Below are 72089 nucleotides of genomic sequence, written 5' to 3' on the forward strand. Positions count from 1 at the left end.
ACTTTCTTGACAACGAAAAAGATAAAGGTATCAGTGACCCATAGCAAGAGACTCCGAGAAGTCGCCAGGACAACCTCACCTTCATAGAGGAGGATGCAGATGGACTCATACTTCCACACAATGATGCCCTGGTAATCTCTCTTAATGTTCTAGATTTTAAGATTAAACGTGTTTTGATAGACTTAGGGAGTTCGGCCAACATTATCCAATGGAGAGTGCTAGAACAAGCCTGCCTAACCAGAAGCATAATTTCGGCCACAAAGCTCCTAGCCAGTTTCAATTAGGTAAATGTAACAAGCCGAGAGGAAATCTTGCTGCCCATGAATGCAGAAGGGGAATAAAGACGACCCTTTTCCAAGTAGAAAATGGTGATATGGGTTACAATATCATTCTTGGGAGACCATGGCTGCATGAAATGAAGGCAATACCATTAACATACAATCAACTTCTGGAATTCCCAACGCCGGAGGGAATCAAACAGAAAATAGGTGAATAACCGGCAGCAAAGGAGATGAACGCGATCTCAATTTCCTGTAGCAAAGGGAAGGAGCATGCAACATAGCAATTACAGGAACCAACATATGCTCCTGAGTAAAACAAAGTCAATAGGGGGAGGAGTTATCGGAATCCTATTAGGTACCAAGATATTTTCACGTACTAGAAGAGCTGGACGCAACCAAATCCACAATGGAAGCACTCGAGCAAGTCACATTGTTTGAGAAATTCTTGGAGAGGAAATTCCACTTAGGGACAGGACTAAACACCGAGATTAGGTCAGGATTTATTAAATTTCTTAAATTTAATGTTGATTGTCTTGCATGGTCGTATGTAGATATCACAGGTATCCCGCCAGAAGTGGTTGTGCACAAACTAAGCGTGGATCCTAACATCCCTCTGGTGAGGCAGAAAAAAATGCCATATTGCCGAGGTCAGAGAAAAATTCGTTAAAGAAAGGTAACTCATTTGCTTGATATCAGATAAATCCGAGAGGTAATGTATCCTGACTAGATTGCTACGTAGTGGTAGTTCCAAAGAAGAATAATAAATTTTACATGTGCATATACTATAATGATCTAAATAAAGAGTACCCAAAAGACTCGTTCCCATTGCCAAATATTGATCAAATGATTGATGCGATGACTGGCACGAGCCTCGATGCTTGCTCCGGGTACAACAAAATAAATGAGCCAGGAGGATCAAGAAAAAACGTCGTTCATAACAAACTTCGGCACATATTGCTATAATGTGATGCCTTTCAGGCTTAAGAACGCCGGAGCCACTTATCAAAGGCTTGTAAACAAAATGTTTGAGAAACAGATAGGGAAAACCATGGAAGTTTGCATAGATGATATGCTGATTAAGTATTTGAACGCATGGATCATCTTAAACACCCGCAAGAAACCTTTGACTTCCTAAGGAAGCACAACATGAAGCTTAACCCAAAAAAGTGTGCATTCGGAGTCTGCTTTCGATAAGTTCTTGGGATTCCTTGTTTCACAAATGGGAATAGAACTCAATCCCGATAAAATTAAAGCCATCGAGGACATTCCTGACCAGTTGTCAAACGTGAAAGAGGTTTAAAGGATGACAGGAAGACTGGCCGATTTAAGCAAATTCATTTCTCGGTCATCAAAAAAATGTCATCACTTCTTTTCACTTCTCTAAAAGAAGAATAACTTCAAATGGACTCCGTAATGCCAGCAGACTCTGAAGGATTTGAAAAGGTATTTATCGAGCCCTCTATTATTGTCAAAACTGGAGGAAGGCGAACAACTGCTGATTTTCTCAAAGGTAGCAATAAGTGTCGTTTTAGTCTGTGAGGATGAATGTACGCGATATCCTATCTATTATGTTAGTAAAAGTTTTAACGAGAGAGAAAAATTGCTACCCACATCTCGAAAAATTGGCCTTCGCTCTCGTAGTCATCGCTCGAAAGTTTAGGCCTTATTTCCAATGTCATCCGATAGCCGTGGTGACAACCTTTCTCCTACAGAATATCCTTCACAAACCTGAACGTTCAGGTCGGTTGGCGAAGTGGGTAGTCGAAATGAGTGAATTTGACATAGAATATAAATCCAGAACTACGATTAAGTCACAAGTTTTGGCCGACTTTACGGCCAATTTTAGTCTAGGACTACTATTTTTGGCTACCAAACAGGCAGTGATGTTGTCAGAATCAACATCGAGAGTTTGGACCTTGTTCACGGATGGAACTTTCAATGTGAAAAGGTCCGGGCTCTGTGTAGTATTAATCATACCTTCGGGATAAATCGTAAGGCACGCCATAACAACTATTCCTCTGACTAACAATGAAGTCGAGTATGAAGCTTTGATTGCAGGACTCGAGCTGCTCGGGGACTAGACTCCAAGGTCATAGAAATCAAATGTGATTCCTAATTGGTAGTAAATAAGGTCTGCAAAATCATCGAAGCCATGAAGGAGCGCATGCAACAATATGTAATGAAACTCTAGGCTCTGCTCATATAGTTTAGGGAATGGTCAATTACCCACATATCAATGGAAGAAAACAGGAAGAAAATGCACTAGCCAACCTGGGATCGTCCACAAAAATGAAGGGATCAGACTCCGATACGGTCCTGCAGCTTATGCATTCGGTATTGGACACAGATGGCTATTATGAAGTCAACTCGACCAATTTGTTCTGGGACTTGGGGAATGAGATCATTGACTATATCGATCATGGAAAGTTATTCGAAGATCCCAAGGCATCCGTGGCGCTGCGCACTAAAGCAGCCCAATACTGCTTCAGGGGAAGTCAATTGCATAGAAACTCTTATCAAGGCCCATTGGCCCGATGTTTGGGAGCCTCCAGAGCTAATTATGTAAAGAGAGAAGTTCACGAAGGGATCTGCGGAAACCACACGATTTCTGAATCCTTGGTATTAAAGCTAGTCAGGGCAGGATACTACTGGCCTCTGATGGAAAAAGACGCTAAGGTATGTTTAGAAATGCGATAAGTGTCAACGCTATGCACCATTGGTGCACCAACCGATAGAGTTATTGCACTCAGTTCTATTGCCTTGGCCATTAATGAAGTAGGGAATGGACATAGTCAGTGTGCTGCTGCCGGCCCCCGGTAAGGTAAGATTTCTCTTGATTTTAACTGACTATTTTTTTAAGTGGGTTGAATCAGGTCCTTATCAGAAAATTGGCGAGTGCGAAGTGGTAGATTTCCTGTGGGAAAACATAATTTGCAGGTTCGTGATACCGAAAGAGATATCTTGTGACAACGGGCCATAATTTATAAGCGCAAAGGTTAAAGAAGTCTTTGAGACCTAAAAATTAAAAGAATCACATCATCACCTTACCACCCGAGCGCAAACGTTCAAGTAGAATCTACAAATAAGGTGATTATCCAAACTCTCAAAAAGAAATTGCAAGCAGTCAAAGGCAAATGCCCTAAAGAGCTGCACAGAGTACTATGGGAGCATCAAACAACAGCCGAATCAAGCACAGGGGAGACTCATTTCTCTCTCATAGACAGAGCAGAAACCTTGATCCCGATGGAAGTAAGAGAACCGACCCTGAGATACTTCCGAGCGGATGAAGAAACAAACGATGAAGCATTATTTTTAGATTAGAGTTGATCGACGAATGCAGGGACTTGGTGCATATAAGGATGGGCGCCTAAAAACAAAGAATGAAAAAATATTACAATCTAAGAGCCAACCTCCATTATTTCAAAATAGGAGACTTGGGTTTAAGGAAAGTAACTCAAAACACCCCGGAGCTCAATGCAGGAAAGATAGGTTCGACGTGGGAAGGCCTATACTGGGTAAGATGTCACCGGAAAAAGGATCATATGAATTGAAAAATCAAGATAGAGTAAAGTTTCTGAGTAACTGGAATGTGCCACACCTCAAAAGATACTATTGCCGATGAGCAACGCCTATACTGAAAGTATGCACTGCACTCTTTTTCCCTTCGTCCAGTTTTTGTCCTAATTGGGTTTTTCTAGTAAGGTTTTTAACGGGGATTCAACGGAAAATATACTACGAAGGAAGCTTCATCAGTAGAAATAAGACTTTAAATGACAAGGCATGCAAGCAATGAGCCACTATGGGATAGTCAGATAGTCTTTTGCTTGATAGCAAAGTTCTTACCGAGAAACAAAGCTTGTTGTGGGGCCAAAGGTTACTTGACCATTCACGAGTGTAAGTCACTAGGGGGCGGTTAGGTAACTTTTGGCTCTGTATCAAAGTTGCTAACTGGAAGCGAAGCTTGCTATTGAACCAAAGATTATCCAACCATTTACTAGTGGAATCTTCAAAGGAGTAAGACTTCTAGTGTTCGAATTCACATTTCGAACATTGGGGGGAAGGGGGAATGATATGAGAATACAACAACATGACTTCCACATCAACGGGGACTACAAAATCAGTGAACAAGGTTTTATCATCAGGACTGGGGACTGCACATCCAATCCCCGAGAAACAAGTTGTACAAATTAGCGACAAGTAATGGAAATTTCTTTTTAGCACACGAATGCTTATGTACTTTTAAAAATGGAAGGAATAAGGTAAAGTCCTTTAATTTTATCTTGTTTCTTGTCCGAACGATGAATTAATTTTATCATTTGAAAGTTAAACAAGTACTTCAAATGCTAGTGCCGGAATGAACAAGAGACATCCTCTTCAAGAGCATCGTAAAAATAAGAGAGCCCTCTCTTATGAAATCCTCACAGTAAAGAATTGATTCCGGAAGAACTTATGTCAATCCAGATGCTATTGGAAAAAATGCACCCGAAGCCTCGCATAATTCGACATAATGAGAAAAACTTGCACAATACTTAAACGAAAAAAATACTTCTATATAATAACATCCCAAGCAACACAATTACAAAAATATGAAGTAAAAAATAAAAAAGTTAAACTACTGCATCCCCAGAATCTGGGGGAAGAGAAACATCTACGCCCCCAGGAGAAGTAGGTGGTTCTGCCTTCGGCTCAAGGTCTTGACCTTCATCATCATCCCCTTCAAGTTCTTCTTTAGTTCCCGAGAACTCAAAACCTGAACCAGAGGAATCAGTCACATCAGGTTAGACCGGAAGGCTTTTTCAGGCAGTTGACTCCAGCTCACGAGCCTTGGCAATCTCGGCATCAAAGTCAATGACACCCGCTTTGGCCTCTTCTAAGTTTTTTATCCTAATGCTATACATAAAATATGTTTTTTCAACAATGAGGGAAGCCGCTCGGCACTAAATCTCTTCCTTAAGATGGCCAACCTCGGTCGAAAGTTTATTCCTCTCAGACCTAATGGCCTGAAGGGTGACATCGAGGTCACAAATAGTGGAGTTGTAAACTTTATTATGCTCTGTGACCTTCCTATACCTCTCCTTCATCCGGGCATGCCTCTCCTCAGCAGCAACGACTTCTTCAACTTTGGTGTTCAATACTGCCTCCATATTATTCAGTCTTTTAGTAGAGGCAACCTCGCGATCGGCAGCAGCAAGAACAATATTTTGGCCCTCAACCCACTTTGCTTTGGATTCTTCAAATTGTACCCTTAATAAGGCGGCCTCTTGGTTGAGGGTCACTACCTCTTGCTTGCTTTTCTGCAACCAAGCCTCCAACTCAATGTCCTCAGCAACTTATGCTTCCATTTCTGGGAGGCGAGCAACAATTTGATCCCGCTTGGCCAACAATTGATCCCGCTCGTAGGTAAGTTTCTCTTTGTCAAGGATCAACCTCTAAAGACTCTCGAAAGTAAGGAAGTTAGCCTGCAAAATAAAAGTACAAATTAAAAATCCTACCATCAATAAAGATAAAAGGAAAAGTAGAGTGAACAAAGATCGTACCATCGATGCGTTGTGCATAGCATTGTTTACCATACACTCTCCTGAGAGAAACTATATTTTATTCATATCCTTCTCTAAAGCCAAAGGCTTCCGATAATTGGTAAGTTCCATCGGTCGGGACAATAGATGGCATTCATAAGAAACTGAGAGGGAAACACTTCCCCTCCTTTGATGATCTGCGGAGGGGGCCGAATAATTACGCCCCAAATTCCCATGAACTGGGGATTGAGGGGGGAGGTACATCCTCCTCTCTAACGTCCACGTCCGATGAAGATGATGTAGCATTTGCTGGTGGCGAAGGCAAGGTTGGCAAAGAAGGAGATGAAGCTGATGACATTGTAGGTTGGGAAGTAGTTGCGGGAAAAACAATGCTAGTTATTGGTTGCTCAACAACCAAAGATAGAAGAGGCCTGATACTCAGCCTCACAGTATCGAAAGCAACGACTAGGGCTCCGACACGAGAGTTGGCATCCTCCACCATATCAAACTTCCCTAGAGCGCTTGGGCATCATCATTGGTTGGTATTATTAGCTCAACAGATTGAACATTCTGTGGAGCTAATGAAGGTCGTTGTCTTCTGTGTAGAGAAGCCCCTTCATCACTGGCTTCCCCATCATTATCGATCACCATAGTGGCTGCAGCAAGCTCGAACATAACACTCTTTACCTTTTTATTTTTACCCTCGACCGTAGAGGAATGTCACCTTTTTTGTTGCTTGTTCTCTGACCAGGGACTCCGAGAGGAAGCACCTGTACTAGAAGCATGTCCGACGACACTCATTCAGGTAAAGGCCTCCTGCAGCAACCTTGTTGCATCTGCGGGGTCAAGCAATACGTTCTCCTCGGGGACGATTATAGAGCCTTGTGGAAGACTTGAATTCAACAAAGGAAAAAGTTAGCCAGTTCTCTTATATGTGATATAAAAATAAGATAAGTTTGAGAATCAACTAACCATGATTTTTGGACTTCCACATGCCTTTAAGGGCCAGTTTGTTTCACTAGTGGGTCTCAGGCGTAGTAACATCCAAAATCTTCTGAACCCACTTGCCCAAGCCTTCAACCCTTGGTGGTGTCTACCGAGTTACTGAAATAATCAAAAAGGAAGGATCAATGATAGCATGGGAAAAGCTTTAACCCAAAGAAAAGAAAGACGTTGAACTTACGAGTACGGTTCCATGATTCAGGAAAGGATGGAGTTGTGGCCAGGATGATGCCCTTGGTGGCAACTACAATGAACAACTCCATCCATCCACGGTCGTTGTCATCATCCATGTTGGTGAGCAAATCATGGTGAACATGTTTGCTGAAGTTTATCATTCTCCCATAGAAGATCTTGGGAAATAAAGGTTCATCAGTCGAGCTAGGGAAAGCTCTTCCCCCGTCTCCTGGCATAGACACCGAAGATAGGCAATCGTCTGCCACACATAAGAGCTTATTTGTGCCAAGCAGACCTGGTAACAGAAGCAAAACTCCAAGATAATAGAGTCAAGCCCCCTGCTCAATGAGAACGGGCCCAAAGTGAAGTAGTTATTGTAGAAGGTCACCCACTCTGCTAGGTCAGGAGAGATGATGTCCAAATCTTGGAAACCACAGTCTTCCTTCACAGCAAGTGTGCTAGAAGGATGGATGGAAGAAGGATACACACCAATATCCCATGTGCGGGAATTAGCAGAATGGAACTTCTCTTCGAAATCCTTAGTCATAGTAAGTTTTTTGGGGATACTGATGGTCACCGTAGGATGAGGAGCATCACAATACTTTCTTTTTTCTTTGAAGAAATAGAGTTTTTGGAAGAAGAAGTCATAGTTAACAAAGGGAAATAAGGGTTTCTCTGAAGAAGAAGGTTGCAAGCAAGAGTGAATTGAGTGAAGAAAGTTTGGAAAATTATAAAGTGTAAAAGAAGAATATTGATGCATATAAGTAAAGGAATAGGAGGATAAAATCGTGCCATGATTACCTCAAGAACCGGCAAAAGTGTTACTTAATGATGGGATGACACATGTTCAGGGTATTAAATACGGAGAGACGTGTGCCTAATCAACTGTCAAAAACTTTTTAGATGGGGTCAGAAAATTTCCCACCAAGAAAGGTATCTTCACCAACTTTCCGGTGACACAAGGATGTGCAACCAGAAATGTAGCACCTCGGAAAATTTCAAAATACTTAAGCGCTATTAAGAAAGTTGATGTGTACTAATTAAATTATTTTGTGTGCAGACGAGGACTATTAGTATGATGAATATTAATTGGTTATGATAATAAGTGTACAATGTGTATTTGAAGTGATATATGGCATAAAGAGAGCCCTTGGGACAAATCAAATTTGAAATTACATGATAGACTAAAGTTCCAAATGAGTACACACAAGACCTAACTTTGGACGAGAATATCTACATATATAAATAGTTATGTGACGGACAACCTATCAAAAGAAAAATATTTTAGTCTAGTTTTTATCACTTCAAACCGTTTGTCATTTGGACATTCCTACAAGAATTTATGACTAAATTACCACAGCCTGCCAGAGGAGTGAACTAGGGAATCGAAGCATCCGAGGCAAAGGCTGGTGGTGAAGTGTTGCCATAGCATCCAGGTTCGCGTTTGAGCTTCGAAGAGGAGTAACTGGGGATGCGAAGCATCTAAGGCCGCGTCCAAAACCCAAAAATCTGGTCCTATAAATACAAAATCGGGTGAAGAGAGTATTTTGAGTATTGGGGGTTAGGGTTCTTGAGGTGAATGGGCGATTTTAAGCCCAAATCAAGTCCAATCAACCAAGGTAAGTTGTTAATGATATTTTGGATTGATTCTTACTCAATATACATGAGTTATAACATCATTCTTGCATACAAATCTAGATTTCATCATCAAATCCTCAAGAACACATAAATTACCAAAGTTATGATTTTTCAAGATTGAGCTGCTTGAGGTAATTTCAATGCTTCCAACTCGTTTATTATGAGTAGGTAGAAGTATTGAAGCATTTTTACAAATTTTAATGGTTGAAAGATTTTATTATAAAACTCTAGTTCATGACATGAATAGTACTTTTGAGAAAATAAGAGAGAAGATGAGTAGTAATCTTGGCGATGAAATTGATGAATACAATGAACCTATGGAGTTATTTGTTAGCAAAAGTTGAAAGTGATCAACTAAGTAATCACCCAAATGGTACATTTTGCAAGTGTTGATTATGGAAGACGATGAATAGTAACTTAGCTGTAATGACCCGGCCGGTCGTTTCATGAGTTACACCTCCATTTCCCCCATTTATACTTATTTATATGTTGTTTAGATGTATTTTATCGCATCATGTTGGTTAGTTTGGGTTCGTAGTGGTTCTATAGAGAAATGAGACACTTAGTCTCTTAAGTTGGCCTTTTAGTTGGAAAAGTCAATTGGAGGTTGACTTGTGAGTAAACGATCTCGGAATTTGGTTTTCATGATTTGGATAGCTTCGGGAGTGATTTGGGACTTAGGAGTGTGATCGGGATGGGTTTTGGAGGTCTGGGGTAGATTTAGGCTTGAATTGGCAAAATTGAAATTTTGACATTTTTCGGTTGATAGTGAAAATTTTGATATTGGGGTCGGAATGGAATTCCAAAAATTGGAGTAGGTCCGTTGTGTCATTTGGGACGTGTGTGCAAAATTTTAGGTCATTCAGACGAGGTTTGATAGACTTTTAGATCAAAAGCGAAATTTGGAAGTTTTAGAATTTCTTAGGCTTGAATCCGATGATGATTTGATGTTTTGATGTTGTTTTGAGCGTTTCGAAGGTTGAAACAGGTTTGAATGATGTTATAGGTGTGTTGTCATGTTTTGTTGAGGTCCCGAGGGTCTCGGGTGAGTTTTGGGCGGTTAAACGGATCAAATCCTTGTTTTGAAAGTTGGAGATTTCTTCGGTTCTGTGTTGCAGAGTTTTGGCCTTCGCATTCGCGAAGGGATGTAAAGTGAGGCAGGAGAATTTCCCTTCGCATTCACAATGTTGGTCCCGTGTTCGCGAAGGGTGAGACAGAGTGTGCATCGCGAACACGAAGTTGGTCCGGCGTTCGCGTAGAGTAATTGGAGCAGCTGGGTCCCCAGGATTTTGTGCTTCGTGTTCGCGTAGGTATAGTCGCGTTCGCGAAGGCTTGGACAGTTGAAGAATCGTGTTCGCATGGAGTGTGTCGCATTTGTGAAGGAGGAATAAGTGGCCAATGATTTTTGTGCTTTGCGAACGCGAGGCTTTGACCACATTCGCGAAGAGGGAAATTTCACCTGGGCAGAATGTTTAAATAGTCATCTTCGCGATTTTTGGTCTATTTTCCACCATTGTTGGCGATTTTGGAGCTTTTTGAGAGGGATTGAAGAAGGAATCGAAGGGAAACACTTGGAGGTAAGATTTTTGAACTCAATACTCGATTCTATGGTGATTTCTACCTAATTAGACATGAAATTTATGAGATTTAAAGCCTAAAATTGGGGAATTAGGGTCTGAAATTGGAAATTTTTATTTGAGGATTTGAGGGGTCATTTGTGGTCGAATTTTGATGTATTTGATATGTATGAACTCGTGGGAGTGTAAGGATTCTAATTTTGTAATTTTTATCGGAATCCGAGACGTGGGCCCGGGGGTCGGGTTTGGCTAATTTTGGAATTTTTTAAGTTAATTTGATTATTTTCACTTGGGCTTTGTTCCTTTAGCGCGTATTACTGGTATGATACTGATTTTGGTTATATTTGGAGCAATTGAAGGCCGATTCTAGCGGCAAAGGCATCGTGGCCTAGAGTTTGGACCGGATTGAGGTAAGTAATGATTGTAAATGTTGTCCTGTGGGTATGAAACCCCAGATTTCACATCGTTGTGCTACTTTGAGGTGACGCACATGCTAGATAACGAGCGTGGGGTCGTGAACCATTGGGGATTGTGACTTGGTCCATCCTATATGACTGTTAAGTCGTGTATTTGATTAAAACATGTTTGATATCATTGTGTTTTGGAAATTATTACTATGTTTTGGGCTGAATTCCATATTTGGGCCTCGTGCCAACTATTTTGGGACCCTTAAGGGCTTTTCACTACTATTCCTCACTGTTTTGACTTATTATCCATAATCAGTCATGTTGTATTCTACTGTTTTTCATAACTCAACCGTATTTACTCCGTTTTGACATTTTAAATGATATTTTGGGCTGAGCATCATGTTTTACTGATAGCCCGAGGGGCTTGAGAGATTTCTAACTGAGTGAGGGTGAAGGCTTGTGTTGTGAGGATATTATGGGATTGGGCTGCACGCCGCAACATGTTGTACTAATTGTGATATATGAGAGGCCGATGGCCTGATTTGTTATGACATGAGATGGCTTGTGATAGTCTTGTGCTGTAGGAGCCCCTCTGGAGTCTGAACACCCCCAGTGAGTGCGGGTACCCAGTATGTGAGATGTGATATTTGCCCGAGGGGTTGTTGTTGTTTCATGTTATTGCCCGGGGGGCTGATTATGAGGTAGCCCGAGAGGCTGTTTCTGTTGATAGTTTTCCCGAGGGGCGGTTGTGGTACATGTTTTGCCCGAGGTGTTGTTTACGTTTCTACCATTTTCTCACTGTTTTCATCACTCGTTTGAAACTATTGAAAGATGTTTTAAAAAGGTTTTACTGAACTGAGTTGTTTTATGAGTTTTATTGCTTTACTGCATTATTTCGGACATATACTATTTTGCTGTAGAGTTATGGCGTGGTTTACGTGTTTTCTTACTGCTCAGCTGCCTTTACTTTTTTTACTTACTAAGTTTGCGTACTCACATTACTCCTTGCACCTTGTGTGCAGATCCAAGAGTCTCGAGTCGCGATAGTGAGTGCTGATCAATCATCCAGCAGGTCTCCGGAGTTGACTAGGTAGTTGCTTGGCGTTCGTAGCTCAGTGCTTCTCCTTCTTATCTTATTCAGCTTTGTATTAGCATTTGTATTTCGACTATGTTGTCCTTTCTTATTCCTAGATGAGTTGTAGTTGCTCATAACTAGTGACATCCCGATGTCGGGCTTGTGTTTATTTCCACACTGTTTATCTTAACTTACATTATGGGATTTTAGTTAATTAATGGCCTAGAATGACTTATTATGAATTTCTGGTTGGTTTGGGGTTTGTGTCGGCTAGCCTAGTTTCACGTTAGGTGCCATCATGACTGGGTTAGTTTTAGGGTAGTGACAAGTTGGTATTAGAGCCTACGTTACATAGGTCTCACGAGTCATGAGCAGGTTTAGTAGAGTCTCGCGGATCGGTACAGAGACGTCTGTAATTATCCTCAGGAGGCTGCAGAACCTTTAGGAAAACTACATATTCTTGAATTCCTGTCGTGCGAATCTACTGATTCTAGTACTAAATTTTTGTTATTCTATTCTCTCACAGATGGTGAGGACACGTCCTACCGGTCAGGACGGACGACTACCAGTACTACCAACTGGAGCCACCAGAGGCCGAGGATGCGGTCGAGGCCATGGTAGGGGCAGGGGTGTAGCCCGCACAACAGCTAGGGCAGCACTTGTAGATCCACCAGCTGCCCCAGTTCATGATCAGGTCCCAGTTGTGGACGCTCCAGCAGCACCAACTCAGGCATCGGCTGTGCCTATTATGATTGCAGGCCTTCAGGAGGCCCTAGCCCAGATCCTATCAGTGTGCACTGGCCTAGCTCAGGCGGTTTCAGTTACTACAACTGCAACTACTTCTCAGGCCAGGGGAGGCACTCAGACTCTCGCCGCTCGCACACCTAAGCAGGTCGTGCAGGGACTTCAAACACCGGGGGAACCTCCAACCCAGCTGGTTGCAGCTGCTCAAGACTATGTAGCTCTTGTTATGCTGTAGGACGAGCAACACAGATTGGAGAGGTTTGGTAGACTTCAGCCTCCGACTTGCAATGGTGTAGAGGGCGAGGATGCCTAGGATTTCTTGGACAAGTGTCAGAGGATTCTTCGGACCGCAAGTATTTTGGAGACCAGTGGGGTTTCGTTCACTACCTTCCAGTTCTCAAGGGCTGCACTTAGTTGGTGGAAGGCTTACGAGAGGAGTAGGCCGGTTGGCGCAACGCCCCTTTCTTGGCAGCAATTCTCCATTCTCTTTCTGGAGAAGTTTGTACCTGAGCCTCGTCGAGAGGAGCTGCGCAGGTAGTTCGAGCAGCTTCGTCAAGGTGACAAATCTGTTACACAATATGAGATGCGGTTCTCTGAGTTGGCTCGTCATGCGGTCTGGTTGTTCCTACAGATCGAGAGAGGATCAGGAGGTTTATAGATTGCCTCGGCTTTCAGCTTCGGTTGCTTATGACCAGAGAGAGAGTATCTAGTGCTACCTTTGATGAGGTTGTTGACATAGCTCGATAGAGTGAGATGGTTCGTGGTCAGAAGAGGATTGAGATGGAGGCTAAGAGGACTCGTGGTCAGGGTGGATTCAGTGTTACTCCTCATGGGGGTCAGTTTTAGCACGCCATGGGCCATCCATTCAGGCATGCTCAGTCAGCTCGCCCAAGTTATCGTGGGGCATCATCGGGCCATGGTTCTCACAGTTCTCATCAGGTCCATTCATCACTCAGTGCCCTTCCAGCCGAGAGTTCATCCCGTGCTCCATCAGTTCAAGGCTCTTCTATGCCAGGTTCTTCTATGCCAGGTTCTTCTGCTAGTCATCCTAGTGCTAGGGGTTCCCTTCATTTCCCGTCCCCAGCACCAGAGGGTTGTTATGAGTGCGAAGAGTTGGGTCAGATATGGAGGCAGTGTCCTCATCGTCTTGGGGGTTCATCTCAGCAGAGAAGTCAACCATTGAATTCAGCACCAGTTACTTTACCACCTACCACCCAGCCAGCTTGAGGTGGAGGACAACCAACTAGGGGTCGCCTGAGAGGGGGAGGTCGATCAGGTGGTGGTCAGGCGTATTTCTATGCACTCCCAGCTAGACCTGATGCTATTGCTTCGGATGCTGTGATTATAGGTATTGTCTCAGTCTGCCACAGAGATGCCATTTTGTTATTTGATCCCGGTTCCACTTTTTCATATGTGTCATCATATTTTGCTTGTTATTTGGATACGCCTCATGAGTCTCTTGTTTCATCTGTTCGTGTATCTATTTTGGTGGGCGATACTATTGTTGTGGACTGCGTATATCGGTTGTGTATGGTGACTATTGGGGGTTTGGAGACCCGAGTGGAACTTTTGTTGCTTTGTATGGTGGACTTTAATGTGATATTAGGCATGAATTGGCTATCTCCGTGTCGTGCTATATTGGACTATCATTCTAAGACAGTGACGCTGGCTATGCTCGGTGTGCCACGGATTGAGTGGTGAGGGTTAGGATGTGCCACGTATCCCATAACCTATTTCAAACTTGTTCCAACCTTCAGAACGCTCAAAACAACATCAAAACACCAAAATCACATTGGATTCAAGCCTAAGAATTCCAAAAACTTCCAAATTCCGCTTTCGATCAAAAAGTCTATCAAACCTCGTCCGAATGACCTAAAATTTTGCACACACGTCATAAATGACACAACATACCTACTCCAACTTCAAGAATTCCATTCTGGCCCCTATATAAAAATCTCACCTATCAACCGGAAAACGCCAAAATTCCAATTTTGCCAATTCAAGCCTAAATCTACTCCGGGCCTCCAAAACACATTCCGATCATGCTCCTAAGTCCCAAATCACCTCCTAAAGCTATCCAAACCATAAGAATTCATATCCGAGACCTTTTTCATATAAGTCAACCTCTGGTTGACTTTTCCAATTTAAGCTTACTCAAGAGAGACTAAGTGTCTCAAACCTTACCAAAACCCCTCTGAACCCGAGCCAACCAACCCGATAACACATAATACAACTGAACAAGGCAATAAGAAGTAGGAATGGGGTAAACAAAGCAGTAACTCAGGAAATGACCGGCCGAGTCGTTACATCCTCCCCCTCTTAAACAAATATTCGTCCTCGAATGAGTCAAGAAACATACCTAAAGCCTCAAACGGGTGAGGATATCTTCTCTGCATCTCCTGCTCGGTCTCCTAGGTAGCCTCCTCCATGGGCCGACCTCTCCACTGCACTTTCACTGAAGCTATATCCTTTGATCTCCACTTTCGAACCTGACGCTCCAAAATAGCTACTGGCTCCACATCATAAGTCAAATCATCATCTAACTGAACCGTGTTGAAATCCAAAACATGAGACAGATCGCCAATATACTTCTGTAGCATAGAAACATGAAATACTGGATGCACACTCGATAAGCTAGGTGGCAAAGCAAGCTCATAAGCCACCTCCCCATCCTCCGAAGCACCTCAAAAGTCCCAATGAACCGAGGACTCAATTTCCCTTCTTCCGAAATCTCATAACACCCTTCATGGGTGAAACCTTCAACAGAACCTTCTCACCAACCATGTAGGACCCATCCCAAACCTTCCTGTCAGCATAACTCTTTTGTCTCGACTGTGCTGTACGAAGACTCTCCTGAATCACCTTCACCTTGTCTAAATCATCCTGCACCAAGTCTTACCCAATAACCTAGTCTCACCCGGCTCAAACCAACCCACTGGAGTTCTACACTGCCTCCCATACAAAGCCTTATATGGAGCCATCTGAATACTCGACTAGTAACTGTTATTATAAGCAAACTCTACGAGCGGTAGAAACTGAACCCATGACCCTCCAAAATCAATGATACAAGCGCTCAACATGTCCTCCAATATCTGAATAGTGCGCTCGGACTGCCAGTCTGTCTGAGGGTGAAAAGCTATGCTCAACTCAATTTGAGTGACCAACTCTCACTGTACAAACCTCCAAAATTGTGAAGTAAACTGAGTGCGCCTATCTGAAATGATGGAAAATGGGACACCATGCAACCGAACAATCTCCCGGATATAGATCTTTGCCAACCGCTTTGAAGAATAGGTAGTACACACAGGAATGAAGTACGCAGACTTGGTCAGCCGATCCACAATCACCGAAATAGCATCGAACTTCTTCAAAGTCTGTGGATGCCCAACTACAAAGTCCATGGTGATCTGCTGCCACTTGCACTTAGGAATATCCATCTACTAAAGCAAGCCACCTGATCTCTGATGCTCATATTTCACCTGCTGACAATTGAGACACCGAGCTGTAAATCCCACAATGTCCCTGTTTATTCTCCTCCACCACTAATGCTGTCTCAGATCTTGATACATCTTCGCGACACCCGGATGAATGGAATACCGCGAGCTATGGACCTCCTCCAAAATCAACTCCCGAAGTCCATCTACATTATGCACACATATCTGGCCCTGCATCCTCAACACCCCATCATCACCAATAGTCATATCTCTGGCATCGTCGTACTGAACTCTGTCCTTAAAGACAAGCAAATGAGGATCATTATACTGGCGCTCTCTGATGCGATCAAATAAGAAAGACCGAGAAACAACACAAGCCAATACCCGACTGGGTTCCGAAATATCTAACCTCATGAACCGATTTGTCAAGGCCTGAACATCAACTGCAAGAGGTCTCTCCCCAACTGGAATATATGCAAAACTCCCCATACTCACTTCCTTCCTACTCAAAGCATCGGCCACCACATTGGCCTTCCCCGGATGGTACAAAATAGTGATATCATAGTCATTTAGCAGCTCCAACCATCTTCGTTGCCTTAAATTGAGATCCTTCCGCCTGAACAAGTGCTGGAGGCTACGATGATAAGTAAACACCTCACAAGACACACCATATAAATAATGCCTCCAAATCTTCAACGCGTGAACAATGGCAGCCAACTCCAAATCATGAACATGGTAGTTCTTCTCATGAGGCTACAACAGACGAGAAACATAAGCAATAACTCTGCACTCTTGCATCAACACACACCCAATACCAACTCTCGAAGAATTACAATACATAGTATATGAACCTGAAGTTGATGGCAAAACTAAAATTGAAGCTGTGGTCAAGACAGTCTTGAGCTTCTGAAAGTTCTCCTCACACTCATATGATCACTTGAATGGAGCACCCTTTTGAGTCAACTTGGTCAAGGGTGATGTGATGGATGAAAATCCCTGAACAAACAGGCAGTAATAACCTTCCAAACCAAGAAAGCTACGAATCTCTATGGCTGAGGACGGTCTGGCCAACCATGAACCGCCTCTATCTTTTTCGGATCAACCTGAATACCCTCGCTGGACACCACGTGCCCCAAGAAAGCCACTGAACTGAGCCAAAACTCACACTTGGAGAACTTTGCATAAAGTTTCTCCTCCCTCAATCTCTGCAACACAACTCTCAAATGCTCCGCATGCTCCTTCTGACTACGTGAGTATAACAGAATATCATCAATGAAAACTTTGACAAATGAGTCGAGATAAGGTCAAAACACGCAGTTCATCAAATGCATGAATGTTGTTGGGGCATTGGTCAGCCAAAAGACATCACCAGGAACTCATAATGACCATATCGGGTCCTGAAAGACGTCTTAAGAATATTCAAGTCCCTGATATTTAGCTGGTGATAACCTGAACGGAGATCAATCTTGGAGAACACTCTCGCTCCCTGAAGCTGGCCAAACAAATCATCGATGCGAGGCAAATGATACTTGTTCTTGATTGTTACTTTGTTCAACTGCCTGTAATCAATGCACATCCTCTAGTCATCCTTCTTCTTAACAAATAGAACAGGTGCAGCCCAAGGCGACACACTAGGTCGAATAAACCCCTTATCAAGGAGTTCCTAAAGCTGCTCCTTTAACTTCTCCAACTCCGCTGGTGCCATACGATATGGTAGAAGAGAAATGGGCTTTGTTCCTAGCACCAAATCAATACCAAAATCAATATCCCTATCCGGTGGCATGCCTGATAGGTATACAGGAAACACATCGGGAAAATCCCTCACAACAGGAACAGAATCAATACTAGAAGTCTTTGCACTGACATCCCTCACAAAGGCTAAGTATGAAAGACAACTTTTCCCAACCATGCGCTAGGCTTTCAAGAACGAAATCACCCTACTGGGGACAAAATCAGTCAAACCTCGCCACTCAATCTGTGGCACACCCGGTATAGCCAATGTCATAATCGTAACATGATAGTCCAAAATAACACGACACGGAGATAGGCAATCCATGCCCAATATCACATCAAAGTCCACCATACAAAGCATTAACAGGTCCACTCGGGTCTCCATACCCCCAATACTCACCACACACGACCAGTACACATGGTCCACAACAATAGTATCGCCCACCGAAATAGATACACGAACGGATGAAACAAGAGACTCACGGGGCATATCCAAATAATGAGCAAAATATGATGACACATATGAAAACGTGGAATCGGGATATAATAACAAAGAGGCATCTCTGTGGCAGACTGAGACAATACATGTAATCACAACATTTGAAGCAATAGCATCGGGTCTAGCTGAGAGTGCATAGAAATGGGCATGACCACCACCTGATCGACCTCCCCCTCTAGGGTGACCCCTAACTGACTAACCTCCACCCCTAGCTGGGTGGGTGGGTGGTGGTGAAGTAACTGGCGCTGAAGCCGATGGCTGACTCCTCTATTGAGATAAACCCCCAAGACGACGAGGACACTGCCTCCATATTTGACCTAACTCTCCACACTTATAGCAACTCCCTGGTGCTGGAGATGGGGACTGAAGGGAACCCCTAGCACCGGAATGACTAGAAGATGCACCTAGTATAGAAGAGCCCTGAACTGATGGAGCACGAGACAAACTCTAGGCTGGAAGGGCACTGAGTGATGAATGGCCCTAATGAATACTGTGAGAACCATGACATGATGATGCCCCACGATAACCTGGGCGAGCTGACTGAGCATATCTGAATGGATGGCCTCTACCATGCTGAAACTGACCTCTCGAAGGAGCACCACCATAACTACCAGATCTCCGAGGCCTCTTGGCCTCCCTCTAATCTCGCTCCTGGCAACGAACTGACTCAATCTCACGAGCAATGTCAACAACCTCCTCAAAAGTAGCACTAGCCACGCTCTCCCTAGTCATGAGAATCTGAAGCTGATACGTGAGGCCATCAACGAACCTCCTAATCCTATCTCTCTCTGTAGGAACCAACCAAACAGCATGACGAGCTAACTCTGAGAACCTGATCTCATACTACATCATTATCATATCTCCCAGACGCAACTGCTCGAACTGCCTGTGCAGCTCCTCTCTGCGAGACTATGGCACATACTTCTCCAAAAAGAGAACGGAGAACTGCTGCCAGGTAAATGGTGCTACACCAACAGGCCTAAGCCTCTCATAAGCCTCCCACCAAGTGAAGGCAGCTCCAGAAAACTGAAAAGTGGTAAATGCAACCCTGCTGGTCTCCAGAATACCTACTGTACGAAGAATCCTCTAACACTTGTCCAAGAAACCCTGGGCATCCTCGCCTTCTGTACCATTGAAAGTTGGAGGCTAAAGTCTACCAAACCTCTCCAACCTACGCTGCTCGTCCTCTAGTACAGCAGGAACTACATAGTCCTAAACAGCTACAACTGGCTGGGCTGGAGGTGCCCCCAGTGTCTGAAATCCCTGCACGACCTGCTCATGTGTGCGAACGGGAGGAGTCTGAGTGCCTCCCCCGACCTGAGAAGTAGCTGCGGTTGTAGTAACTGAGACCACCTGAGCTAGGCCAGTGCATACTGATAGAATATGGGCCAGGGCCTCCTAAAGACCTGGAATTACAATGGGCACAGCTGGTGCTGCTGGAGCATCCACAACTGGAACTTGATCATGAATTGGGGCGGCTGGTGGATCTGCAGGTGCTGCCCTAGCTGTTGTGCGGGCTACACCCCTGCCCCTACCACAGCCTCGACCTCATCCACGATCTCTAGCAGCCCCAACTGGTGGTACTGGTAGTCATCCATCCTGACCGGTAGCACATGTCCTCACCATCTGTGAGAGAATAGAATAATAGAAGTTTAGTACTCGGATTAACAGATTCGCACGACAAGAATTTAAAGAATATGAAATTTTCCTAAAGGTTCTACAGCATCCCGAGGATAAATACAGACGTCTCCATACCGATCCGAGAGACTCTGCTAAACCTGCTCATGACTCATGAGACCTATGTAACCTAGGTTCTGATACCAACTTGTCACGACCCTAAACCGGACCTGGTCGTGATGGCGCCTATCGTGAAACAAGGCCAGTCAACACAAACCCCCAAACCAATTAAACAGTTATAATAATTCATTTTAAAGTCATTAATAAGCTATAAATGCCAAAACATAGAGTAGAATAGAACAATGTGGAAACAAACACAGCCTGACATCAGGGTGTCACCAGTCATGGGCATCTAAACATCTGTCTAAGAGTAAGAAAAGACTACACATTCTAGTACAAGGAAAGTAAATATAGGAAGGAGAAGCACCAGGAACGCCGAGCATCTACCTAATCAACTCCAAACAAGCCCGCGATAGAAGCAAATCAGCCCTCGCTAGAGTGTCCTAAGACTGCTGAATATGCACACAGGGTGCAAGGAGTAATGTGAGTATGCCAACTGAGTAAGTAATAAAAGTAAAGGCAGATGAGCGATAAGAAAACACGTAAAACACAACAACATGCTACAACGAGGCAGTATAAAACCAGAACAATGCAATAAAATAGTAAAAACTCGTAGAAACACCTTAGTTCAGTAAAAACCTCTTTAAAAACATCTTTTAGCAGTTTAAACGAGTGAATGAAGACAAAGAGAAAAGATAGATACATAAATTAGCCCCTCGGGCAAAATACCAACAGAATCAGCCCCTTGGGCTATCTTACAATCACCCGTATCAGCCCCTCGGGTAATAACATAGAACAACATCATCCCCTCGGTCTATAGAACATCTCACACTGGGTACTCGCACTCACTGGGGGTATTGACTTCGGGAGGGGCCCTTTACAGCCAAAGCACAATAATAACTCATATCGTGGCATAATCAAACAGGCTTTCGGCCTCATATCAAGCCACCTTGTGGAGTAACAACTCAGGCCCTCGGCCTCATAATCATGAATCAACATAATACCGTTGCGGCACACAACCCGATCCCATAATAACCTCACCACACAGGCCCTCGGCCTCACTCAGTCAGAAATCTCTCAAAGCCACTCGGGCACAGTAAAATATGATGCCCAGCCCAAAATATCATTTAAGATGTCAAAACGGAGTAAATATGACTGTGAAAATAGTAGAATACAACATGACTGCGTACAAATATGAAGTCAAAACAATGAGGAATAGTAGTAACAATCCTCTAAGAGTCCAAAACAGTTGGCACGAGGCCCAAATATGGCATTCAACCCAAACCATGATGAGAACAAACAATTTTCAATCAAATAAGCGGTTAAACAATCATACGGGACGGACTAAGTCACAGTCCCCAAAGGTGCATGACCCCACGCTCGTCATCTAGCGTGTGTGTCACCTTAAAGTAGCACAACGATGTGAAATTTGGGGTTTCATACCCTTAGGATAGTATTTACAATCATTACTTACCTATATCCGGTCCAAACTCTAGCCCGCGATGCCTTTGCCTCTCGAATCGGCCTCCGGATGCTCCAAATCTATCCAAAAATAGATTTATACCATCAAAATATGCTAGGGAGCAAAGTCCACTCTAAAATAACCAATTTACATCAAAAATCCCGAAATTGGCCAAACTCAACCCCCGGGACCACGTCTCGGATTCTGATAAAAATTGCAAAGCTCGAATCCTTACTCTCACGAGTTCATACATATCAAATACATCAAAATCCGACCACAAATGACCCCTCAAATCTCTAGATTTAGGTCTCTAATTTCCAAGTCCTAACTTTTATTTTTTAAGCTTAAATTCCACAAATTCCATGATTAATTAGGTAGAAATCACATTAGGATTGAATATTAAGTCCATAAATCTTACCTCCAAGTGTTTTCCCTTGATTCCCTCTTCAATCCTCCTCAAAAAGCTATAAACTCGATGTGATGACCTAAAAGGTCATCACTTGTGTTGCAAGTGAATTCAGTATTCCGAGGCCTAAAAACCTCTTTTTTACCTCACATGATTTACGTGTGTGGTCCAGACCTATATCCGGAAAGCCTTCTATGTGAAAATATGAGAAATAGAAATTTCTAGAGTTAAAATTTGATTATGGTTGACTTTGGTCAACATTTTGAGAAAACGGACCCGGATCCATGTTCCGACAATCCCGAGAGGTCCGCAATCAAATATAGGACTTGAGCGTATGATCGGAAATGAATTCTGAGGTCCCAAGCCTTAGAAATCAATTTTTGAAAGAAAGTATTTTACTGAATTATCTAAGAAATGAAGAAAAGAATTAATGTTTGAAACCATTTTTATTAGGCCCATATTTTGGTTCTGGAGCCCGGTACAAATGTGTTATAGTATTTGAAAGATAACTGTGAAATTTGGTGAAAAACGGAGTTTATTTAACATAAGTTGGACTTCCGGTTGAAGAGTTATAAACTTTGAGAGTTCTTGATGAAAATGTTGAGTTTTGAGGTTTAATTCATGATTTTACATGTTATTTTGATGATGTGATCGCACGAGTAGGTCCATATGATGTCTTTGAGTTAGTATGCACACTTGGTTTGGAGTTCCGCGGGCTCGGGTGAGTTCCGGGTAGGTTCCGGGATGTCTTAGGCTTAAAACATGGATGTTGCAGGTTCAGAGAAGTGCAAATCTCTGAACCCGCCAGTGCTGATCGCATTGGTTTTGGTGCTATCCGTAGTGGGGGCTGTGCGGCCGCACTCGATTTTGTGCGGTCCGCACAGGTTCACTAGTCCGACTTCGGAATCCTATATCTTTTGATCTACAATGAATTTTGAGATGATTCAAAAATGAAAGTTGCAGCTTCGTGTCTAGTTTCCAAAAAGGTAAGGAAATCACAATTTGGACATCTGTAGAGAAAGTTATGGCCAAAATACTAAAGCATGTCACTGCAGTCCACATGGAGAGCTGTGCGGCCATACTCGATTTTGTGCGGTCCGCACAGGGGGTCTGAGAGGGGTATATTAAAACGGGATTTTTAGTTATTTTTCAAAACCCCAAAAACATAAGAGGCGATTTTTCAAACAACCGTTCTTCTCCAAAACATTGGTAAGTGATTTCTAACACATTTTCTTTACTTCTTAACTTCTTTTTACAAGATTTCATTCTAGAATCTAGGGTTTTCATGGTGGAATTGAGAACTTTTGGAAAAACATAAGAATATTGAAATTTGGGGAGTTAGACCTCAAATTGAGGTCGGATTCCAAAAAAAATTATATATTTGGGTTCGTAGGGGAATGAATAATCGGGTTTTGGTTTGAACCTCGGGTTTTGACCATGTGGGCCCGGGGGCAATTTTTGACTTTTTGGGTAAAACTTTGGAAAACTCATTTTAATGCATTGTGGTTGATTCATTTAGCGTTTATTGATGTAATTAAGTAACTTGTGACTAGATACGAGCAAATTTGTGGTGGAATCAAGGGGTAAAGCTATAATTGAAACGTGAATTGTGTTCGTGGCATCGAGGTAAGTGTTTGGTCTAACCTTAGCTTGATGTATTAGGATTAGTGTCTTATTTGCAACGTGTTAATTATGGAGTATGACCTATAGGCATGGTGACTTGTATCTATACGTCGATGTCAAGCATACCCGTGAGTCTTGTATTGTAATTGTTATGACTCTGTTGTAAATTATTGCACTTCACAAGTTATTGACATATTATTGTTCCATGGCCGGGATGTTATTGAAATATCATTGTTCCCTTGCCGGGATGTTACTAACATATTCTTGTTCCCTTGCCGGGATGTTGTTATATTGCTTTTGTTCCCTTACCGGGATGTTATTATATTGCTCTTGTTCCCTTGTCGGGATTCTTTGTGATTGTTGTTGATTTGTAACTGGGATCGGGTGGCACGCCTGCCACAAGATAAATGAAATGGGAGCGGGTGGCATGCCTGCCACGAGGTAAATGAAATGGGAGCTGGTGGCACGCCTGCCACAAGATAAATGAAATGGGAGCGGCTGGCATGCCTGTCACGAGATAAATGAAATGGGAGAAGGTGGCACGCCTGCCACGAGATAAATGAAATAGGAGCGGGTGGCACGCCTTCCACGAGATATATAAAATGGGAGCGGGTTGCATGCCTGCAACAAGATGTGAAATGAAAGTAAATTCTGCCTTTGTTTCCCTTATCCTTGTTAGTAGTTGGATTTTCGTTCCTTTATAATTCTCTTGATATTCTGTTTTTACCTGTTATTCCCCAAAGCATGATTTCCCCCTCCCATCTTTACTTGTTTATTCTTGCTTTACTTTCCTCTGTATATTATATAACTGCACTAGTTTGTTTGGTAGTCTGGTCCTAGCCTCGTCACTACTTTGGCGAGGTTAGGCTAGGCACTTACCAGCACATATGGTCGGTTGTGGTGATACTACACACTGCACTATGTGCAAATCCGGGAGCAGCTCTTGGACTGTAGTTTGGAGGCTACCTTCAGTCCACGCGGAGATTCAAAGTAGACCTGCAGGCGTCCGCATGCCCTGGCGTCTCCTCTATCCTTTGTTTCCTATTTCATCTCTTGGCTTCAGAAACAATGTGTCTTTTATTTTCAGACCTTGTATTTAGCAATCTTAGACCGTTTGTGGTACTGTGACACCAGTTCTGGGTGATTAAGGTTTAAGTTGTTGTAATAGACACATGTTCAGATATTTTATTGCTTTCTTCTACTTATTCTAATTTTTTGTTGTTTACACGTTATTGTTTTATATAATGTTAAAGAGAATAAAAATTGGTAAAATGGTATTTTGTCTAATAATTGGCTTGCCTAGCTCACATTAGTAGGTGCCATCACGACTCCCGAGGGTGGAAAATTCGGATCGTGACAAGTTGGTATTAGAGCTCAAGGTTACGTGGATCTCACAGTCACAAACAAGCTTAGTAGAGTCTGAGGGATCGGTACAGAGACGTTTGTATTTATCCCCCAGAGGCTACAGAGTTAGGAAAACTTCAAATTTATTCTTTCCTATCGTGCGGTTTGGTTTCTCAATGCTAATTGAATTTCTACTATGTTCTTTCGAAGATGGCAAGAACACGCGCTTCCTCATCCACTAACCAGCAGCCCGAGCCCCCAATAGCAGCTCCTACGATGGGCAGAGGGCGAGGCCGAGGTAGGGGCAAAGCTCAGCCCAGAGCAGTAGCACCAGCAGCGGAGCCTCGGGTTGACTTTGATGATGGGGTTCCGGCCCCAGCAGTTCCGGTGGGCCCAGCTCAGGTCCCAGAGGGGTTTATTGCTACCCTAGTACTCCAGGATGCTCTGGTCCATTTACTGGGCCTTATGGAGAGTGTCACCCGGGCAGGTTTGCTTCCTATAGCACCAGTCGTCTCTTAGGCTGGAGGAGGAGCCCATACTCCTGTTACTTGCACTCCGGAGTAGGTAGCTCCCTAATTTTAGACTCCAGCAGTTCAGCCATTTGGAGCAGTTCAGTCGGGTGTGGTAGCTCAGACCGATGATGGAGCAGCTATGTCTACTGATGCTTTGTGGAGGTTGGATAGGTTCACCAAGCTCTTTACTACTACTTTTAGCGGCGCATCTTCTGAAGATCCCTAGGATTATCTAGACAGCTGTCATGAGGTTCTGAGGAACATGGGGATAGTTGAGACAAATTGGATCGATTTTGCTACTTTTCGCTTTTCTGGATCCGCTTAGACTTGGTGGACGGATTATTGTTTGGCTAGACCAGCCGGATCGCCAGCCTTGACTTGGGAGCAGTTTACTCATCTATTTCTGGAGAGTTTTTTCCCCATCACTTAGAGAGAGGCCTATCAGAGGTAGTTTGATTATCTCCATTATGGTTCTATGACTGTTACCCAGTATGAGACCAGATTCATAGACTTGGCTCGTCATGCTCTTATCATACTTCCCACAGAGAGAGAGAGAGAGAGGGGGTGAAGAGGTTTATTGATGGACTTATTCAGCCGATTCATCTTCAGATGGCTAGGGAGACTAGGAGAGAGATATCTTTCCAGGAGGCGGCCAATATGGCCCGGAGAGTTGAGATGGTTCTATCGCAGGGAGGTGGTCAGGGATCTGACAAGAGGCCTCATCATTCAAGCCGATTCAGTGGTACCTTGTCTGGAGGAAGGAATTCATATGGTAGAGGCCATCCTCCTAGGCCTTTTCAGTCAACACTTCAGGTTTCTCATGGTGCCTTTGGTGGTCGTGGTCCTTAGATGCAGTATTCTGATCAACAACCCTACAATGCACCACCAACTCCTATTAGTGCACCTCCGCTTTAGAGTTTTTGGGGTGGTCATTCAGGTCGTTAGGGTCAGCAGTCTCAACAGCCGAGGACTTGTTACACTTGTGGTGATATGGGTTAGGTTTTGCCCTCGAGCACCGAGTAGCTCTCAGCATCAGGGTCCCCGTGTCATGGTTCAGGCACCGAGTGTTCCACAGCACGCCCAGGTAGCTAGAGGTGGGGTTAGAGGTGCTAGAGGTGGAGGTAGAGGTATTATAGGTGGAGCTCAGGTCGCTAGAGGTGGAGGCCGGCCAGCAGCAGGCCGTTCCAGAGATGTAGTTTAGGGTGGTGGGGCCCAGCCCTGATCTTATGCTCTTCCAGCCAGGCCCGAGGCTGAGGTTTCCGATGCAGTTATCACATGTACGATTCTAGTTTGTGATAGAGATGCTTCAATGTTATTTGATCTAGGGTCTACATACTCGTATGCGTCATCTTATTTTGCACCGTATCTGGTCATGCCTAGTTATTCTTTGAGTGCTCCTATTTATGTGTCTACACCGGTGGGTGATTCTATTGTGGTAGATCGAGTCCATCGTTCATGTATAGTTATGATTGGAGGTCTTGAGACTCGTGTAGATTTGCTTCTTTTGGACATGGTTGATTTCGATGTCATATTAGGAATGGATTGGTTATCACCTTACCATGATATCTTGGACTATCATGCCATGACTGTGACTTTAGCCTTGCCGGGTTTACCTCGTTTAGAGTGGAGAGGGAATCCTGATCATTCTACCCACAGTGTTATCTCGTATATGAAGGCTCGGCGTATGGTCGAGAAGGGGTGTATAGCCTATTTGGCCTATGTTCGTGACTCTAGTGCTGAGGTTCCATCTATTGATTCTGTGCCCGTTGTTCGTGAGTTTCCTGAGTTATTCCCTTCAAACCTGCCTGGTATGCCACCGACAGGGATATCGACTTTTGCATTGATTTGGCCCCCGACAATCAGCCTATTTCTATTTTTCTGTATCGTATAGCCCCGCCTAAGTTAAAATATTTGAAGGAGCAGTTGCAAGACTTGCTTGAGAAGGGTTTCATTAGACCTAGTGTTTCACCTTAGGGTGCGCTAGTGTTGTTCGTTAAGAAGAAGGATAGATCGATGAGAATGTGTATTGATTACCGGCAGTTGAACAAGGTTACAATCAAGAATAAGTATCCATTACCGAGGATTGATGATTTGTTTGATCAGCTTCAGGGTGCCAAGGTATTTTCGAAGATTGACTTAAGATCTGGCTACCATCAGTTGAGGATTAGGGCATCCGATGTCCCTAAGACAACTTTCCGCACTCGGTACAGGCATTATGAGTTCTTGGTGATGTCATTCGGGTTGACGAATGCCCCAGCAACATTTATGGATTTGATGAACCGAGTGTTCAGGACTTACTTGGATGCGTTCATTATAGTCTTCATTGATGATATTTTGATATATTCCTGCAGTCGGGAGGAGCACGAGCAACATCTTAGAGTGGTTCTTCAGACCTTGAGAGATAGTCAGTTATATGCTAAGTTTTCGAAGTGTGAGTTCTGGATAAGTTCAGTTGCATTCCTGGGTCATGTTGTATCAACATAGGGTATACAGGTTGATCCGAAGAAGATTGAGGCAGTCAAGAACTAGCCTAGACCAGCATCAGCTACAGGGATTCAGAGTTTCTTAGGGTTGGCAGGCTACTATCATCGGTTCGTGGAGGGATTTTCATCTATCGCAGCCCTGATGACCAGGTTGACCCAAAAGGGTGCCCGGTTCAGATGGTCGGACGAGTGTGAGACGAGCTTTCAGAAGCTCAAGACAACTCTGACTACGGCATCGGTGTTGGTTTTGCCTACGGGTTCAGGGCCATATACAGTTTATTGTGATGCATCTCGTATTGGGCTTGGTGCGGTGTTGATGCAGGATGGCAAGGTCATGCTTCACGACAGTTGAAGATTCATGAGAAGAATTATCCAGTTTATGATTTGGAGTTGGCAGCCATTGTTCATGCGTTGAAGATTTGGAGGCGTTATCTGTATGGTGTGGCATGTGAGGTGTTCATGGATCATAAGAACTGCAGTACTTGTTCAAGCAGAAGGAGTCGAATTTGAGGCATAGAAGGTGGTTGGAGCTGTTAAAAGACTATGATATCACCATCTTATATCATCCGGGAAAGGCCAATGTGGTGGCCGATGCATTGAGTAGGAAGTCAACCAGTATGGGCATTCTTGCTTATATTCCAATCGGTGAGAGACCACTTGCTTTGGATGTTCAGGATTTGGCCAATCAGTTCATTAGGTTAGATATTTCTGAGCCCATTCGTATGTTAGCTTGCACAGTCGGTCGTTCTTCCTTATTAGAGCGTATCCGTGATTGGCAATATGATGATCCCCATTTGTGTGTCCTTAGAGACATGGTGCAGCACAGAGGTGCCAAGCATGTTAACTTAGGTGATGATGGAGTTTTGAGGTTGCAGGGTCAAGTTTGTATGCCTAATGTGGATGGGCTTCAAGAGTTGATTTTAGAGGAGGCCCCTAGCTCCCGGTACTCTATTCATCCGGGCACTGCTAAGATGTATCAGGATTAGCGGTAGCATTATTAGTGAAGGAGAATGAAGAAGGATATCATTGCATATGTGGATCGGTGCTTGAATTGTCAGTAGGTTAAGTACGAGCATCAGAGACCTGGTGGTTTGTTCCAGAAGATTTAGATTCCTAAGTGAAAGTGCGAGCGGATCACTATGGACTTTGTTGTTGGACTCCCACGAACTCAGAGGAAGTTCGATGCAGTGTGGATTTCATTCCTGTGGCAGTCTCCTATTCTTCCGAGAGGTTAGCTGAGATCTACATCCTGAAGATTGTTTGCCTTCATGGTGTGCCCGTGTCTATCATTTCAGACTGAGGTATGCGGTTTGCCTTACATTTCAATAGAGCAGTTCAGCGAGGGTTGGGCACATGGGTTGAGTAGAGCATAGCGTTTCATCCTTAGACAGACAGGCAGTCCGAGCAAACCATTCAGATTTTGGAGGATATTCTCCGAGCTTGTGTCATTGACTTTAGAGGCTCGTGGGATCAGTTTTTTCCTTTAGCAGAGTTTGCCTAAAACAACAGCTACCAGTCGAGTATTTAGATGGCTCCGTTTGAGGCTTTGTATGGTAGGCGGTGTCAGTCGCCGGTTGGATGGTTTGAGCCAGCAGAGGCTCGGTTGTTGGGTATGGATCTAGTGTAGGACACCTTGGACAAAGTTAGGATCATTCAAGATAGGCTTCTTACAGCTCAGTCCAGGCAAAAGAGTTATGCTGACTGCAAGGTTCGTGATTTGGCATTCATGGTCGGTGAGCGGGTTTTGCTTCGAGTGTCACCTACGAAGGGCATGATGCAATTTGGGAAGAAGGGCAAGCTTAGCCCTAGGTTCATTGGCCCATTTGAGATTCTTGATCGAGTGGGAGAGGTGGCTTACAGACTTGCATTGCCACCGAGCTTATCAGTCGTGTATCCAGTGTTTCATGTGTCCATGCTTCGGAAGTATCACGGCGATTAATCCCACGTGTTAGATTTCAGCACTGTCCAGTTGGACAAGGACTTGTCTTATGAGGAGGAGCCGGTAGCTATTCTAGATCGGCAAGTTCGTCAGTTGGGGTCGAAGAATTTCCCTTCTGTTCGTGTTCAGTGGTGAGGTCAGCCTGCTGAGGCATCGACCTGGGAGTCCGAGTCCAATATGCGGAGCCGTTATCCCCATCTTTTTCTCAACTCAGGTACTTCCTTCTTATGTCATTTCGAGGACAAATAATTGTTTTAGAGGTGGAGAATGTGATGACCCAAAAGGTCATCACTTGTGTTGCAAGTGAATTCAGTGTTCCGAGGCATAAAAACCTCATTTTTACCTCACCTTGATTTACGTGCATGATCCAGACCTATATCCGGAAAGCCTTCTATATGAAAATATGAGAAATAGAAATTTCTTGAGTTAAAATTTGATAATGGTTGACTTGGTCAACATTTTGAGCAAACGGACCCCGATCCGTGTTCCGACGATCCTGGGAGGTCCACAGTAAATTATGGGACTTGGGCGTAGGCTCGGAAATGAATTCCGAGGTCTCAAGCGAAATCAATTTTTGAAAGAAATTATTTTACTGAATTATCTAAGAAATGAAGAAAAGAATTAATGTTTGGAACCATTGTTATCAGGCCCATAATTTGGTTCCGGAGCCCGGTACAAACTTGTTAAAGTATTTGAAAGATAACTGTGAAATTTGGCGAAAAACGGAGTTTATTTGATGTGAGTTGGACTTCCGGTTGAAGAGTTATGAACTTTGAGAGTTCTTGATGAAAGTGTTGAGTTTTGAGGTTTAGTTCATGATTTTACATGTTATTTTGATGATGTGATCGCACGAGTAGGTCCACATGATGTCTTTGAGTTAGTATGCACACTTGGTTTAGAGTTCCGAGGGATCGTGAGTTTTGGGTAGGTTCCGGTATGTCTTAGGCTTAAAACATGGATGTTGCAGGTTCAGAGAAGTGCAAATCTCTGAACCCGCTAGTGCTGACCGCATTGGTTTTGGTGCTGTCCGCGGTGGGGGCTATGCGGCCGCACTCGATTTTGTGCGGTCCGCACAAGTTCACTGGTATGACTTCGGAAGCCTACATATTTTGATCTACAATGAATTTTTAGATGATTCAAAAACGAAAGTTGTAGCCTTCGTGTCTAGTTTCCAGAACGGGAAGGAAATCACAATTTGGACATCTGTAGAGAAAGTTATGGCCAAAATACTAAAGCATGTCACTGCAGTCCACATGGAGAGCTGTGCGGCTACACTCGATTTTGTGCGGTCCACACAAGGGGTCTGAGAGGGGTATATTAAAACAAGATTTTCAGTTATTTTTCATTTTTCAAAACCCCAAAAACATAAAAGGCAATTTTTCAAACAACCTTTCTTCTCCAAAACATTGGTAAGTGATTTCTAACTCATTTTCTTTACTTCTTAACTTCTTTTTACAAGATTTCATCCTAGAATCTAGGGTTTTTATGGTGGAATGGGAACTTTGGGAAAAACCTAAGAATATTGAAACTTGGGGAGTTAGACCTCAAATTGATGTCGGATACCAAAGCAAATTATATATTTGGGTTCATGGGGGAATGGGTAATCGGGTTTTGGTTCGAACCTCGGGTTTTGACCATGTGGGCCCGGGGGCGATTTTTGACTTTTTGGGTAAAACTTTGGAAAACTCATTTTCATGCATTGTGGTTGATTCATTTAGCGTTTATTGATGTAATTAAGTAACTTGTGACTAGATACAAGCGAATTAGTGGTGGAATCAAGGGGTAAAGCTATAATTGAAATGTGAATTGTGTTCGTGGCATCGAGGTAAGTGTTTGGTCTAACCTTAGCTTGAGGTATTAGGAGTTGTGTCTTATTTGGTACATGTTAATTGTGGAGTACTACGTATAGGCATGGTGACGAGTATCTATACGTCGGTGTCAAGTATGCCCGTGAGTCTTGTATTGTAGTTGTTATTACTCTATTGTAAATTATTGCACTTCACATGTTATTGAAATATTATTGTTCTCTTGTCGGGATGTTATTGAAATATCATTGTTCCCTTGCCGAGATGTTACTGAATTATTCTTGTTCCCTTGCCGGGATGTTGTTATATTGCTCTTGTTCCCTTACCGGGATGTTATTATATTGCTCCTGTTCCATTGCCGGGATTCTTTGTGATTGTTGTTGATTTGTAACTGGGATCGGGTGGCACGCCAGCCACAAGATAAATGAAATGAGAGCGGGTGGCATGCCTGCCACGAGGTAAATGAAATAGGAGCAGGTGGCACGCTTTCCACGAGGTAAATGAAATGGGAGCGGCTGGCACGCCTGCCACGAGATAAATGAAATGGTAGCTGATGGCACGCCTAGCACAAGATAAATGAAACGGGAGCGGGTGGCACGCCTGCCACGAGATAAATGAAATGGGAGCGGGTGACACGCCTGCCACAAGATAAATGAAATGGGAACGGGTGGCACACCTGCCATAAGATATATGAAATGGGAGCAGGTTGCACGCCTATAACAAGATGTGAAATGAAAGTGAATTCTGCCTTTGTTTCCCTTATCCTTGTTAGTAGTTGGATTTTGGTTCCTTTATAATTCTCTTGATATTCTATTTTTACTTGTTATTCCCTGAAGCATGCTTTTCCTCTCCTATCTTTACTTGTTTATTCCTGCTTTACTTTCTGCTGTATATTGTATAACTGCACAGGTTTATTCAGTAGTCTGGTCCTAGCCTCGTCACTACTTCGCCGAGGTTAGGCTAGGCACTTACCAGCACATGGGGTCGGTTGTGCTGATACTACACTCTGCACTATGTGCAGATCCCGGAGCAGCTCTTGGACCGTAGTTTGGAGGCTACCTTCAGTCCACATAGAGATCCAAGGTAGACTTGCAGGCGTCTGCAGGCCCTGGTGTCTCCTCTATCCGTTGTTTCCTGTTTCATCTCTTGGCTTCAAAAATAGTGTCTTTTATTTTCAGACCATGTATTTAGCAGTCTTAGACCGTCTGTGGTACTGTGACACCAGTTCTGGGTGATTAAAGTTTAAGCTGTTGTAATAGACACATGTTCAGATATTTTATTGCTTTCTTCCGCTTATCCTAAATTTCCACTGTTTACACGTTATTGTTTTATATAATGTTAAAGAGAATAAAAATTGGTAAAAGGGTAATTTGTCTAATAATTTGTTTGCCTAGCTCATATTAGTAGGAGACATCACGACTCCCAAGGGTGGAAAATCTGGATCATGACAATCGCCCAACAATGGTAAAACTTAGACCAAAATCGCTGATATGGCTTTTTAAAACATTCTGCCCAACTATTCAAAATCCTTCTTCATGAACACGGTCAACGGCTCGCGTTCGCGAAGCACAAACTTATGTTGACCACTTTTTACTTCATCGTGATCGTGACTCCCTATACGCTAATGTGAAGGCTTAGCTTCCTAACTCATCGAAAATGCGACTTCCCACTCGCGAACGCGAAGAACACTCACCTTCCCTCTACGCGAACGCAGGTATACCCTCGCGAACGCGATGACCATTGATATAAACCCTTCGCGAATGCAGGACCACCTTTGCGAACTCGAAGGCCAACTCCACAGCCTCACATCGTAACCCTTCACGAATGCGGGACATGCATCGCGAACGCAAAGGTCAAAAACCTGCAACACCAACAACAGTGTTTCTGCAAGTTCCTCCAAGATGAAATGATCTGTTCAACCACCCGAAACTCACCCGAGTCCCTCGGGACCTCAACCAAACATGCCAACATATCCCATAACCTCATTCAAACTTGTTCCAACCTTCAGAACGCTCAAAACATTATCAAAACACAAAAATCACATCGGATTCAAGCCTAAGAATTCCAAAAACTTCCAAATTCTGCTTTCGATAAAAAAGTCTACCAAACCTCGTTTGAATGTCCTGAAATTTTGCACACACATCAAAAATGACACAATGGACCTACTCCAACTTTCGGAATTCCATTCTGACCCCTATATCAAAATCTCACCTATCAACCGGAAAATGCCAAAATTTCAATTTCGCCAATTCAAGCCTAAATGTACTCCGGACCTCCAAAACACATTCTGAACCTGTGCACTAATATTAAAATGGTGCAAGTACCATCGTGATAACGATAACTCTCGATTGTTGAAAGTTTATGGGATATGGCAATATGTCTATGGTGCACATGGAAATAAATTCAATCCCATTTTTTGGTAGAACAATATCACAAAATACTCAATGGTGTCAAGGAATTGGTAAAAATTAAGAAATAAAACAGGAACATGAATGTCAGCAAGTAGGTGGCAAACTAGTGTCATGAAATCGAACGAAGTGAGTTGTATTTTTTTAGAGTATACTTGTTGGTAACAATAATTATCAAGTTATGAATCTAACATGAGCTCTAAAGGTATGAGCAAAAATAAGGGTATTAATTGTTATATGATGGATGAATCTAGGACAAGTATCTTATTAGTCCTTGAAAGGAACAAAAGAACATTCCAAAAATAGTTTTGATGATTAGAGAATGTTAAAAGTCTTAAATGGAAAAAAACTTTTCCTAAAAACAGGACTCAAAAAGGGCAACAGACTAATTTGAAAGTATTGGTTATAAGAAAATTTTGAGACTATGAGTCGGAATGGATAAGTTTACAGGTACTAAGTGAGCAATATACCTTCGCTCTCACCAAGCATGAGCCATAGCTTCGGGGAAGCTGAGAATTTAGGCAGCATGGAAATGTGTCATTCCATATAAAACAATTATTAACGAAGTCCAATCACAGAGAAATTTTTGGTTTATTTGAAGATATTTTTCAGGTACAACTTGACATATGCATGATTAAAGAAAATGCAGGCATGTATAATAATGATGTAGGAGCTATGTATAGTAGCTATTATTGATATTGAATGGTATTCACATTGTTACTATTTAAAAGTTTCAAAGATTCACATTTGATGCACTTGTAGTATATGTACGGCCTAGTGGGGCCAAGATGGTACATTATATTATATATTGTTGGTTGTTGAGCTATATTGTTATTGGTGCCCGTGTGGAGGCTTATTCTGGACAGGTTAAATTATATGTATACTCCTAGTTATAGGGAAAACTCTGTCGAAATTTTAAAGAATTTGTAAAAATAGCTAAATTTTGAGGGCCATAAGTAAGTTAAGATTTTGGAAAGGAAGTATAAGACCCATGTAGTCATAAGTACATATGCATGGTGGTGGAGATAAAAGGAAGGTAACTCTATGCTTAGAAGTGACTTGTAAAACATTTGAGGACGAATGTTATTAAGTGTGGGAGAATGTAGCACCCCGGAAAATTTCGAAATACTTAAGCGCTATTAAGAAAGTTGATGTGTGCTAATTACATTATTTTGTGTGCAGACGAGGACTATAAATATGATGGATATTAATTGGATATGATAATAAGTGTATGAGGTTTATTGGAAGTGATATAGGGCATAAGGAGAGCCCTTGAGACAAATTAAATTGGAAATTACATGATAAACTAATGTTTTAAATGAGTACGCGCAAGACCTAAATTTGGACGAGCATATATATATATATATGTATGTGTGTGTGAGAAAAAACCTATAAAATGAAAAATAGTTAAGTCTAGTTTCTAACGCTTCAAACTGTTTGTCATCTAGATATTCCTATGAAAAGTTATGACCAAATTACCAAACAATGAACTAGGGATGCGAACCATCCGAGGCCGCGTTCGAAAGAAAGACTGGCAGTGAAGTGCTGCCATAGCATCCGGGTCCGCAACCAAGCTTTAAAGAGGAGTGAATTGGGGATGTGAATCATCCAAGGCCGTGTCTGAAACCTAGAAATCTGGGCCTATACATACAAAGTTGGGGGAAGAGAGTATTTTGAGTATTGGGGGTTAGGGTTCTTGAAGTGAATGGGCGATTTTAAGCTCAAATCAAGTCCAATCAACTAAGGTAAGTTGTTAATGATATTTTGGGTTGATTTGTACTCAATATACATGAGTTCTAACATCATTATTGCATCCAAATGCTAGATTTCATCATCAAATCCTCAAGAACTCAAAAATCACCAAAGTTGAGATTTTTCAAGATTGAGCTACTAGAGGTAATTTCACTGCTTCCAACTCATTTGTTATGAGTAGGTAGAAGTATTTAAAGCATTTATTACAAATTTTAATGGTTGAAAGATTGGATTATAAAACTCTAGTTTATGGCATGAATAGTACTTTTGAGAAACTAAGAGAGCAGATGGGCAGTAATCTTGGCGATAAAATTGATGAATACAATGAACCTATGGAGTTATTTGTCAGCAAAAGTTGGAAGTGATTAACTAAGTAATCATCCGAATTGTATATTTTGCAAGTGTTGATTATGGAATACGATGAATAATAGCTTGGTGGCATTGGACGATTGATGTAGTATCATTAGCGACTTCAAATGTGTATTAAAATATAAGAATGAAGTTGAATGGTCTAACTTGTAAATCTATTTGGCGATTTGGGTTTTGGAGGCTTGTAGCCAAGTTATGAGCCATATATGGATTGATCAATATCTTAGGTCATATTTTGATGTAATTAGGATGTCTAATTGTAGATATCGACTTGTTGGTGATGTTGAGCATTTTAATCAACATTGGAATGATGGAAAAGGATTGAAAGCTTGTGAATGTTAATAAAGCGAAAGCGAGGTAAGTTGATTAAAACTTACTCTTCTTGAGGGACTTTCTCTAAAACATGTTTCAGATTAATACTTAAGTTGTTTGCAAATGTGCTTTCGTGCTTGTGGGGACAAACAAGTACGGATGTCTCCATGTACTAAAATATTATGTTGCATATGTAGTGTCATGACATTTTATAAATTTTTATTGTAAATCTTGTTGGCAAAATGACACTCAAGGTAAATGTTCTAAAGTATTATCAAACCTTACGTATTGACAAGAGTATACATATTTGAGTGCTAAAGATAAGTTTTCATGGAAAGTATTTCTTTTGAAAATTGATGAGCAGAATAACACTTGTGGTATCTTTTAAAGATTGATGCTAAATTGCTAAAGGCTGTCACGACCCAAGTTTTCCCTCCGTGAACTTTTGTGACGTCACCTAGTCTCTACGACTAGGTAAGCCTAACATTTTTTCGGAAATGAAACAAAGTTACGAAAACTAACAATTTAAAAGGTAAATATAACAAAGGAGTTTTAAATGCAGCTTGACATATACAATAAAACACTCTTAAACTGAACATAAGCACTCCCAAGACTTGGAATCTCATGAATCACAAGCTACAGAAGTACATAGTGTTTCTAACTCCAGAAATCTATCAACGAAGGAAATACAGGAAGTCTATAACTGAAGAAGGAATAGAGAGGGACTTCTCGGTCTACGGATGCAGCAGATATACCTCGAAGTCTCTGAGATCGGCTCGCCTCACTTTAAGTATGGCTGAGAAGAGGTACCTGGATCTGCACACGAAAAACATGTGTAGGAAAGGGCATAAGTACACCACAGTTGTACAAGTGTCAAGCCTAACCTCAGTCGAGTAGTGATGAGATCAGGTCAGGGCCCTACTGGTTTTAATATGATAAATTTAACAGAAGAAATATCGTGGTGAGAAATAAATATTGAAATTTTAACCAGGAAATAAGCATAGAAGAACAACAGCTCAAACACATCAATAACAATAGGGGATCTCCCGAGATATCGTCCCGTAGTCCCAAACGTAAATATGCAGGGGGGGATCTCCCGAAATACCATTTTGTAGTCTCAAAGTAAATATGCAATGCTGGGGGATCTCCCAGAATACAGATCCGTAGTCCGAAAGTAAATATGCAGTACAGGAGGATCTCCCGGGATACCATCCCGTAGTCCCAAAGCAAATATGCAGCACAGTCAATACAAACAATAGTTATATCAAGGAATTTGCAGTTTAAAACTAAGTTTATACTTAAGGAAAACACGAAATTTCATTAGAACATGCTGCATAGAGTTCAATTAGACAGTTTAACACATAAACATACTTTTCTAACCTAATAAAGGTAATAACATATGCTAAAGTATTTCAACAAAGAAAAACAAGTTAAGACTTAGTGAAAATGGAGTTTTACAACAAATAGCCCGCGTACGCACTCATCACCACACGTACACGACGCTTATAAATCAAACAATAACAAAATCCTAAGGGGAGTTCCCACACACAAGGTTAGGCAAGCCACTTACCTCGAACCAAGCCCAAATCAGTCCGAAATCACGCTCTTGACATGAGTATCCAACTCCAAGTGGCCCAAATCCACTGACTTCCTCTTCAAAATCCTGACAAAATCGCCTTTTCCCGAGCTAAAAATCAAATTTGGTGTTATGAAATTTTAAACTCTCGAAATCATCTTTTATGCCCAGAGATTGCCACATTTGCGTCTATGGAGCAGTATCTACGATCCCATACCTACGAAAAAAGCATCGCAGGTGCAAAAGTCACTTATTCGGGCCGGGGCCACATTTGCAGTCATTGGGCTTCATCTGTGGTTCCGCATCTGTGATCCCCCTAGCCGCACATGCGGTTCCTGATGCCCAAGACCAATTCCGTATCTACGGCTCCGCACCTACGGTCCCACATCCGCAGGTGCGATTATATCAGGTTAAACAAACTTCATAAAATGCCTAAGTCCAAATCAAATCCGATAAGCATCCAAAACTCACCCGAGGCCCACGGGACCTCAACCAATCTTAAAATATCATAGGAACTTAGTCGAGCCCTCAACTCACATCAAACAACGTCAAAACCATGAATCACCCTCCAATCCAACCTTAATGAACTTGAAATCTCAAAATTGTACAACCGATGCCGAAACCAACCAAACCATGTCCAATTGACCCTAAATTTTTGCACACAAGTCATATTCACCACTACAGACCTATTCCAACTTCCGAGATAGGATTCCCACCTTGATATGAAAAATTCCACTATCGGCCCGAAACTACAAAAATTCAACTTTCGCCATTTCAAGCCTAAATAAGCTACAAACCTTCAAAACATAATCCGGACACGCCTCTAAGCCCAAAATCACCCAACGGAGCTAACGGAATCGACGAAATTCTATTTCGGATCCTTCTTCACACTGCTCCGACTACGATCCAAGTTCTATGACTTAAACTCTCATTTAGGGACTAAGTGTCCCAAAACACTCCGAAACTCAAAATGAACTCTCCCGGACAATCACAATAGCAGAAAAAGACACGGGGGAAGCAGTTAATAGGGGATCGGGGCGCAAATTCTCAAACCGGCCGGGTCATTACATCCTTCCCTTCTTAGAACATTCATTCATCCTCGAACGATCATAGAGACATACCTAAAGTGGTGAAAAGATATGGGTAATGGCTGCACATATCCTCCTCGGTCTCCCAAGTCGCCTTCTCGACCGGCTGACCTCGCCACTGAACCTTTACTGATGAAATGTTCTTTGACCTCAGCTTTCGAACCTACCTATCCAATATAGCCACTAGCTCCTCAACATAAGATAGATCCTTGTCCAATTGGACTGAACTGAAATCCAACACGTGCGACGGATCAATGTGATACCTCCGGAGCATCGAAACATGAAATATCGGATGAACTCCTACTAACCTGGGAGGTAAGGCAAGCTTATAAGCAACCTCCCAAACACACCGTAACACCTCAAAGGGACCAATAAATCTTGGGCTCAACTTGCCCCTCTTTCCGAATCTCATAACACCCTTCATAGGCGAAACCCGAAGCAAAACCCGCTCTCCAACCATAAATGAGACATTGTGAACCTTCCGGTCTGCAAAACTCTTTTGTCTAGATTGGGCGGTGCGAAGTCTATCCTGAATCACCTTAACCTTCTCCAAAGCGTCCTAATCCAAGTCTATGCCCAATAATCTAGCCTCACCCAGCTCAAACCAACCCATTGGGGACTGACACCACCTACCATACAGAGCCTCATACGAAGTCATCTGAATGCTGGTCTGATAACTGTTATTGTAGGAAAACTCCGCAAGTGGCAAGAACTGATCCCAAGAACCTCCAAACTCCATCACACATTCACAGAGCATATCCTCAAGAATCCGAATAGTGCACTCGGACTGTCCATCTATCTAGGGGTGAAATGCTATGCTCAGCTCCGCCCGAGTACCAACTCATGTTGTACGCCTCTCTAGAACCGTGATGTAAACTGAGTACCTTTATCAGAAATGATGGAAACTAGAATACCATGAATGCGAACAATCTCTCAAATATAAATCTTAGCCAACCGCTCTGAAGAATAGGTAGTACACACATGAATGAAGTGCATGAACTTAGTCACCCAATCTACAATCACCCAAATGGCATCGAACTTCCTCAAAGTTCGTGGGAGTCCAATTACGAAATCCATGGTGATCCGCTCCCACTTCCACTCCGAAATCTCTATCTGCTGAAGCAAGCCACCCCGTCTCTAATTCTCATATTTCACCTGCTGACAATTGAGGCACCGAGCTACAAACCCAACTATATCTTTCTTCATCCTCCTTCACCAATAATGTTGCCTCAAATCCAGGTACATCCTCGCGGCACCCAGATGGATGGAATACCGCGAATTATGGGCCTCCTCTAGAATCAAATCCCAAGGCCCATCAACATTAGGCACACATATCCAACCATGCATCCTAAATACCCCGTCATCACCAACGGTCACATCTCTAGAATCACCATGCAGAACCTTGTCGATGAGGACGAGCAAATGGGGTCATCATACTGATGCTCCCTGGTACGATCAAATAAGAAAGACCGAGAAACCATACAAGCTAGGACCTAACTAGGCTCCGAAATATCCAACCTTACAAACTGATCGGCTAAGGCTTGAACATCCCTCGCCATGGGCCTCTCCGCTGCTGGTAGATTAGCCAAACTCCCCAAACTCTCCGCCCGACAACTCAAGGCATCAGCCACCACATTGACCTTCCTCAGGTGGTACAAAATAGTGATATCATAATCCTTAAGCAGCTCAAACCACCTCCTCTAATGCAAATTAAGGTCCTTATGCTTGAACAGATGATGCAAACTTCGGTAATCAGTGTTGATCTCACAAGGAGCATCGTACAAATAATTATGCCACACCTTCAATGCGTGGACAATAACTACTAATGCGAGATCATGGACATGATAATTCTTCTCATGCACCTTCACCTATCTGGATACGTAGGCAATTACCCTACCGTCATGCATCAATACCGCTCCAAGGTCAATCCTCAAAGCATCACAATAGACAGCATAAGACCCAGAACCCGTAGGAAATATTAATACTAGGTCTGTAGTCAAAACTATCTTGAGCTTCTCAAAGCTCTCCTCATACTCTTCCATCCACCTGAACGGAGCACCCTTCTAGGTTAGTCTGGTCATAGGTGCTACAATAGATGAGAACCCCTCAACAAATTGATAGTAATAACCCGCCAAACCAAGAAAAATTATGGATCTCTGTGACTAAGGATGGTCTGGGCCAACTCTGCACTGCCTCCACTTTCTTCGGATCCATCTTGATCCATACACTCGATATTACGTGACCCAAGAATGCTACGGAAACCAACCAAAACTCACATTTTGAGAACTTTGCAAATAGTTTCTTTTCTCTCTAGGTCTGAAGCACTGTCCTCAGGTGCAACTTATGATCTACCCGACTCCGGGAGTATGCTAGAATGTCATCAATAAAGACAATGATGAACGAGTCAAGATATGGCCGGAATACACTATGCATCAAATGCATAAATGCTACTGCGATATTGGTCAACCCAAATGACATGACCAGGATGAGGTATGATATGTGGCATGCGGTCAGGGCTAGGATAACTCTCTTCTTGAGGTATATGTTGAGGCACCACCCCTATTTTAGTGGTAGCTATCATGTTATTTTCTTAATTTGTGCTAGTCGGGTATTAGCCCAAGTGTTTAATTCTATTCTTTGGTATAGATGCTCCATAAGTAGTTGTGAAAGATTGTAGTTACAGGGTTGTACACGACATACATGAAAATATATTTATTTTACTTAGTCTCATTGTTATTATCATGAAAGGCCTCATGGGTTCTTTTGAATTGGAAAATATTTTATCATTTAACTTGAAAATATACATGATTTTCAAGGAGCTTCCATAGTTAAATTGGTTTTCATGCATATCGTTTGGTTCGTTCAGGTTGGGTAGTGTGCCGGGTGCCTGTCACGTTATTTTGGATCGTGACAGGAAAGCATGGGGACTATCTGTATAGGAAAAAAAATATGTTCATATTAAATACTTGCATAATGATCGACACGTGGAATCGGAGACAGGTGGAAAACAAGCCTGGAGCAGCAATTCTCGATTATCCTTAAAGAGAATGTTGCTCATAAAGACAAATAAGTACTTGCCACCCGCTAACATTCAGTAGAGAATATTCTATAGCATTAAGTATGTCATGACCCAATTCTAAATTAGGCCGTGATGGCGCCCAACACCGTTGCTAGGCAATCCAATAATGAACAATCTAGTGATTTCCATTTTTAATAAATTTTTCAAACGGTTTATTTTCCTTAAATTTTTAAAATAACTGAATGGATAGAGGATTTAAAAGTGATAATAACGAAAGCAGCTAAATGAAATCATAATTGTAGGGACAAAATTCAAAATCATAAGTCTACTAGTGTGTATACCAAGACCCGGTGTCACAAGTGTATGGGCTACTAGTAGAATATACAAAAGAATCCTAAACTACTATCTGAAATAGTATAGACAGAATAAATAAACAAAAGAGAGACTCCAACATGCTGCTGAATGGCTCGGAAGGGGTAGCTCACCGTGAAATCTCGAACCAAGATCAAGTATGCGCGTCAGACGGGTATCTAGATGCAACTGCCTCAGATCCTGCACAATTAAGTACTGAAGTGTAGCGTGAGTACATAAAACAATATGTACTCAGTAAGTATCCAGTCTAAACTCAAAGAAGTAGTAACGAGGGGCCGACTTTGACACTTACTATTGGCCAACAATAATATATCAAGTTTTCATACTAAGCATAGATTTCATGAACAATAATGAAAGCTTAATATCAGGAAATTAGTAAATTCTTCTTTCGCATATTAATATCTCAAGTTTATTTTCATCATTCAATAGCTTGTATTTCAAGGCATTTTAAGCAATATCAATCATAAATAGTTTCAAAGATTATCACGAGCATATTATGTTGAGGCCGTACGACCTGATCCAACATAATATTTAAACTGTGCATTACCGAGGGTTGAATGACACAAACCATAGATGCATCTATCTGCTACCGAGGCGTTCGGCCTGCTCCACAAATAGAAAACATTTCAAATAAGACATAAATTCTCATTTATAGTCAAATGTCCTATTCACAACTTCAAGCAAGTGAATTTAATCTTTTACCATTCTTTTATTAACTTCCAATATGTCTTAAGAAATTAAATCGACAAGTAGGAGTGCAAACATTTCAAATATAGCATGGTATGGGTCCTAGGCTACCTGAACAATAGCATAATTAGTATCTACCCACAGAGTCTCGTCATCTCGTATGTACGTAGCCCCCACAAATAGGTACACATATTTATTTAATTCACCTATGGGGTTAATTCCCTTTTACAAGGTAGGAAAGAGACTTACCTCATCTCAAGGCCTACTTTCCGGTCCAAGATTGTGTTCAAACCTCAAATTGGCGCCGAACAATCCCAAACTATTCAAATGTTGTATAAACTAATCAATTCATACTCAAAAGTTTGTATTTCAACTATTTAAGATGTTACCCAACCCTAAATGTAAGATTCTTAAAATTCGTCCCCAGGCCCACGTGCCTGGATTCCGAAAATTTTCGAAGAAAGTTGTTACCCATAACCCCATGAACCTAAATATATGATTTTTACTAAGTTCCATAACAAATTTCGTGGTCAAAATTCATTTTTATAAAAAACCTAGGTTTTCGTCTAAACCCTTGATTTACATATTAATCTACCCATAATCTATGTATTTAACTCAAGTTGTGTAGAAATTACTTACCTCAAAGTGCTAGGTGAAAACCCTTTTCCAAAAGCTCCAAAAATCGCCCAAGAGATAAAGGGAAATGAGATAAATGAGCTAAGTCCCGCATTAAATGAGCTGGACACAGGTCTCTGATGTTGCATTTGCGACACCAAGTTCGCAAATATGAAGGTCGCAAATGTGACAAATACCTCGCAAATACGGTCCCTGGGCTTCAGCTGCTGAGGTCGCAAATGCGACGGAGGGGTCGCAAATGCGACAGAGTGGTCGCAAATGCGAACACTGCTGAGGTCGCAAATGTGGCTCAGGTGTCGCAAATGCGAACATTACTCCAGGTCGAGCTTCTTCTCTATTGCGAAGCTCTTCTCGCAAATTTGAGGTTTGCATTTGTGAACTATTTCATGCATTTGCGAGACCTGCAACTGCTGCCAAGAAACACCAGAAAACTGGTGTGTTTTTCCATCCTTCCGAATGTTCGAAACTCACCCGAGCCCTCGGGGTTCCATACCAAACACCCACACAAGTCTAACTATATCATACAAACTTGTTTGTGCGATCGAAACACTAAAATAACATCAAAAATCATGAATCGAACGCTAAAATGCATGGATTCTCTCATGAACTCAAAAACATCTAAAAACACTTCCGAACATTCGATTCCTATCAAATCACCTCGGAATGACGCCAAATTTTGTGTGCAAGTCTTAATTGACAATACAGACCTACTCCAAATTCCATAACTAGAATCCAAGCCCGATATCAAAAGGTCCACCGTCGGTCAAACTTTCCAAAAACATCAAATTTCTAACTTTCGCCAATTGCCCCCCGAAACGACCTATGTACCTCTGAATCCACTTATGGATGCGCTCCCAAGTACAGTATCACCATACAGAGCTATTCCTAGGCTCAGAATCCTAAACGGATGTCAAGAATGTAAAAAACTACTTTAAACCAAACTTATGGGTAACGACCCGACAGGTCATTTTGTGCATTTGCTCTTTGATCGATTGTTTGAGGGCATGAGTAGCTCTGTATGATGTATTATTACTTATGTGAATCGTCGGTTTTGGTTTTCAAGTTATTCGGAATTGATTTGGAAGAATGACTCTCAGCTTGAAGCTTTAAATTTGAAAAGTTTGACCAAGTTTGACTTCTTAGAATTTGACATTGGATTGGATTTATGATAGTTCCACTAGCTCTGTTGGGTTATTTTGGAGTTAGGAGCACGTCCGGATCGTGATTTGGAGGTCCGTAGTGGAATTTGGCTTGAAATGGCGAAAGTTGGAATTTTAGAATGTTTGATCGAGAGTGGACCTTTTGATATCGGGGTCGGATTTCGATTCCAGAAGTTGGAGCAGGTCTGTAATGTCAAATATGACTTGTGTGCAAAATTTGAGGTCAATCAGACGTGATTTGATAGGTTTCGGCATCGGTTGTGGAAATTTAAAGGTTTCAAGTTCATCGATTTTGAATTGAGGTGTGATTCGTTTCGATGTTGTTATGTGTGTTTTGAGGCCTCGAGTAGGTCTGTGTGATGTTATCAGACTTGTTGGTATGTTTGCACGTGGTCCCGAGGGGCTCGGGCGTGTTTTGGATGAGGGTCGGATCATTGTTCTTCATGTTTTCATTGCTGAGGAGCTGTTTGTTCTAGTGTTTCCGCACTTGCGACTGATATTCCACAGGTACGATGGCTGCAGATGCGATCCAAGCACCGTAGATGCGAGTTTCTGCTGAGGGGTGGAGGTCCGCAGAAGCGGTGGTTTTTGCACAAAAGCGCGACCGCAGGTGCGGTCCTGGCCATCAAAGAAGCGATTTTCTCGCAAATGCGAGTTCTTTATCCACAGAAGCGGAGGTCGCAGATGTGACATTTTTACCGCAAATGCAGAAATTTCTAGGCAGAAGCTATAAAATCGAGGTTTTGGTTATTTCTTCATATTTTGAGATTTGAGGCAATTTTTGGAGCAATTTTTATCATGAGGATTGGGGTAAATGTTCTACACTCAATTTTGATTATATTTCATGAATCCATCTTCATTTTTTTAGCAATTGGTTGATGAATTGAAAGAGGAAATTGGAGGTTTTGGCCTAAAGTTTCATAATATAAATTTTTGAGTTTTGAACAACGATTTGGAGTTGGATTTGAGTGAAACTAGTATGGTTGGACTCGTAATTGATTGGGTTATCAGATTTTATGATTTTTGTCAAGTTTTGAGGTGTGGGCCTAGATTTTTTGTCGGAATTGGGATTTGATGTAGAATTCGATCTTTGTAATTGCTTCCTTGGGCTTTATCTGATGTATTTGAGTTTCTTTTGGCTAGTTTTGAGCCGTTCGGAGGTCGCTACGCACATGATGTCATTCTTGGAGAATCGCTTGGCTTGCTTGGTGTCGGAATTGGCTTGCTTAAGATAAGTAACTCTTCAAAACTTAGTATTGAGGGTATGAAACCCTGAATTATGTGTTCTGTGATTGGTGTTGAGGTGATGCACATGCTAGGTGACGGGCGTGTGGGCGTGCACCCTGTGAGTTGCAACTCTGTTGTTTCCAGGGCACTGTTTAGTGGCCCACTTTGTTGATAATTGTGTTTTTCACCATGTGATAAAGTAATTGAGCTGAACATCATGCTAGATATCATGTTTAGGTTTTATGCTGATATTTTTGGGACCCTAGCGGTCGTTTCTTGTTGTCATCTCATTGATTTCACTGATATTTCGTACTCAGTTACATTAATGCATTCATATCATATCTCAGTCTCAGTTGTTACTATTTGATACATCATATCATTATTCCGGGCCAGTTTTCATGACATTGTGAACCCGTAGGCAAGACTGGAGAGATTAATGACTGAGTAAGGCCGAGAGCCTAATTACGAGTGACAGTTATGGGATAGGGTTGCACACCGCAGCATGATTTATTGATTTATAGCCATGATTGGCATATTATAGCGCTTGGGCCATAGGAGCCCCTCCGGAATCTGCACACCCGTAATGGGCGCGGATGATATTATTGAGGGATAGATTTCCTTGGACATGGATTTGTCCAAAGTATTTGATATTGTCACGACCCAAACCGATGAGTCACGACGGGCACCTAGTACCTTACTCAACCGAGTACCAACGTGACGTATTTTTCTTATTACATCATCATATATAAGTGGGCCAGAAGGCACGTCATGATACAACCAGAGTAAAACATGAGGGAATACCTGACATAGAATGACCCAACCTGATATAGAAATTTATACCTGTGACATACGGGCCTATAAGGCCAACGTGATCTATTATATACTTTAAAAATAGGCCGACAAGGCCATACAAATATCCATACACATGACATCTATCTACAAGCCTCTAAGAGTACATAGTTATCATAAAAGTCGAGAGTGACCCCGCCGTACCAACCAATACATGTACTTATCATATTGACCAAATAAGCAATTTAAGAGCAATAGAGTGCATCAACATCTTCCACTGAGCTGATAGCCTACTTGGAGGACTCTCGACCTGTCTATCAGGACTTGTGGGCATGAAACGCAGCATCCCTAGGCAAAAGGGACGTCAGTGAAAATAATGTACCGATTATGTAAGGAATGAAAATCAGTAAATAATAGACATGAAAGAAACATAGAGTATAAGACTCGATATGTAAGTCTGAATAACTCAGTAAATGATGAAATACTCATAGCGTCATGCATATGCGTATGAATGTCATGTTGTGCATAGGTACATGTGTTCATGACATCATCAAGCCTCTAAGGGTATCACATCATATCATCTCGCCCACTGTGAGCAAATCATCAACATATCATCACATACCAGCTGATCAAGTGGTGGTGCGTATATAACGTCGTAACCTTTTCCTACATACATACATACATACATACATACATACATACATACATACATATATACGCGTATATAATACCATCTGGTTATATGAGTCAATGTACATGTATAAATCAATGCAATGCATGAGAATACGTTAATAAAATCTCTCGGAATGTCATAAGACCATTATATCTCTGATTAATATCATAAAACAAATTTTATCAACTTATGTATGTTCTGAGACCCATGAACACACGATAGAATAATAGGAAACATGGGAAATCAAGAATATAAGCATCTCTAGTATTTCTATAAATAGAGTTATTTATTGAAGTTGTGCATTTGCTCGTTTTGTTTGTGTCATATAGATCATGCCAAAAATAAAGAAGGGATAGCCTTAAAATACCCGGAGTAGGGAAAAATCCGTATAATATTCTTGGAAAAGGTTGCACCGTACTACCTTAGAATTGCAAAATCCCGTTGCTATAACATTACGTAGTCTCGTATGAATTTTGTGGTTTTCATTCGATAGCTTAGCAAACATAAGTACATCACTTTCTTACTAATATGGGAAAATACATATATTGGCTCTTAAGAAACTCTCATTTCATAAGAGCTCTTTTATAATCCTTTGCATTCTAAATATAACATATCCCTTTAATGACTTGGGTCTTTATCAAAGAGAGTGGCCCCACCTTTAGGATGACTAATCTTTGGCCTTAAGGCCCCTACATGCCACATATTGTAATGACTAAGAGAAATCTTGGGCTGCCATGTTGGTTGTTCAAGATTTCTCCAAAATGTTTTATTAAGTACCAATTTCTCAATTAACTTGGTAATTCCCCACTAATCCAACAATTAATTAATTTCCCACATAATAAAGAATATATCAAACACTTAAAAGATTGCTCACTTTTAACACACTTTATACACCTTACTATTATGGTCATGTGGTACCTTGTATTGTATGAGTCCATAAATACGGGACATTATAGCTTGAACCGTATTTTATCTCAAAATGACAAACTTCGACGAAACTCATTTTCTTTGATTTGCTTACCCTCTTATCTTCATGAATTTACTTATCCCTTGTTTGAAATAGCATAATACTTATAATCCCAAAATAATCTCATTCCCTAGCTTACGTCGATTAACTTACGATGAAACTTTAACGTACAAAAAAATGCGGGATGTAACATCTCATTTCCAAGCTTTCATCAATTTATGGCGTACTTCCACGTATGAACACATGGGGTGTATCATCATTCCCCCTTTGGAATATTCGTCCTCGAATGTTGACTGATGCACATTTCATTTTCATGACTTATGCCTTCCGAATACTTTAGTACACTCCTTGTCAACTAGGCAATTGTTCTGTGAATGAATCCCAAAGGCCTGGGCATTCCCCCATTTAGGCCTCTTTCTCACATCATGACTCGTGGTCGGAATCTTTCTAATCTTGTAACTGTTGCTACATTTTATCATGCAGCTTGTACGACTCTAAATTTGTAAGTGCGCCTATGCGACTCTTCTCCCCTTTTGCATCCAGTTTTTAGCCAATCTCTAGGCCTCACTTTGTAAACATATACTGAGCTTGACAAGATGTCCCTCTAGGCATCTATAGGTAAACTGAAGTTCTTCGCTCGATACTTTGTTGAACTTACGAATATAGTTATACCTTATTTCGTAGATCCATTTATCCATTTGTACAACTTTACTTCCATAACTCTTACTTTAATTTATCGTTACTGAGGTCTGCTACCAAACTCCAAGTTACTCTCGTTGCTTAACCTATATGTATAAATCTATGTCCTTTAATGATTCTTTATTACTGTCCATCTTAAGAATGACGGGCTAATCTCACCTCATACTTTGTGACTATTTGTCCATCCATTGTCGATTCACCTTAATATTTATGTATAACCTATTACCGATGACTTGATCTCTTATGTAACACTGCCTTGAAGTGATTGTCTTGATCTACCTAGGGGCGATACGATACTATACTTCCACAATTGTATTTCATAACATCCCAATATGATTTACCTTATGTGGGTATTTTAATCCAGTACAATTCATGAAATCATTACTCAATCGAAGGCCCAAATGTCATCCTTCATCTATCACAATTACACCTTCATTCTACTACCAGGGCAGCATAACATTTCTTCTAGACGTTATTAGTCTTAGACTCTTTTGAGTTCATTCAGGCTATACTGAACTTTCTATTACTTAGAGAAACCATTAGCTCTCTTGTTTTCATGGGCTTAATCCCGAGGACTTATCCATTCTCATCACTTTCTCACTCACTTTTTCTTATCCTTACTCATGTCTTCCTAAAACCTCGTCACTTACCATATTTTAGCTTGCGACCTGCACATATCTATTTATACTACTTACAGCCTTCCTTCAACTTGCTTGCACCATAGATTTCCTTATGTTATTCTTGAACATCAAGAGAGATATCACGTCGTCTCTAACTCTTCTTTGCTCTCCTGACTAGGCCTCTCAATACCTAAAAACCATAGGCTGAAAAATATACAATTGACAATGTTGCTATCATTCCTGGATATTGAATCGCCATGATTCTAGCCTTCTATCCGAAGTATGGACTATTCACAACCTTCTGCATTAGAGTATTTCGTACATTGTTCACTTATACCTTACTTTCCTTAAAATCTCGCATCGTATCTTCTATTTCCTTCATGACCTCCCTTCCACAAAGGTATAATACACGTCCATAACTTGAAGCTCTATTATAATACTTGCACCTCTGGTGCATCCACAATCCGGTGGGAGCTTCGTACTGACTTCTTATAAGGCTGGTACTTTTCTAGCTGGCTTTATCATAAGGGCCGCTATAGAATATGGTTGTTGTGCTTTCTTTGTTGTACCTCTGGTATTAAGAGTGATCTTGCAATGTTCTCAATCATGATTTCTATAATTTTTTGGGCTCAATAATCAGACTCTTGATTTACTTGGTTGATGTAACTGTAACGACCCGACCGGTCGTTTTGAGCTTTTGCACTTTGCTCGCTAGTTCTCGGGCATGACTTGATCCGTGTGATGTATTATGACTTATGTAAATCATTGTTTTTGGTTTCAGGGTAATCGGAATGAATTTGGAAGAACGATTCTCAGTTTGAAGCTTGAAATTTGAAAGGTTTGACCAAGATTTGACTTATTTGCATATGATCTTGGATTAGAATTTTTATGACTTGTTTAGCTCCGTAAGTTGATTTGAGACTTAGGAGCATGATCGGAATGCATGTTGGAAGTCCGTGGAAGGTTTAGGCTTCAATTGGCAAAATTGAGATTTTGGCATTTTCCGGTTGATAGGTGAGATTTTGATATAAGGTTCAGAATGGAATTCTGGAAGTTGCAGTAGCTCCGCTGTGTCATTTTTGACATGTGTGCAAAATTTTAGTTCATTCGGATGTGGTTTGGTTGGTTTTTGATCAAAAGCATAATTTGGAAGTTCTTGGAATTCTTAGGCTTGAATCCGATGTGATTTTGGTGCTTTGATATTGCTTTGAGCATTCCTAAGGCTGGAACAAGTTTGAATGAGGTTATGAGATATGTTTGCATGTTTGGTTGAGGTCCCGAGGGCCTCGGGTGAGTTTCGGGTGGTCAATCGGACCATTGCATATTGTTTGGAATTGCAGAAAATTGTTGATCAGTGTTGTAGAAAAATGGCCTTCGCTTTCGCGAGTAGGCCCTCGCGTTCGCGAAGGGTTAGCTGGTGAAGGCTGGAATTTTAGCCTTCGCGTTCGTGAAGGGCTGATTGTTTGGGCATCGCGTTCGCGGGTGAATCTCCATGTTCGCGTAGAGGAAATTGGCCAACTGAGCTTGAGGTGTTTTATTCATCGCGTTCGCAAGAGAGTAACGCGATCGCGAAGGGTCAAGCTGAGGAGCCATCGCGTTCGCGAGTGGCTGGTCACGATCGCGAAGAGTAATTTTAGGTCAAAGTTATTTTTTTGCTTCGCGAACGTGAAGGCATTGACCGCGTTCGCGATTAAGGTTTTTGATGTCTGGGCAGAATGTTTAAATAGCCATTGTCCGCGATTTTGGGGCTAACTTTCACCATTTTTAGGCGACTTTGGAGCCTTTTGAGAGGATTTGAAGAGGGATTCAAGAGATAACACCTGAAGGTAAGATTTTTGAGCTCAATACTCGATCCTATGTTGATTCTTACTTGTTTAATCATGAAAAATGTGAAAATTAAAGCCTAAAAATTGGGGAATTAGGGCTTGGATTTAGAGAGTGTAAATTGGGAATTTGAAGGGGCAATTGAGGTTCTATTTTGATGTTCTTAGTATGTATAGACTCGTGAGAGGATGAGAATTCTATTGATGTGACTTTTATCGGATTCTGAGACGTGGGCCCGGGGGCCGGGTTTGAGCAATTTCGGGATTTTTGATGTAAATTGGATATTTTCAAGTGGGATTTGTTCCCTTAGCATATTTTAATAGTTATGTACTGATTGTGGCTAGATTTGGAGCATCCGGAGGTCGATTCATGAGAGCAAAGGCATCGCGGGCTAGAGCTTGGACCGGATCGAGGTAAGTAATGATTGTAAATACTATCCTGAGGGTTTGAAACCTCGGATTTCACACTGTTGTGCTACTTTGAGGTGACACACACACTAGATGACGAGCATGGAGTCATGCACCGTTGGGGATTGTGACTTGGTCCGTCCCGTACGGCTGTTAAGTCGCGTATTTGATTTGAAATCTTATGATATTCCATATTTTAGAGATTTATATTATAAATTGGGTTGTATGCCATGTTTGGGGCCTTGTGCCGACCTATTGAGACCTTTAGGGGTACTTTCACTATTTTTCCTCACTCTATTTATTTTGAAAGTATATCCTCGGTCATGTTTTACTTGTTTATTGTTTAAATTTAGTTTTATCACTTTACTTCTTAAAATGTGAAAACTGTTCGGGTTGAGTTTCCCATTTTACTGATGGTCCGAGTGATCGTGAGGTTGATGATTGAGATAGACCGAGGGTCTGATTGTGAGGTTAATGACTGAGATAGAACAAGGGTCTGATTGGGAGGTTAATGACTGAGAGAGGCCGAGGGTCTGGTTGTGAGGATTATATATTTATGGATCGGGCTGCATGCCGCAACAATATATATATATATATATATATATATATATATATATATGGATCGGGCTACACGCCGCATCGATATATGGATGGGCTAAAAGGACCCTCTCCGGAGTCTGCACACCCCCAGTGAGCGCAGTCGACTATATATATATGGATCGGGCTGCACGCCGCAACAATATATGGATCGGGCTGTGCGCTGTAGCGGTTACTATATGGTACCTATTGAGTGTGAGCATTGATTGGTAAGAGTTGAGTCACGAGTGACTGAGAGGCTTGCCCGAGGGGCTATCTATATACATGTACATGAGTGATGCTTGCCTGAGGGGTCTGGTTATGAGCTTAGTGTTTTTCACTCCTCCTTAAAGTGAGTTTCTATCGAATATGTTGATTTAATTATTGCTTTCGCTCATCTTTAGACCGAGCCCTATTGAAAATGTTGAACAAATGCTTTAAACAACTTTCATTTAAACTGAAGTTTTAAGTTATAAAATGGGTATGAATTTTTGTTTTGCCGAGAGGCTGTATACGAACTATGTTTCGCCCGAGGGGCCGATTATGATTTTCATCACTTTCACTATATATATATATTTCATTAAACCCATATTGAAAATGTTAGAAAAATAATTTTTAAAGGATTTTACTGAAGTGGGAGTTTAACAAAATGATTTGAGTGGTATCCTGATTTGGAAATAGGTTATAATCACTGTGGTGCTATGACGTGGTTGACGCGTTTTCTTACTGTTCAGTCTTTATTTACTCTTATTACTTACTGGGTTGGAGTACTCACATTACTCCATGTACCTCGTTTGCAGATTCGGGTATTTGGGAACCCGGTAGCGGGTGTTGATTGCTCAGAGGTGGAGTCATCGGAGTTAGCAAGGTGGTTGCACGACGTTCGCGGCACTGCTTTCCTTTCCCTTATTTTCATTACTGTATTTAGTATATTTTTAGACTCTTGTTGTATTCAGACCTTGGTGGATGCTCATGACTAGTGACACCCCGATGTCGGGCTTGTGTAATTATTCCGCATTTTTCTTTTCTTTAAATTTTATTATGAGATTATTGATTTATAAATGGTATAAAAACAACTTTTATTGGAAAATGGTTGATTCAGGAGTTGCGTCGGCTGGCCTAGTTTCACGATAGGTGTCATCACAACTGGGTTGGTTTTTGGGTCGTGACAGTAACTCTTTAGTTTCCTCTTCCTTCTGATCAGCCTTTATGTAGGCTTAAGCTATCTTCCGATCTACGGCTCCTGATATTAGTTATTACTTTAGCCCTTCATGGACGCTGTGGAATATCCATGATACAATCTTCTAACAATTCAATCTGTTGTCTATGAACTGGACTTAATTCTTCCTTCTAACTTATACCGGAGTCTTCTACAGCTGTATGATTGTCAATATATATGCCACATGGATAATACTCCGAAATCTTAAGTGCATTCATAACATAACTAACTCTGGATCATTGGTCAAATAATTCGTTTCGTTCCTTCTTAGATTTCTCTAAATGTAAGCAATTGCTTTTCCTAGTCGTTCTGCCACTTGTTGTGTGAATACTTGGCTTATCTTAGTGTTCACACACATTAGAATTCCATACAACCCGTATGATCTTGAATATCCCCTTTTGATTTTTGATTTTTTCCCCATTCATTAGTCACGATAGGTGCAGCTTTCTTATGGAGTGCATACAACGTTGTAGTGAGGCTGTTGTTACCAGACCATTTCCTCTTTCGGTCACTGTACTTAGGTTGAAACCTTCTTCCTTATTTCCTGAGCTAGTCTTTCATTCTATGATTACTAGAACCGCTTAAGACTTCATGCCACATCACCATATTCCCCCCTTTAGGGGAGTACTAAAATTTAGTGCTACGATGATCTACGTATAGATGTTTTACCTCTTCATCTTTGGCATCTTTTCACATCATCGATGACCCTTACTCGCCTTGTGGTAATCCTTCTGTACCAAGGATAACAAATTTCCTTTCTCGCGAGGGTGATACTTAGTGTAGCTAGCACATACATTCCCTTAAGCTTAACTTTTCTCATATTTCTTGCTTTAAGGTGCGTCTTCCTAAATGAGCATTCTCTAAATTTCTCATGAATCTTCTTCTATTGTCCATTATACTATTGTCAGAACACAATCTCTGAATTTCTCATGATGCCGACTATTATCAAATCACCCAGTCCCTGATTCATGTTTAATTTATCTTGTTCACCAGTCCATACCGATTTCTATTCCTCTGGGTTTCAATTTTTTTTCCTTTTGGTGATCACGTTAGAGTCACGAACTTATTTCTCGAATGAGGATATGACTTTATGGCCTATATTCTTTTGTTGTCTTAAGGCTTGTCACCTCTCGTCTTTTCCTTCCCTTGACTATAGACTCTGTAATACTGTCATTTTTATTTTTGGTCTACCGTCGTCGTCCACGTATCACATCTTACTCATAATGTTTTATTAACTCTCTTCTTATTTCCCAGCTAATATTTCTGTCTATCTTCTTATTCTAAAAACTTCAACAAGACATTCTTTTGCTTTTAGCTCCCCTTGCTCCATCCGCTGGGTCTTCGGGTTGCCTAACATTCTCTCTCAACTAGGGACGAGAGCCACATTAAGATGATATTTATCCCTTCCAGGCTTCCGGTGCCTATCTTTGTAGTACTCATATCTAGCTGTACTATTTTAGAGTGCACTATCTGGATGTCCCACAAGGAGATATATTAGCATATTTGCAATATCCTTTGGAAATATCAACTAACACAAACAATCCTTTGGAAATGTCAAATAATGCACCATTTTGGGTTACTCTAACCCCAGCCAGGATCCTGCTATCCCGTCCTTCTCTTAAACCAAATCTGTTAGCTCCCATAGGGTATATCTGAGATGGATGTGGCCGATTGTACATACATATGGTATTGTTGAAGGTAACTCAAAAGGCTTATATTTCTCTGCCTGAATTGTAATTACTGATACTCTTCATTAACTGGGTGTCTTATACCCTTCTTCACCTTGCTTCTTTTACTTGTTGAAACTTGTATCTACCTTCTGAATCTCTCATTACTTTTCACCATATGGGTGGATAGATATTCTTACCTTAAGGCTCCTTATCAAGAAGCTTACATGTCTTAGTACATACATGTTCTGTTGAATACCTCATATTTATCATCATAAGCATGATGCAAAAATCGAGTTCCTTTGACTCAATTATTCCACAACTATATCTCTTACCAACTGACTTTCTAGACGTAGGCATCGTCGTATTATGAATAAGATAGAGTTTAGGAAATTGAGTTCTTACAACTGAGCTCTACCACACGATCTAGAGTAAGAAGAAAGAGTGACGATCCTAAATTCCCTGTAGCCTCCTGCTTATAAGTGTGGTGCACAAAACACCCATAAACAAGACTCTACTAGACACAGCTTGTAGACTCTCTAGGGCAGAATTGCTCTAATACAACTTTTGTCACAACTCAAACCGATGAGCCGCGACAGGCACCCAGTACCTTACTCAACCGAGTACCAACGTGACGTATCTTTCTTATTACATCATCATACATAAGTGGGCCAGAAGGATCGTCATGATACAACCAGAGTAAATACGAAGGAATACCCGACATAGAATGACCCAACCTGATATAGAAACTTATACCTGTGATATACGGGCCTATAAGGCCAAGGTGATACATTATACACTTTAAATGTAGGCTGACAAGGCCATAAAAATATCCGTAGACATGACATCTGTCTGCAAGCCTCTAAAAGTACATACTTATCATAAAGGTCGGGAGTGATCCCGTTGTACCAACCAATACATGTACTTATCATAGTGACCAAATAAGCAACTCTGAAGCAATAGAGTGAATCAACATCTTCCGCTGAGCTAATAGCCTACGTGGAGGACTCTCGACCTGTCTATCAGGACCTGCGGGCATGAAACACAATATCCCTAAGCAAAAGGGACGCCAGTACAAATAATGTACCGAGTATGTAAGGAATGAAAATCAGTAAATAATAGACATGAGAGAAACATAGAGTAAAAGACTAGACATGTAGGTCTGAATAACTCAGTAAATAATGAAATACTCATAGTGTCATGTATATGCGTTTGAACGTCATGTCGTGCATAAGTACATGTGTTCACAACATCATCAAGCCTCTGAGGGCATCCCATCATATCATCTCGGCCACTGTGGGCAAATCATCAACGTATACCAGCTGATCAAGTGGTGGTGCATATATAATGTCGTAACCTTTTCACATATCCTATATCCCATACACACACACACACACATACACACACATACACACACACATATATATATATATACGCGTATATAATGATATCTGGTCATGGATCAATGTACATGTATAAATGAATGCAATGCATGAGAAGTACGTCAATAAAATCTCTCGGAATGTCATAAGACAATTATATCTCTAATTAATATCATAAAATAAACTTTATCAACTTACGTATTTTCTGAGACCCATGAACAAACAATAGAATAATAGGAAATACGGAAAATCAAAAATATAAGCATCTCTAACATTTCTATGAATAGAGCCATTTATGGAAGTTCTGCATTTGATTGTTTCATTTGTGTCGTATATATCATGCCAAAAGGAAAGAAGGAATAGCCTTAACATACCTGGAGTAGGAAAAATCTGTATGATATTCTTGAAAAATATTGCACCGTACTCTTTTAGAATCGCAAAATCTCGTTGCTATAACATTACGTAGTCTCGTATGAATTTTGTGGCTTTCATCCGATAGCTTAGCAAACATAAGTACATCGCTTTCTTACTGATATGGGAAATTACGTATGTTGGCTCTTAAGAGCATCTCATTTCATAAGAGCTCTTTTATAATCCTTTGCGTTCTAAATATAACATATCCCTTTAATGACTTGTGTCTTTATCAAAGAGAGTGGCCCCACCTTTAGGATGACTAATCTTTGGCCTTAAGGTCCCTACATGCCACATACTGTAATGACTAAGAGAAATCTTAGGCTGCCACGTTGGTTGTTCAAGATTTCTCCAAAAGTCTTATTAAGTACCAATTTCTCAATTAACTTGATAATTCCCTACTAATCCAATAATTAATTAATTTTTCACATAATAAAGAATTATATCAAACACTTAAAATACTACTCACTTTTAACACACTTTATACACCTTACTATCATGGTCATATGGTACCTTGTATGGTATGAGTCCATAAATACGGGGCATTATAGCTTGAACCATATTTTATCTCGAAATGACAAACTTCGACGAAACTCATTTTCTTTCATTTGCTTACCCTCTTACCTTCACAAATTTACTTATCCCTTGTTGAAATAGCATAATACTTATAAACCCAAAATAATCTCATTCCTTAGCTTACGTCGATTAACTTATGACGAAACTTTAATGTACAAAAAAATGTGGGATGTAACATCTTATTTCCGAGCTTTCATCCATTTATGGCGTACTTCCACATACGAAAACATGGGGGTGTAACAGATATCTGGAGATGGATTTCTCCACAGGGTTGGATTGCCCTTTTCCCTCGGTACACGGTGACTTCTAGTCAATGTTGTATATGTTCTGGGATGGATTTTCCTGGGCCGCATAGGCCATATACAGTACCAAGTGGTTGAGAATTTATATATTATTGAGGGATGGATTTCCCTGGACATGAATTTGTCCGAAGTACTTGATACATGGAAATGGATTTCTCCAGAGGGTTGGATTGCTCTTTTTCCTCGGTACTGTGTGACTTATAGTCAGTGTTGTATATGATCCGAGATAGATTTCCCTGAGCCGTATGGGCCATATACAATACCGAGTGGTTAAGTATGATGAGTAAAAAGTGTGATACAGTAAGGTTGAGTACTCTGAGAGTGTGAGTACATGATTCATCTATGAGATACATGGCATTGGCATGCATATATGGCATACATGCATAAAGACGCATTTTCTTCATGCTGTACGATATCACATCATTCGTGGTTTTTACACACATTGATATGTGGGAATAGAATGGTATTTCACACTTGTTATTTGGAAAGGAAATGAAATAATTTTTTATTTATTATGGAAAGGATTTTTCAGGAAAACTACAAGTTTCAAACTATCTCATAATTTTTCGATAACTTCGATAAAGGATTTGGGTTTTTACTGATATTCTTAAAAAGCGGAACTATTTTTGGAAAACTGTGCAAAAGCTGAACATTTTTATCTCTGAAATTATTTTCTTGTTTATATGCTCTACGTTATATGAATCGATATTAGTTATTTGTGTTGGACCCGACTTATGTTCCAGCTCGTCATTGCTTTCAACCTGAGGTTAGGTTTGTTACTTTTTCAGTACATGGGGTCGGTTGTACTCATACTGCACTTCCTTCACATTGCGTGTAGATTCTGGATGTCGATATTGCTGCGTTCGATAGTTGCTGGATTTGAAGGCATACCTACATTCCTGTTGTAGCTACCTCTTGTTCACGGTAACCTTAAATTTTAAAACTCTGTTTATGTACTGTTCAAACAGAAGATGTATTCTTTTCATGTCAGCTTTGTAAACTCTATTCTTAGAAGCTCATGATTTGTACTACCAGTCCTTGGGAAATGTAATAGATCCAAATAATTTATTCTGTTTAATTGACTTGTTAACATTATTGAAATTGGATAGTTATTAGTTGGCTTACCTAGCGAATTAGGTTAGGTGTCATCATGACTAGTGGATTTTGGGTCGTGGCATTATAAAATTCACTCAAATGCCAACTTTCACTATTAGGCGCAGAAACTCAACCAGGTCATCCAAAACTCGATCCAAACATACTTCCAAGTCTGAAATCATCATACGAACCTATAGGAACCGTCAAATCTCGATTCTGATGTCGTTTACTCAAAATGTTGACCGAAGTCAAACTTAGCCTTTCAAGCTAACCTTAAGGAACCAAGTGTTCCATTCCAACACGAACTCTTCCAAATCCCAAAATAACCATCACCGCAAGTCATAAAATAGTAAAAACACGTACGAGAAGTCTTAATTAGGGGAACGAGGTTCTAGAAAGCAACACGACTGGTCGGATCGTTACACAGTACATAAACCATTACAGAGAATATAACATTTAAAGCTTGCAGTTACACATTCTTCAATGGCCCCCATAATTGTCATTTAAGAGGGGCTTGATCCTAGGACCTTGTTTTCTAGATGCAACTATAAATAGTGAGTTCAATATCCATTGTAAGGACATGAAGTTTCTAACAAACTTATGCTATATACTGTTCAAAGCTCAATAACATTTTATTTTTTTGCTTCTTAATATCGTTATTACTGCCTTCGAAAGCTCTCCTCCTGGAACCAAGCTCTCTACTGTCTTATCTCTATTTCAATGCTAAGTCTTATTTTCTTATTTAGTTTATTTATCATTTTGGGATCAAATCGATTCGCTTGTCTATAAACCATATATAAATTTAACTGTACTATTGTACGGGTAAACAATAGGTAGGTAAATTAAGGCTCGTGTGGCTAGACAAAGGTTGCCTATAATCATTTCCTTCAATTTTTCTTCCATCTCCCTATCAATCAAAGATCTCCAATTAGGAATATTTATTATGAGTTTTACTAAATTACCAAAGAACTCTTAAAATGAGGTTAAACTGCTATAAAAGTATAGAGACAACAACAAACCCAGTTGAGCCCCACAAGTGGGGTATAGACAAGGTAGTGTGCATGCAAACCTTATTCTTACACTTAGGAGGTAAATAGGTTATTTACGGTAGACCTTTGGCTCAAGAAAATGAAAAGTAACAATAAAAACAAGCAATATCAACGACAAAGGCTAGAAAGAAAATAACAACAATATAAGGACCAGGAAAAATGGGTGGAAGGAAGCAATAACAACGGCAAGATACTAGGAAACTGAAGTGAAAAATAAGATAGTAGGAAAATAACATGTAATACTAGCAGTCTAAGAATAAGGTACTACCAGACAACTACTGATAATGCAAAATGTGCAAATGATTCTCCAACTGCTACAGTATTGTCAAGGTTACATATGGATGAGAATGATGATAGTGCATTAGCTGCATTTGTTCATGCCTTTGATGCCAAAAATAATGCAGTAGTACCAGAGAGATGGGAGGATACTGTTGCATTGAAGGGAGATAGGGATCGAGAAGCTGATGGATTTGCAAAACCTAATGCAATTCAACCAACCAATACCATGAATAATGCAACAAATGTGTTTGTGGGAAATGAGAAATCTGAAATGAAATCTGCTACTGTACGCTCGACTTTGGAGGACGCTGTTACATTGGGTACAAGTGCTGATTGAGCTAAATCAAGTGATGCAGTAGTTGGTTCAATTGAAAAATAAGCAAGAGAGGAGCAGCAAAGAGGCCAGAGGACTGGGCAACAACTAGCTGCAAAAACACATGCTGATGATCAGCAGAAAAATGCAACGCAAATCACTGACAAAATAGTTTCTGACCAGATTTCTGGGAATGAAAACATTGGGACTACGAGCATTTTGATGGAGCAAAAGGATCCAAATATTTTAACTAGCAATCATCCTGGTGATAGTAAAACAGTAACAGTTACAACGACTGGGCAGAAGCAGCAACATACAACAACTGCAGCTAATGTTAACACTAATCCTAGGCAGCAGCAGTCCAATGCAAACATGACTGGGCAGAAACAGTCCGATGCAAACGCGACTGGGCAGCAGCAGTCTAACGCAAACATGACTGGAGCTGTAGTAATGGAAACTGATATACAAGCTATTTCGTTGGAGGACAAAAAGTTGTTGGATGCTTTGGGCAGTCCAACACCACACAAAAGTGCGTACTCATCATACTCAAAAATGACCGGACTGAAGCTGAAATTTTCAGTGACAAAGAGACATGAACCATGTAGTGCAAAGACACTGAAGAGGCATGAACCATTGTGGATGGTTATACAAGACGAAGCTAATCAAAAACTAGAGGCCAACTTACGCGTTGCCATCTCCGAAGAAGCAAAAGAGGATGATTTGATTGAATCTTGTCCGGAAGAGGTTGCTACAACTGGAGATTTCGCTCCTAACAAAACTGAAAAAAGAAGGTGACTCAAGAAATAACACTCAGGCAACTCCCAATAAAGGTTGAAAAGAAAAAAGGGGTTGCCCCCACAAATCTACGAAGTCCAATAGATACAACAACAAATGAAGAACTTTGAAGATTATGTGAAGACGGTTAAAGAGGATTTTAAGGAAGTTCAAATTGAAGAACTAACAAGATTGGTAAATGAGGGCAAGATTCAAATTTCTACATTGTGTTAGTTTATCATTTAAAAAGCATCATCACTTGTAATAGCATCATAGAGTGTGTTATAAACTCTATGGCGATCATAGAGTACTTGGTACTTTCAAGTTCCTATTTCTTACATGCTTGCTAGAAGATGAGGCTTTCCCAAAGCCTCAATAGGATTGGTAATGTAAGGTTTAACACGGTTAGTGTTGCCTTGGTCCTATGCCTTTGGAAAATTATCCACACGGCTATGAGATTATATGCCCTCGTGAGACTTTGCCGGCAACTACACCATGAATCCTCTACATGAGGCTGCCATCATAAGGCAATGTGAGGCGCAGAGGAGTGATTATATAGCCAAGGCATATGTGTAACAGTACCGGTGCTATTGTCCCCCTTATTTATACTTTTCCTAATTATTGCATTTTTGTTTTTCTTTTATTAATAAAAACTAGCCCTAGGCGCTTGCCTAGCGGATTGCCAAGAAAAAAAGCCCTAAATTCCCTGGTACGGAACATAAAAATGCTTGGCTACCTACTAACCTTCTACCCTAATTCTTGGCCTCCATATTAACCTATCAAGGGTTATGCCTTCGGTAAGTTAAAGTTGCGTCATGTCCTGCCTGATCATCTCTCCACGATGTTTTTTTAGCCACCTTCAACCTCTTCTCATAACCACCAAATCCAATCGTTCACACCTCCTTATAGAGGCATCTAAGCTTCTCCTTTTCATATGTGCAAATCATCTAAGCCTCGTTTCCTGCATCTTTTCCTCTATTGGAGCCACACCCACTTTTACCTGTATTTCGTCATTGCTAATCTTATCTAGCCTATTATGCCAACACATCCATCTCAACATCCTTATTTCTGCTATCTTTATATTTTGGATATGAGGGTTTTTGACTGGCCAACACTCTACCCCATACAACACAGTTGATCTAACCACCACTTTGTAGAATTTACCTTTAAGTTTTGGTGACATATTCTTGTCTTAAAAGACGGTGGATGTTAACCTTCATTTCCTCTACCCCGCCCTTATACGATGTGTGACACCCTCATCAATCTCCCTAGTCACTTGGATAACTAACCCAAGATTCTTGTAACTTCCTCTCTTGGAATGACATATGAATCATGCCTCACGTCTATGTCCGCTCCCCCTGTCGCGTTGATGAATTTGCACACAAAATATTCTGCCTTAGTCCTGCTCAATTTGAACCCTTTAGACTTTAGGGTCTACGTCCAGACCTCAAATTTTTTGTTGATACCATCTCGCGTTTTGTCAATTAATACTATCTCATCTGCAAAAAAACATACACCATGACACCTCCCATTGAGTATGGCACATAAATGCATCCATCTCCATGGCAAATAAAAATGGGCTAAGCATCGATCCTTGGTGCAACCCCATCATAACCAAAAAATAATTTGATTCTCCTTCCATTGTCCTCACTCGGGTTTTATGATTTCCCCAATTGCCGAATTAATTCCTAACACGTTAGCTATAATCTTGCTGCACCACTCTCTAAAGATGATGAGTTCTTGTTTATCACAATTATCTCTCAATCAATTACGATAATTTACTTGAAATATTCTCTCGAATTACTCTAACTGACAATTCATATAACTCATAAAGATCTCGCCAAATCTTTATCTCTAATCCCGCTTTAGAATCCAAGTAATTAATATCGTAACTTACCCAAAAGTGATGTTGTTCAATAACAATCTGATCAAGCGTTCTCTCTCAAGCAACACAAGATGTCTAGGCACGATTAATCTAGGGCCCTTTAATTAACCATAAGAAACACCTAGTTGAACAATTAGAGAGTAAAAATGGCTCAATTATATCAGTACACAATCAAGAATTCATCCAACAATTGATTCCATCAGCCCTAGATGGCGGGTTTAGCTATTCATAATACTATGTAAGATTACAATACAAAAAGCCATAACCTACAACGAAAATATGAAGAAGATAGTGAAAAACTCGTAGAAGAATTCTCCGCCTTGCTCCTTGTGTAGTCTTGCCTCCCAAAATATAGCGTAACCCTTCAAAACGTCTTGAATTTGTATTTATACCAAATAGGATTGATGTGGGTCGTCCTTGAACTCTCCTAGTTTGAAAAGGAAACATTGAGCCGCGTGCTAGGATTGGTGAAACGCGCGATCCCTAGCACGGTCCCAACTATTTTTTTTCTTCTTTGTTCTTTCGCGTGCCAAGTCCAGTGCCAACCTCCATACTTCACTATTTTTTTTTCATTTCCTAGGCTATTTTACGCCTACCTTCATGCAATGCACCAATTGTGGTACGCTCCCACCTCTTTCATAGCTACTCTTTTTGCATCAAATCATCCAATTCTTACCAACTTTCATCCAAATTCATTCCTACACATGATAAACATATAATGAGTATATTTCACATTTATAAGCATGTGATTTCCCACAACTCACACACAAAATAATATGAAGCTATACTAAAAAATATGCATTTTTAGTCATTTATCATCCCATCATATATGTATTTAATCACCCTAGTGTACGCGATATGAACACCTTTAGCCTCCAAACATCTCCAAAGTACCTCACTTAGGACCTTGTCGTATGCTTTTTCAAGGTCAATAAATATCATATGCAAATCCTTCTTCCTTTCCCTATACCTATCTACCAACCTCCTGACAAGGTAAATCTCTTCCGTAATCGAATGTCCTGACATGAATCCAAACTGATTTTTAGATATAGACATAGTCCTCCTTACCCTCGCTTCCACCACCCTCTCCCAAACTTTCATAGTATGACTAAGCAACTTGATACTCCTATAGTTGTTGTAATTTTGGATATCATCTTTGTTCTTGTACAAGGATATCATCGTACTCCACCTCTACTCTTCGGACATATTCTTTATCCTAAAAATAACGCTAAATGGCCCAGTCAGCCACTCCAAGCCCGTTCTACCCACATGCGTACAAAAATTCATCAGAATTCATGTGGCCCGGTCACTCTGCTCCTGCTCATCTTACCCATAGCCTTCACAACCTCCTCAATATTTATGCGCCTATAATACCTAAAATAAGATGACCCTCAGAGTGATCATATCAACCAACGCAATGTCCATGTCCCTATCTTCATTCAGGAGTTTATGGAAGTAAGTCTGTCATCTTCGCTTAATCTATGCCTCTTCCATTAAAGTATAGAGAATTATGCCAAATATCACAACCTCACATCTAGGCTTTTGCTTGTCCTCAAGCAAAGTAGAGAAAAAAGTCAACACATATACATTCAAGACCAGTTCAAAATTTCTTAATGGGCAAACTCAGCTGAGATCAATCATGAAATAAAAATGTCGTTTTCTTTGCTCATATTCACACATTGTAAGTCAAAATCTTGTGACCACACAAATACTGTTGTATCTTACAGTCAAAGATATGTCCTACAACTCACACATCATATAGTTAATTATAGAATAATAGGTCATATATAAATTAAAAACAATCACACTCAGCAACGAATTTCACATGCACATGAAACAATATCATAAGCTTGTCCATTTTGTCATTATCCACTAACGTAAGCATCTCAAGAAAAGATCAAGTAGATTTTTTCTATGGTTATAATGTAGGCTCAGGGATAGGTAAGATAGTGTAGATAACAATGACTCAACCCCGTATGGCGCTACCATCAGATAATTCTTAAGCAATTTTTTTTTGAGTTTGCATATCAGCACTCAAGTCATTCTTTAACCGCCACCCTTTTCCTTACAAAGTTCTTAATTTTAATGTACACATCGACAATTCAAAGCACCTCTCTCTCTCTACATGTCACTAAAAATCACTTTTATTTTGAATGAACAAGCACAACTAACATCTTTACATACTAAATACTTTCACAGTATTCAAGTAAGGTGTGCCATTAGAAAATATGATAAGAATTTACACAATTATCTTCATATGCTAAGAGATATCATTAGGCTATTAAAAAGAAGGCCAATATTTCATTAGGCTCTAAGGGGCTATTATGCATAATTTATAATTGTAGGTAGCTAGATTTAGGCTCGTGTGGCTAGACAAATATGACCTACAATCATTTCCTTCACACCAAAGATCATCACTTAGATATATTTATTATGAGTTTTAACCACTAAATTACTTAAGAACACTTGATGTTAAACTACTATCAAAATATATAGAGTTATGCCAAATATCATCACCTCACACTTAGGCTTTTACTTGTCCTTGAACAAAGAGGAGAAATGAGTCAATATCAACATATAAGTATTCAATACTAGTTCAGAACTTCTTAACAGGCAGACTCAGCTGAGATCAATCATGAAATTTATACACCCTTTCCTTTGCTCATATTAACACATTGAAAATCGAAGGCTCATGACCATACAAATTTCATTATACCTCACAGTCAAAAAAATGCCCCAAAACTCACGTATCATATAATTAAATTACAGAATAATGAGGCATATAGAATTAAAAATCTCACACTCAGCAAAGAATTTTACATGTACATGAAACAGCACCATAAGCTTGCACCTTTTGTCGCTATCCACTAATGTAAGCATTTCAAGTAAACATCAAGTAGGATTTTTCTGTGGTTGTAATGTAGGCTCATAGATAAGTAGGATAATGTGGATAATAGTGACTCAACCCCCTATAGTACTACCATCACATGGAATTTAAGCATTTTTTAAGTTACACATCAACGCTCAAGTCATTCTCTAGCTGCCGCCCCCTTTTTTAACAAAGTTCTCCCTTTTTAAAGTACAAATCAAAATTCAAAGCACTTGTTTTCTTTCTCTCTTTTTTTTCCCGAGATCCATCACTAAACATTGCTTTCATTTTGCATGAACAAGCACAATTAATGTCCCCTTTCTTTTATTTTTCACATAACTTTCTTTATGCACTGAACACTTCTACAATAGTTAAGTGAGGTGCGCTATTAGGAAATAGGGTATGGTTTATACAATTAATTTCATACGCTAAGGCTATCAAAGAGAAGGGGAATATTTCATTAGACTGGAAGGGGCTATCCAGGGATAATTTACAATTGTAGGTAGTTCAATTTAGGCTCATGTGGCTACACAAAGATGGTCTATAATCATTTCATAATTTGTTTAAGGTACACATCAACAACTCAAAGCACTTGTTTTTCTCTTCTTTTTTTTTCTTTTTTTTTTTGCGAGAACCGTCACTAAATATTGCTTTTATTTTGCATGAACAACCATAATTAATAACCTTTTCTTTTGTTGTTCCCACTGCTTACTTTACATACTAAATATTTTCATAATATTCAAGTGAGGTGTGACATTAAGGAATAAGATAAGAATTTGTACAATTAACTTCATATGCTAAAGGGCATATTTAATCTATCAAAATAGGAGAACATTTTATTAGGATCAAAGGGGCTATCTAGGGATAATATAAAATTATAGGTAGGTAAAAATTTAGGCTCATGTGACTAGAAAAAAAAATGACCGATAATCATTTCCTAACTTGAGAACATCATAGGATTTCACTCAATTTCAAAACTCAATATGAAAGCATAAGTTAGAAAACAAAATTCAAGCATAACTCCTTGACTCTCAGAAAAAGTCTTCATATAAAGGTTTTGAACTTTCTTTTAAATTATTTTTTCAAGTTTATTCTAAACAATGCTAGTTAAAAAAATAGCTCCACGGAAAGAACCATCGCAAAAGAAAACCCAAAAACTATTGTTCTATAATTAACTAAGTCACTGCTAATTTTTAAGAATGCAAGAAATAAATTTAAAACTGTCAAGTGACCACAAAATAAAAATTAAATAAATAATCACTAATATAAACTCCTACCTTACACGTATGATCATGCGTTAGCCCCAATACACGTAAATAACTAGGGTGTAGAGGAAGTTTTATAAGTTGTCGTAGCAGTAGTGACTCCATCCTCTGGCCTCAAGCCAATAGCAATGCCGCCAGACGAAGTAGCAGCAACAGAAGTAGTAGCAAGTACCAGCGGTGAATGATCATATACAATATGAGGTGCAGCAATGATCGCATCCTTGGTAGTAGTCTCGGTCTTTATCAAATCACCATTAGTCTCCCCTTAACTCTCAACTTCAATGGTAAAAGAATGGCCAAACAAGCGACGCTCTTCCTTGTCCAAGGGAAAATGTATCATGATATCGCTAATATCAATATGGCGAGTAGCTATGTCTCTCTTGATGACCAACCATATATGCATTAGCATACATTTCATGCATACTAGTTCTTGCTCTGTGAAAGCCTTCAACTTATCTTCATCAAGGTTTTGTATAGTAGTGATATCTATTTTTTTTAAGGAGAAATAGTTTCATTTCATTACTGGGTTCTTTCAGAATATTCAAAGTCATTATGTACTTGGTAAATATATTATCAAAGAACAATCGTAACTGATGGTTACTTATTGTTGGCTCCATCTCTCTCTACAGCAAGGCCCCCACATTCACAATCATTTTAGTTATCAATGTATATATAGTGATGACTCTTTCAAACATCACATGAGTGTTGACCTCGAAGGGAATGAGCCTATGACACACAAAGGAGAGATATGACCTAGCTTTTCTTGTTATGCATTTAATTGTCACCTCGTTCAGCTATCGGTAATCAACACAAAGCCTAAGAGTACCATAATTTTTTCACAAATAAAACAGGAGCTCCCCAAGAGAAATACTAGGATGAATGAAATATTTCTCAAGAAGTTCTCGCAAATGAGCCTTCAACTATTTTAATTCAGTTGGAGTCATTCTATAAGGAGTGATAGAAATATGTCACGACCCAATTTCCCCTCCATATGATATCGTGAGGCACCTAGTCTTTACGACTAGGTAACCTAATATTTGCGAAATAATGAAATAAAAACATAAATTTGACAACTAACTATAACAATAACTACATAACTGAATACCATGCCGCTTGGCATGTACAATAACCCAAATACTAAAAAATTCATAGCATTCCCAAAATTCGGAATATCATGAGTCACAAACTATAGAAGGAAACCTAGTGTCTCTATACATTAGAGTCTAACAAAAGAAAATACAGAAGATAATGGACATGGGAAAGAGTAGAAGGGGACTCTGAGGTCTACGGACGCGGCAGATGTACCTTGAAGTCTCCAAATCTGTCCCGACTCACTGATAATGCGGCTGATAGGGAGCACTTGGATCTGCATACGAAAATATGTGCAGAAGAGTAGTATGAGTATACCACAATCGGTACCCAGTAAGTTCCAAGTCTAACCTAGATCGAGTAGTGACGAGGACAGGCCAGGCCCACGGGTATTTAATAAATAAAGTAGGAGAATATAACAAGATAATAAGAGACTCGAATTTAAGAAAAGAAGAAATAGCAAGTAGTAACACAGAATACAGGGTAGACAACAGGGGATCTCCCAAGATACCGTCTCATAGTCCCAAAATAAAAGTTCAAGGAGATCTCCAGAGGTACCGCCTCGTAGTCTCAAAAGTAAATATGCAGGGAGAACTCCCAAGTAATCGCCTCGTAGTCTCAAAAGTAAATGTGCAGGGAGAACTCCCGGGGTACCGCCTCGTAGACTCAAAAGTAAATATGCAATGGGACCTCCCGGGATACCATCCCGTAGTCCCAAAATAAATATGCAGCTCAAACAATGAATATAATAGTTACAGCAAGAAAACCTACAATTTAGACTAAGTACAAGTAAAAAAAGAAGCAAGATTTACTAAACATGCTGCAAAGAGTTCAAATAGGCAATTAGGACATGTGGACATGCTATTCTAGGCTAACAGGATAACTACACATGCTAGTATACTCAGATAAGATGAAAATAGGCTATTACTCAGTAAAAATCAGGTTTTCCACAAATAGCCCGTGTACGCACTCGTCACCCCCACGTACACGATGCTCACATATCATAACAACACCAAATCCTAAGGGGATTTACCTCACATAAGGTTAGGCAAGCCACTTACCTCGAACCAAGCTCAATCAATTGGTAACAATGCTCTTTCCATAAATATCCACTCTGAATGGCCCAAATCTAGCCAAAATCAATTATGTACCATAAATATAACTATAAGAAACTAATCTAATTAATGAAATCGAAACTACAACAAGAAATTAGAAAATCGCCCTAAAAAATCTCCTCGGTCCTACGTCTCGGAATCGGGTAAAATTTATAAAATATGAACACCCATTCGCCCACGAGTCCAACCATACAAGAATTTCTCAAATCTGTCCTCAAATCGCCTTTCAAATATCAAAAACCTAGTATAGGAAGTTTCTACCATTTTTACGCAATTTCCAACTCAAATCTTAATTAAAGGGTGGAATCAACTATAGATTAATGAGATATAACCATAAAAGAGTTAAGAATCGTTTCCCACAAGCTTCTTCTGAAAATCCCTCGAAATTTCACCTCAATCCGAGCTCTCTATGTCTAAAAATGGAGAATGAAATCAAACTCTCGCACTTAGCCCTTTTTTTGCCTAGCTATTCCTCATCTGGGGACCTTCCATACCACCTGCGCCACCCTACTTGCGGAATTTCCATCACAGGTGCAGAAATGACTTAAAGGTACTGGGTTTGCATCTGCGAGCAATGGGCCACACCTGCGCGCCCGCTCCTGCGGATTTCTTCTGCGTTTGTGTTCCCTCATGGCGTGGCCCTTTCCTTCTTCTTCGCTCCATCTTCCGCATCTGCAGATGCGCAGATGTGGCTATACCTCCGCACTTGCGACCTCTGGCTCTTCCTTCCAAACCGCACCTGCGTCCATAGGCTTGCACTTGTGGTCGATGTTGCGCAGGTGTGATTACACCAGGTTCAACAGCTTCAACTATTCTTCCAAAACCAAATTTGATCCATTAACCATCCAAAATCAACCCGAGGCCCCCGGGACCTTAACCAAACATACCAACAAGTCCTAAAACACTATACGAACTTAGTCGAGTCCTCAAATTACATCAAATAATGCTAAAAACACGAATCACCCTCTAATCCAAACTTAATGAACTTGAAACTTCAAATTTCTACAACTGATGCTAAAACCTATCAAACCACGTCCGATTAACCCCAAATTTTGCACACAAGTCAAAATCAACATTACGGACCTACTCAAACTTCCAAAATTGGAATTTTACCTCGGTATCAAAAATTCCATTACCGGTCCAAATCTCCAAAAATTTGACTTTCGTCATTTCAAGCCTAAATAAGCTACAGACCTCCAAAATACAATCCGTATACGCCCCTGGGTCCAAAATCATCCAACGGAGCTAATGAAACCGATAAAACTATATTCCGGAGTCGTTTTCACACAGTTCCAACTACGGACAAAATCATAAGGCTTAAGCTTCCATTTAGGGACTAAGTGTCCCAAAATACTCCAAAACCAAAAACGAAACCTCCTAGAAAGTCGCATAGGCTGAAAAAGATACAAGGAAAGCAGTAAATAGGGGATCGGGGCTATAACTCTCAAAATGACCGGCCGAGTCATTACATCTTCCCCCTCTTAAGACAATTGTTCGTCCTCGAATGAGTATAGAGATATATCTGAAGTGGTGAAAAGACAGTTGTGCATATCCTGCTCGGTCTCCCAAGCCGCCTCCTCGACCGACTGACCCCTACACTGAACCTTCATTGATGCAATGTTTTTGGCCTCAGCTTTCGAACCTGCTTGTCCAAAATAGCAATTGGCTCCTCAACATAGGATAGATCCTTGTCCAACTGGACCTAGCTGAAATCCAATACATGCGAAGGATCACTGTGATACTTCTGTAGCATAGAAACATGAAATACGAGATGAACTCCTGCTACGCTGGGAGGTAAGACAAGCTCATAAGCAACCTCCCCAACTCGCTGCAACACCTCAAAGGGACTAATAAACCTTGGGCTCAGCTTACCCTTCTTTCTGAACCTTATAGCGCCCTTTATCGGCGAAACCTGGAGCAAGACCCGCTCTCTAACCATGAATGCAACATCGCGAACCTTCCGGTCCACATAACTCTTCTGTCTAGACTGGGTTGTGCGAAGTCGATCCTAAATCACCTTAACCTTCTCCAGGGCATCCTAAACCAAGTCTGTACCCAATAAATAATCTAGCCTTGCCCAGCTCAAACTATCCTACTGGAGACCGACACCGCCTACCATACAGAGCCTCATACGGTTCCATCTGAATGTTGGACTAGTAACTGTTGTTGTAGGAAAACTCCACAAGTGGTAAGAACTGATCCCGTGAACCTCCAAACTCAATCACACACGTACAGAGCATATCCTCTAA

Source organism: Nicotiana tabacum, chromosome 20 (genome assembly GCF_000715075.1).
Source record: "Nicotiana tabacum cultivar K326 chromosome 20, ASM71507v2, whole genome shotgun sequence".
Taxonomy (NCBI): domain Eukaryota; kingdom Viridiplantae; phylum Streptophyta; class Magnoliopsida; order Solanales; family Solanaceae; genus Nicotiana; species Nicotiana tabacum.